The sequence below is a fragment of the Triticum urartu genome, chromosome 1A, assembly GCF_056163025.1.
Source record: "Triticum urartu cultivar PI428250 chromosome 1A, HENAU_Tu73, whole genome shotgun sequence".
Lineage (NCBI taxonomy): Eukaryota > Viridiplantae > Streptophyta > Magnoliopsida > Poales > Poaceae > Triticum > Triticum urartu.
In genome coordinates, this window is record NC_141873.1 from 513904865 (window position 1) to 513975673 (window position 70809).

Genomic DNA, 70809 nt, shown 5'->3' on the forward strand with positions numbered 1-70809 from the left:
ATATCACAAAGGGTTAACAAACTGGCAGCTCTGTAAGACGGCAGAATCAATTCAGAAATTAAACCGGCTTACCAAAGATAGCAGTGGTCATGGCATGCACGTGCCGCTTTATGCTGGTCAATTCATCCACCACCGGTCTTAGTGCAGCCTCGGCGTCTTCTGCTCGTTTGGTTAAAGCAGATTTTTCAGTAGCCCAATCCGCCCGCTCCTTCTTGAAGTCCTTTTTAAGCTGTTCCATGATGCTTAAGGCACTGGTCAACTCCTCTTTTGCTTTTGAGGTTTCAGTCTGATGGGACTTCAGATTTTCTTGGAGATCGGCGATTTGGGTCTCTTTGGTCTTCAGCTCAGCCTGCATACAGACAGTTATATGATTCAGCAAAACGGTACAAGAATTGAAGTACCAACCACATAACAAGTTATGCACTTGGCACTTGGGGGCTAATGGCTATTTGTTCAAATAAGTTCTGATCCGGCGATATTAATTACTTAAGTCCCGGTTTAACTACACTAAGTTGAACCGGCCCTTGGGGGCTACATCAGCGAATTTTGAGTCGTTAAGATTTATATTAGTAAGTCCCGGTTTGAAAGAAGATTACAAACCGGCCCTTGGGGGCTAAGAGAGTCGGCAAGAATTGAAACATACAAGCAGGAAAGAGCATATGGAAGTTACCTCATATTTATCTTTCATCATGTTAACCAGACCGGCTTCATAGTCACGACTGGTATACAGCCGGTTCAGATAGCCGGAATGGATGTCTTGGGTGTTCAGAGCAGTGTAAGTCGCCAGATCAACATTCCACTTGCCTTTGCCAAAGGCAACAAATTCTTCCTTGGCAGTATGTTTAGACAAAGCGACAGGATTGCTTGGCTCTGTATGGCCAATTCCAGTAATAACAACTTCATCATCCTTGGCATCGCCGGTTTGCACTGGGGCCATTGGCTTATCAGTAGGATTTGTTGGATTGGTGGATTTCTCAATTCGGATGGGGCTTGTGGGCTGGTTGACAGGACTTGAGGTATCAATAGGCCTCTCTTCAGCAATAAGATCGTCATCTCGCTGCGGTGGATCATTGGGTATATCTTCAGGAATAGCCGCTTCAAGATCTGGTGTTTTGCCCGGTTCAGGGACGGCATCCTCCTCGGCCGCTTTATCCAAGCGAGCCTTCTTGCTCGGCCTAGGCTTGGCCCTGAAAGGAATAACAAAGTCAAATATAGCATATGTTCCAAGGTGATGTACCGGAAATATTATGATAAGTATAGCTTACCCAAGCACCGTTTTGAGCGGTGGCAGCTGAGTAGCTGATGACTCGCCAGAGGATGAGTGGGAAGTAACCTGATAATCGGAGTCAGATGGATTAAGAGGTTGACAAAAACAGCCCGCTTTAGGACAAGCACTGACAAGAAAATTAGAGGCCTCTGAATGGCGTTTCCGAACCGGACTGTTCGGTAAACCGGCGGAGGTAACTACCTGGCCGCTGTGCCGGGTGGTGCGGCGAGCTTCGTGCTGTTGGGTCTTCATAAGAAATTTGGGATCCAAGTAAGCAAGAGGATGAGAAAATTTAACCTTCCGGTTTGCCCGACGGATTTTTAGTGAAGGCAAAGGGTCTGAATCGGAAGAGAGAATAATTACCTCTGCAGCATCAGCATGGCTGGCTCGGCATCATCCTGACAAATATCATCATCAATAAGACGCATGAAAAATAAGCCAAGTGAGTCAAGCTCTACCTCAAGGTCCGGATTATCTGCATCATCATCAGGGGCCGGATCAGAGGATGCAGTGGTTCTTTTCCTGTGGGTAGTCTTCTTCACAGCTTTAGTCTTTTGCCGGATTGGTCTTTCCGGTTTGTCTGGTTTTTCTGGTTTCTCCTGCGGTAGTTTCTTGCTCCAAAACGGATCATTGCCCTATTTAAACAGGCATTGATATTAAACAATGACCAGATATATCAATAACAGGTTCAGAAAAAAGAACAATCAAACTCTTACAGCTGGCGGTTTGTTGGTGGCACAGAAGGGAAGCAGGCCGGTTCGAGCACAGACGTGTTCCGGTTCATTCAGCATTTTATTCACAGCCTCTGTGATTTCTTCGTCGGTAAGCTGGATGTTAGCATGTCATAATGGGTCATCAACACTGCCAGTATACTCGCACATCAAACCGGAGCGCTGACTAAGGGGCAGTATGCTCCACGATATCCAACAGCGAGCGAGATCAACTCCTGTTAAACCATTGGCCATGAAGGCTCTGAGCTTGGACAGTTGAGGAGCGTATTTGCTTCTCTCCTTGGCAGTCAACCTTTGCGGAAAGGGGTGTGTATTGCTAAGCCGCTCCGGACGAAAGCCAGGCAAAGGATTTTCACCAGCAGGGGAGGTGTCTCTGCAATAGAACCATGTTTGATTCCATTCTTTGGGGTGGCTGTGCAGCTTGGCGTGAGGGTATGTGACCTCTTTCCTTTTCTGAATCGCCACACCGCCCAATTCCGTATTGGAACCGTCAGAAAACTCAGTACGGCGGTTTAGATGGAAACAGTCTCTGAACAACTCCACTGTGGGCTCCTCTTGAAAAAACACCTCACAGAGCACTTGGAAGTGACACATGTTCGTAATAGAGTTGGGACCAGTGTCTTGTGGGTGGAGTTGAAAATCGGCTAAAACATCCCGGTAACATTTAGAACCGGGTGGCTTAAAGCCCCGGGCTAAGTGATCTACGAAAACGACGACCTCTCCTTCTTGAGGTGTGGGAGGGCATTCTTTGCCAGGAGCTCTCCAATGGATGGTGTTTTTGCTGCCTAAAGCGCCGATCAGGACTAAATTATTCAGTTGAGTCTCTGTGACGCGAGAAGGAACCCAGTTGCACTCATATACTTGCTTGGCCATGATGAAATCTACAAGATAGGTAATTCCGGTTCAAGAATGCATTTATTAAAGTGCACTGGTATGTACAATGTTAAACCGGAGACAGCTCTATCTAAACCGGAGTTTTATGAAGCAATAGCATCTAGCGGTTCAACAAGGGGACTAATGGTATATACCGGTTTGGCAATTTTTCTACAAAGTTAAACCGCCGGATCTAAGCATTGAAACAATTGAGATTGAGGATAGATAAGTGTATAGAAACAGATTTCACAAGATTTCTCTACAGCGACGGATCTGAAGCAAGTTCAGAAAAGAAGGAAAATATTCAAGGGTCAAAAAAGAACAGTACCGAATCAATGGGCAGAGATACAGGTAGATCTATGGTCTTGAGGCATATAAGTAAAGGCGGATGCTAAGAACTACCGCTACACAGAGCAAAGGTTCATAGGTTCATCTAGGATCTATCATATGAGTACGAAGCAGACGATGAACACTGAAGAACTTGGAAACCCTAGAACGGATCTACAGAGGAAAAGGTGAAGAACTCACCGGAGCCGAGGAAGAAACAAAAGGTCGCCGCGATGCTCTAGTACAATCAGGGTGATGCAGCGGCCGAGGTTGGAGCAGAAGTCGTCGACGGCGGTGAGCTCCAAAGCTGGACGACGCGGGGAAGATGAAGCAGAAAGGCACGAAGGGGAAAAAGAAATGACCCTTCGGTCTTATTTATAAGGCAAGGGGCATGTGTCAGGCGCGAAAATCAAGGAACCGTGGATCTGGAAACAGAGCTGTCGCCTCGATTGTCGCAGACCTATTAAACAAAAAAACTATCATGGATAAGTTTTCTTTATAACAGGTGACGTCACGCCGGTTTACAACGACCAGAGAAGATGACGTCACGGCGATTCAACAAACTACAAGAAGGTGTTGAAGATGAAGATTTTTGCTAAGGATTGACATGAACCTGTTCAAATCAATCTGGGGCCTAATGTTGAGGATATCACTACTGGGCGTAAACCGGCCTATCTGGGCCGGGTTAACTTCATCAGTAGTTAATTATGTTAAAGCCCAAGAAGGCAGATGAGAGCTCAAGGCCCATAGTCGGTTCAAGGCCTGTAGCAATAAATCGGCGTTAGTATTTAACTTGTATTATAAGTTAGGAATAAATAGAGACCAAACCGGACACATCTATGAGCCGGTATTGGGACTCTGTGAACCGACGGGCGTCACCCGTGTATATAAGGGGACGACCTGGCGGCGGTTCAAGGACAACAGACAACAACTCGAGACATAGGCGAAGCTTGTTTGCTCCCTAGTCATCGAAACCCCCATCAATCCCATCACAACTAGACGTAGGCTTTTACCTTCATCGAAGGGGCCGAACTAGTATAAACTCTCTTGCGTCCCTGTGTCCGCTTTAACCCCTTCAAGCTAACCCGTTGCGATGGCTCCATGACTAAGTCCTTTCTCTAGGACATCTGCCGTGACAAAACCACGACAGTGACAGAAGCTTAAACCCTAGTTTATGCGTTGCTTCGTAAGGCGCTATTTGGATCCATATGTTTCATGCTATGGTTAGGTTTACCTTAATTCTTCTTTCGTAGTTGCGGATGCTTGCGAGGGGGGTCAATCATAAGTGGGAGGCTTGTTCAAGGAAGGCAGCACCCAAGCACCGGTCCACCCACATATCAATTTATTAAAGTAACGAACATGAATCATATGAGCATGATGAAAACTAACTTGACAACAATTCCCATGTGTCCTCGGGAGCGCTTTGCTTTATATAAAAGTTCGTCCAGGCTTGTCCTTTGCTACAAAAAGGATTGGGACACCTTGTTGCACCTTAGTTACTTTAATTACTTGTTACTCGTTACGATTTATCTTATCACAAAACTATCTGTTACCGATAATTTTAGTGCTTGCAGAGAATACCTTGCTGAAAACCACTTGTCATTTCTTTCTGCTCCTCGTTGGGTTCGGCACTCTTACTTATCGAAAGGACTAAGATAGATCCCCTATACTTGTGGGTCATCGCGGTCTATTGTGCATTTGTACCATATTGAAAACATGATTTGAACACAACATAAGAAAATTTTGCACACACTACTAACTTTGCAATATAAGCACAAAGAGGCCAAGCAGGAGACCGAATAAACAAAATTTAAGCAAAGCTAAACTAAGCACAAGAACTAAAGAAACTCACTTGATCCTGACGCTGAGAACAAATCTTCGTGGAGCTCCTCGGCCCACCTCACTGAGCGGGGCACTTCTCCCAAGGCAAACACATAGCGACGGACTGCACTGTATATGAAGTACCAGTTTGAAGTAGGCAGCGCGGATAAAACGACGTCTCCAAGGAGAGGAGCGACGTCCACAAACGTCGTCATTGTTGATAAGAACAAGGTTTTGCAAGGCTTCCACCAAAGTCCTAACCTCCAACCCTTGAGACCATCATAGACAACCACCGCTCACACTCAATGGACCTTGGCGGGTGAAATCTCCAGTGGCCCTTGTGGCATTGCAATGATCCTAGCAACCCCCCAAGTTTCGGGATGGCCTTCCTAACCAAGAAGCACTCTTTCTAAAAGAAGCCAAAAGCACATTGATGTAAACCAGCAGCTTCACAAGGGTCCAAGAGCGAACCTTGGCATCACTGCACACACAAGAGCACCGCACAAATGGACGTCGAGGAAGAGCGACCGCGACAAAGACGAGGTTGATGGAAGACATAGAGATGAGGGGACCAGGAGAAACGGCGTCCAAGGACGGTGTTGTTGCCCGCAACGAAGAAGGCATTACACAACTTTTGCTGAAGTCCCACACCTTCATAGGCACCTTTCCGTGATGACGCGAATGTCGAGGAAAGCATGAAGCCCGTCACTCCATGAAGACCTTCGTCCCTACAAGCCCACATGCCAAACCTTGCAAACGAGGAGCGCCACGGGAGCCCAGAGCCCCTCTCCGACAACCCTAATGCCGCCCTCACTTGCCCGACCGCCGCCAGAGTTGCCAGATTTGGCCCTCCAGATCTGGATCCTGCCAGAAGGTTGTGCCCCCGAACATGAGGTAGGTGATGTCGCTTGAAGCTACGTCAGTTTTTTCCCCCAAAGAGGAAGGGAAATGCAGCATAGCAGCGGTAGGTATTTCCCTCAGATATGAAACCAAGGTTATCAAACCAGTAGGAGAACCAATCAACACAACGTAAACAGCCCCTGCACACAAATAACAACCACTCGTAACCCGACGTGTTAAAGGGGTTGTCAATCCCTTTTGGGTAACGGCGCCAGAAATGTTATGTTGACGGGAGAAAGTTGTAAATAATAATAGAACGAATGCCAAATAAAATAAATTGCAGCAAGGTATTTTGGGGGTTTTTGGATTAATAGATCTGAAAATAAAAGCAAATAAAAGTAGATCGCAGAGGCAAATAATATGAGAAAGAGACCCGGGGGCCGTAGGTTTCACTAGTGGCTTCTCTCGAGAAAAATAGCAAACGGTGGGTGAACAAATTACTGCTGGGCAATTGATAGAACCTCAAATAATTATGACGATATCCAGGCAATGATCATTACATAGGCATCACATACAAGATAGGTAGACCGACTCCTGCCTGCATCTACTACTATTACTCCACACATCGACCGCTATCCAGCATGCATCTAGTGTATTAAGTTCATGGAAAAACGGAGTAATGCAATAAGAACGATGAAATGATGTAGACGAGATCCGTTTATCTATGGCGGTAGATATAGATCCCATCTTTTTATCCTTAGTAGCAATGATACATACGTGTCGGTTCCCTTTCTGTCACTGGGATCAAGCACCGTAAGATCGAACCCACTACCGGGCACCTCTTCCCATTGCAAGATAAATAGATCAAGTTGTCCAAACAAAACCCAAATATCGGAGAAGAAATACGAGGCTATAAGAGATCATGCATAAAATAGATCAAAGAAACTCAAATACTTTCATGGATATAAAAAGATAGATCTGATCGTAAACTCAAAGTTCATCGATCCCAACAAACACACCGCAAAAGAGTTACATCATATGGATCTCCAAGAGACCATTGTATTGAGAATCAAGAGAGAGAGAGATGAAGCCATCTAGCTACTAACTAAGGACCCGAAGGTCTACAAAGAACTACTCACGCATCATCGGAGAGGCACCAATGGAAGTGGTGAACCCCTCCATGATGGTATCTAGATTGGATCTGGTGGTTCTGGACTCTGCGGTGGCTGGATGAATATTTTGTCGACTCCCCTAGGGTTTGGGGAATATTGGGGTATTTATAGAGAAAAGAGGCGGTCCGGGGGGCACCTGAGGTGGGCACAACCCACCAGGGTGCGCCTGGGCCTCCTGGCGTGCCCTGGTGGATTGTCCCCTCCTCGAGACTCCCCCCAGGTGCAACCAGGGCCCAGCATCTTCCTTCTGGTCCATAAAAAATCTCTATAAATTTTTGTGGCATTTGGACTCCGTTTGATATTGATTTTCTGTGATGTAAAAAACACAGAAAAAACGGCAACTGGCACTTGGCACTATGTCAATAGGTTACTACCAAAAATGATATAAAATGACTAAAATGATTATGAAACAACCAAGATTGATAATAAAACATCATGGACAATAAAAAATTATAGATACGTTGGAAACGTATCAGCATCCCCAAGCTTAACTCCTACTCGTCCTTGAGTAGGTAAGTGATAAAAACCGAATTTTTGATGTGGAATGTTGTTCAGCATGTCGTATCATATTCTTTTCTTTATAGCATGGACATTTGGATTTTTATGTGATTCAAAGCAATAGTCTAGTTTTGACATAATAATTTAGATACTCAAGCATATCAACAAGCAACCATGTCTATCAGAATATCAATGCTGAAATAATTTATCCCTAGCCCATCATGCTCAAACAGTGATCCATTCATGAAACACACTTGAATATTAAATACACCCAATACTTAAGCATGATCATATTGCCTCCTAGTTTGTGCTTTTATAAGAGAAGATGGAGACTCAAAATAAAAATTGCATAAAGTAAAGAAAGGCCCTTCGCAGAGGAGAGTAGGGATTTGTAGAGGTGCCTGAGCTCAAAGCGAAAAAATTGAGATAAAAACATTTTGAGAGGTGTATCCATCCCACCAACGAAAACGACTTAGAGTTCCCAATACTTTCCATGCATAGATATATCATAGGCAGTTCCCAAACAGAAAATAAAGTTTATTCCTTTTTCCACCATAACTTTCACTTTCCATGGCTAACTGTATCCAGGGGTGCCCTCCATACCAACACTTTCCAAGGAATTTATTATTTGACAACATAAAGTAAATTCATTTGTTTTTGCATTTCGGGACTGGGCATCCCCTAATACCTTTGCCTTACTCTCGTGCAATGACAAGTGAATAAACACTCATCTTGAGAATAACACATCTAGCACGGAAAATATTAGCCACCCCTCACCGCTCCGCGAGCGAAACAAACACACAAAAGAGAAGTTTATTTTGAAAATTAGAGATGGCACATGCAAATTTGCTTAGAACGGCAAAAGAATACCGCATATAGGTAGATATAGTGGACTCATGTGGCAAAACTGGTTTGAAGAATTTTGGATGCACAAGTAGTGATCATACTTAGTGCAAAATGAAGGCTAGCAAAAGATTGGGAAGCAACCAACCAAGAAAAGAATAATCTCATAAGCAAGCATTAAGCATAATTAACACCGAATAATGCACCATAAGTAGGATATAATTTCATTGCATCATTATTGACTTTCGTGCATGCATAGGGAATAACAAACCTTAACACCAATATTCTTACTAAAGCATAATTACTCATCAAGATGACTCACATATCACATCATCATATCTCAAAGCTATTACAAAGAATCAAGTTTATTTTGTCCAATGATCTTCATGAAATTTTTTCTTTTTTTTATTTATCCTTCTTGGATATCTATCACTTTGGGACTAATTTTCATGTGTTGCTTTCCATAAGCTCAAACAAATATAAGTGAAGATCATGAGCATAACAAATTTTCTTTCTCTCAAAATAATTTAAGTGAAGCAAGAGAGAATTTCTTCAAAATTTTACTAACTCTCAAATAAATCTAAGTGATGCAAGAGAGCATTTCTTCAAAAATAACAAAGCACACCATGCTCAAAAAGATATAAGTGAAGCACTAGAGCAAGTCCATTGCTCATAAAAGATTTAAGTGAAGCATAGAGAGCAATTCTAACAAGTCATGACATAATTTTGGCTCTCTCAAATAGGTGTGTCCAGCAAGGATTTATGACTTCAAACACAAAATAAAACAAGCAAAGACACATATCATACAAGACGCTCCAAGCAAAATAGATATCATGTGACGAATAAAAATATAGTCTCGAGTAAAATACCGGTAGTTGTTGGAAGAAAGTGGGGATGCCACTCGGGGGCATCCCCAAGCTTAGTTGGTTGCTCATTCTTGGACAATATCTTGGGATGCCGGGGCATCCCCAAGCTTAGGCTCTTACATCCTTCCTTCATCCATCGTAAGATAACCCAAAACTTGAAAACTTCAATCACACAAAACTCAACAAAGCCTTCGTGAGATCCGTTAGTATAAGAATAATAAATCACTACTATAAGTGTTGTATCAAACCAATTCATATTTTGTTTTTGTATTATATCTACTGTATTCCAACTTTTCTATGGAAAAAACTCATCAAAGAAAACCATAGAGCCATCAAAATAAGAACACAACACAAAGAAAACAGAATATGTCAAAAAAGAACAGTCTGTAGCAATCTGACTATTTCGAATACTTATATAACTCAAAAAACTCTAAAATATTAGGACGACTTGAGAAATTTTTATATTGATCTACTGCAAGTGGAATGGGTATTTTATCGCTCTCTGGTAAAAAAATGAAAATTAATTTCGTGAGCATAAAAGTTTCTGTTTTTCAGCAAGATCAAACAACTATCACCCAAGAAGATCCTAAAGGCTTTACTTGGCACAAACACTAATTAAAACATAAAAAACACAATCATAATAGTAGCATAATTTTGCTAACACTCAAAAACATAAAGCAAAAAGCAAAAATAAATTGTATTCATTGGGTTGCCTCCCAACAAGCGCTATAGTTTTACGCCCTTAGCTAGGCATAAAGCAAGGATCTAAGTTTTGTCATCTTTGGTTCAAGATCCATAAGATGACCTCATGATTGATTCATAGGGTGGCTTAATTCTAGTTCTAGGAAAGTGTTCCATACCCTTCCTCGAGGGAAATTGGAACTTAATATTGCCTTCTTTCATATCAATCACGACATCGATAGTGTGTAAAAACAGTCTACCAAGAATAATTGGACAAGACGGATTGCAATCAATATCAAGAACAATAAAATCTATGGGCACATAATTTCTATTTGCAAGAATAAGAACATCATTAATTCTTCCCATAGGCTTTCTAATAGTAGAATCCGCCAAGTGCAAATTCAAAGAACATGATTCAATATCGGTAAGACCAAGCACATCACATAAAGATTTTGGAATTGTAGAAACACTAGCACCCAAGTCACACAAAGCAAAACACTCATAATTTTAATCTTGACTTTGATAATAGGTTCCCATTTATCATGCAATTTTCTAGGAATTGAAACTTCTAATTCCAATTTTTCTTCAAGAGCTGTCATCATAGTATCAACAATATGTTTAGTAAAAGCTTTATTTTGTTCATATGCATGGGGTGAATTTGTCATGGATTGCAGCAAAGAAATACAATCAATCAAAGAGCAACTATCATAATTAAAGTCTTTGTAATCCAAAAGAGTGGGTACATCACTAGCTAAAGTTTTGACCTCTTCAAACCCACTTTCATCAATTTTTTCAACAAGATTTTCACCCTCCGAAATATTGGGACGCCTTCTACCTAAAGTTAACTCTTGTCCGGTCCCTTTTTCATCAATATTAACTTCACTAAACAAGGAATCGATAGAAGAAACACCAATCATTTTAAGATCTTCATCACTTTTATCGTCTAACGAGATTGGTTTAGCAGCCATTTGATTTACTAAGTTAGCTTGTGCGTCGGATATTTTCCTAACAAACTTTCAGCAAAAGCATACTTAGATTGGAGATTGCAAACTTCTCTGCTGATATCATCAAGTTGTTTTGTAATAGCATCAAGAACAATGGAGTGCTCCTTAAGTTCTTCAGTGAAATACTTATTATTTTCAAATTGTGTAGTCATATATTCCTTAGTAATTTTCCCAATTTCAAGAAAAATATTTTGGTAAGGAACATCATAATATTTTCTTTGAGGCATCATGACTACGCAAACACGAGTGCACACAAAAACAGATCCGGCAAGAAAACAGCGAACGAAAAAGAGGGGCGGATAAAACGGCAAATTTTTGTGAAGTGAGGGAGAGGAAAACAAGAGGAAAATTGCAAATAATGTAAATTGCGAGGAGATGAGATTTGTGATTAGGAACCTGGTTATGATGAAGATCCTCCCCGGCAACGGCGCCAGAAATTCCTTTTGATGTCGCTTGAAGCTACGTCGGTTTTTCCCCAAAGAGGAAGGGATGATGCAGCACAGCGGCGGTAGGTATTTCCCTCATATATGAAACCAAGGTTATTGAACCAGTAGGAGAACCAACCAACACAATGTAAACAGCCCCTGCACACAAATAACAACCACTCGCAACCCGACGTGTTAAAGGGGTTGTCAATCCCTTTCGGGTAACGGCGCCAGAGATGGCGTGTTGACGGGAGAAAGTTGTAAATAATAATAGATCAAACGCCAAATAAAATAAATTGCAGCAAGGTATTTTGGGGGTTTTTGGATTAATAGATCTGAAAATAAAAGCAAATAAAAGTAGATCGCAAAGGAAAATAATATGAGAAAGAGACCCGGGGGCCGTAGGTTTCACTAGTGGCTTCTCTCGAGAAAAATAGCAAACGGTGGGTGAACAAATTACTGTTGGGCAATTGATAGAACCTCAAATAATTATGACGATATCCAGGCAATGATCATTACATAGGCATCACGGCCAAGATTAGTAGATCGACTCCTACTTGCATCTACTACTATTACTCCACACATCGACCGCTATCCAGCATGCATCTAGTGAATTAAGTTCATGGAAAACGAAGTAATGCAATAAGAACGATGACATGATGTAGACGAGATCTGTTTATCTATGGCGGTAGATATAGATCCCATCTTTTTATCCTTAGTAGTAACGATACATACGTGTCGGTTCCATTTCTGTCACTGGGATCAAGCACCGTAAGATCGAACCCACTACCGGGCACCTCTTCCCATTGCAAGATAAATAGATCAAGTTGGCCAAACAAAACCCAAATATCGGAGAAGAAATACGAGGCTATAAGAGATCATGCATAAAAGAGATCAAAGAAACTCAAATACTTTCATGGATATAAAAAGATAGATTTGATTATAAACTCAAAGTTCATCGATCCCAACAAACACACCACAAAAGAGTTACATCATATGGATCTCGAAGAGACCATTGTATTGCCATCTAGCTACTAACTATGGACCCGAAGGTCTACAAAGAACTACTCACGCATCATCGGAGAGGCACCAATGGAAGTGGTGAACCCCTCCGTGATGGTGTCTACATTGCATCTGGCGGTTCTGGACTCTGCGGCGGCTGGATGAATATTTCGTCGACTCCCCTAGGGTTTTGGGAATATTGGGGTATTTATATAGCAAAGAGGCGGTCTGGGGGCACCCGAGGTGGGCACAACCCACCAGGGCGCGCCTGGACCTCCTGGCGCGCCCTGGTGGGTTGTCCCCTCCTCGGGACTCCCCCCCAGGTGCAACCAGGGCCCAACATCTTCCTTCTGGTCCATAAAAAATCTCTGTAAAGTTTCTTGGCATTTGGACTCCGTTTGATATTGATTTTCTGCGATGTAAAAAACATGGAAAAAACAGCAAGTGGCACTTGGCACTATGTCAATAGGTTAGTACCAAAAAATGATATAAAATGACTATAAAATGATTATAAAACATCCAAGATTGATGATAAAACAGCATGGAACAATCAAAAAAGTATAGATACGCTGGAGACGTATCAATAGGGAACAAGCAGACGACTAGAACCGCCATCAGGCTCCAGGTTTGCTGGATCTGCATCAGTCAAAGGCCACCTCCATCCTGGATATCCACCACTAGCGGCCAGGAAGCCATCAGATCTAAAGGGGGGAGGCAAGCAGCGTGTCCGAGGAGGCTTGCTCCTGCCCACCACCCACCGGATTCATCAAGAAGGACTCCAGGAAGGCAAGAAGCAGCGCCAAAGAAGGCTTGTGGAGACGTCGACAGACGAAACACGCGAGGACGATCGAACCCTGGCCTGATGCGCGAGAAGCGGCAAGGCCCCGCCACCGCCTACTGATAGTTATTTTGTGCCTACACAGTAGGCTTTGTGGAATTTTGCCGCGTTCACGTGTTTCTTTTTGTCGGTTTTCCAAGGGAACGTATTTTGAAATTAATAAAGCTCTCTGTAAGGAATCCTAGGAAATTATGGTGGAATCACACCATTCAATGTAATCATTGGCTACCATAAAAAGAATGAAGCAAAGGGAGAAAAAAGGAGTCCAGGTGGCCGATCTAGGGCAAAAGATGGCCTAGCATACGAGCGTGTGCGGTCGTATGCACGGTCATACATATGGGACGCCAGTGCCGCCTCCTCCTCCACTATTTCCACCCAACACATCCAAAAGGCGGAATCCTAGACTCCGGAGGGCATCCGGAGGGGGGTCGATCCAAGGACTTTGCCGCCACAACGCTGCATCAAGAGGGCTTCATCCTCACCACCACCATCATCATCATCTTATTCTCATGCATTTGTAATATAATAGTTGGAGTGGATTCAATCTTGTGTTACTTGTATGAGATCACCATGTTCATCATAATTCATCTCATCTTGTTTGTGCCCTTGAGGTGCGAGTAATCTTCCATATCTAAATAGCTAGCCCCCACTACTAGATTTCTCTACACATGCGTGCTCCACATCACCTCAACTATTTACAGCCTTCCGATTAAAATTGTGTGGCATCAAGAAGTCATGCATGTGCTCATAAGTTCCTTTTTTGCATTAATGTAAATCATGCCACTCATTAGTCATGCATGTCTTTATTTTCCAACGCATGCATGTACTCACAATTTTGCATTAATCTGTCAACTCAAACTTCGCCACTTCATCAATCATGTCTTCTTTTGGGGGGGGGGGGATTTTTTCTCTTTTATACATCATTTTGTCACACACTTCTTTTTATGTTTTATCTTAAATATTTAAAACTCTTACATTTGTTTTTCATTGGTTTTAAGCACCTATTTATGCATTGGTTTAACATGCTTCCCGCGGCAATGTGCGGGACATCATCTAGTTTCCAAAGTTCTCGGGGATATGGAGGAACCCTAGTGTATAATAGATCGTTTGGCATTAGGATTTGTTATCCTATTTATGTTAATTGTCTTCTTGATGTAAGGGTGAAATGGCGATCCAACATATGACAATTTTGGACGGAAGGTTATTAATGTTGGCGAACCGGCTGGTTGCAGGGGTAGGTAAGTGACAGGGCCTATCTCTTTTCGTCCCAGATTATTGCAGCAGGAGGTAAACAAAGACCGCTTATAGGTTGCGTCCATGGAACCTTTTTCACCTTAATCACCGTTGGTAACCGGAGTGGGGAAGAACGGTGGTGACGTATGCAATACGGGGTTGCTGCGTGTATGCACCGTATCTGTACCGGCTCTGCCTATGAATAAAAACATATAAATTGGCTTAGGAATTCGACGTAGAATTATGCTTAGGCATTGATATTAGACGCACACTAGTGGGGAATCCTGACTCCTTTGGAACGCCTTAATCCTATTGATTTTGACAACTTTCACTCACATCTTTGCTACTTTAGTTTATTTCACTAATTACTTCACTGTTCGCTACACCGCTTTCAACCATATTACTACTATTGATTTGAATTTCTAGCTTTCAACCATATTACTACTATTGCTTTGAATTTCATCTAACTTGCAGGCACTTCTATTTGAGCCCTACAAGAGACAAAAGGATGATATATGTGCTCTGTGTGGGATTGATACTTTTACTTCAAAAAAAGCTACTGCTAAACGTTGTGCACTTGCAGGCCATCAAGTTTTTTCTGGCTCTATTGCTGGGGAGCTGAGCGCTTCGGTCTTTGTATTAAGTTTGGTTTCTTAATTACGTGTACTAAGTTATTTGCAGGTCTAGAGCAACCATGGCTGAGTTTGGGCACTTCTACCAACTAAAGGCGATGCAACTCACTGGACCACTTATACAGGAGATATTTACATCACTCGGTCTGAACCTCACTAGTGTGGCTTATGAGGTGAATCCGAGCGTACTGGCTTGTGAGGTGAACCCCGCTAGTGTGGCTTATGAGATCGCTTTAGATACATATCAGAAGGGAATCCGGACATCCCTGTGCGAATAGCTGGAAACGTCTTGCCTGTTGAGGCCGACGGGTACGTGTTAATATAGGTGGGGCGCACCTCCCGTACAGCGCATACAAAGTAGTTTGGATACAGGAGATATTCAGGAAGAAACAACTCATGTATATCTATCCTATATCTATCCTAACTACCTCCAGGTACGGGTCAAGGATGACATGCCAATATACGCCAATGTATACCGCACCAATATAACAGCATGTTTGACACCCTCCCTTAATCACAACTTCATCAAGTTGAGATTATGCTTGAAGTTTTCAAAGCTTTTTGTGGGCAGGGGCTTTGTGAATCCATCTGCAATTTGATCTTTGGAATGCACAAACCGGATGTCAAGTTGTCTTTGAGCAACTCTTTCTCTGACAAAGTGAAAATCTATCTCTATATGCTTTGTTCTGGCATGGAACACAGGATTGGCAGAAAGATAAGTAGCACCAAGGTTATCACACCACAAGCATGGAGCTTGTTTGCCTTTTACACCAAGCTCTTTCAACATAGACTGAACCCATATGATTTCAGCTGTGGCATTTGCTAGTGCCTTGTATTCTGCCTCAGTGCTTGACCTAGAGACAGTAGCCTGCTTACGTGCACACCATGATATCAGATTAGGTCCAAAAAATACTGCAAAGCCTCCTGTGGAGCGCCTGTCATCCAGGCAGCCTGCCCAATCAGACTCAGAGAAAGCACTGACAAGAGTAGAGGATGACTTGCTGAAATTCAGACCTATACTCAGAGTATGTTTAACATATCTAATGATACGCTTTGCAGCTATCAAATGAACAGTAGTAGGTGCATGCAAAAATTGGCAAACTTTGTTGACAGCAAATGAAAGATCAGGCCTGGTAAGAGTTAAGTACTGAAGAGCCCCTACTAGACTTCTATATTTTGTACTATCTTCCTGACTCAAAGGTGTACCTTCCATAAGTGACTACTTTCCTGAGCTTGATAATGGTGTGAGGGAAGGTTTACAACCTTGCAGTCCTGCCTTTTTAACCAGATCAGTTGCATACTTAGCTTGAGAAAGGTGAAGTCCATTCGAATGCTTCTTTACCTCAATTCCAAGAAAGTAGTGCAAGTCTCCAAGATCCTTTAACGCAAAGTCTGCACTCAAGTCCTTTAACAGTCCTTTAATTGCTTCATCAGATGAACTAGTGACAATTATATCATCAACATAGATGAGAACAAATATGCATGTATTGGATCTGTTATAGATGAACAATGACGTGTCTGACTTAGAGGGGATAAATCCAAGTGTTTGCATCTTGTGACAAAGACGTGAGTACCACGCCCTTGGAGCTTGCTTCAATCCATATAATGCTTTATCAAGTTTGCACACATAGGAGGGAGTTTTCTTACTTTCAAACCCAGGAGGTTGTTTCATATACACTTCCTCTTCCAGAACACCATGAAGAAACGCGTTCTGTACGTCAAGCTGCCTAAGACTCCATCCCCTGGAAACAGCAATGGACAAAACAAGACGAATGGTGGCTGCTTTTACCACAGGACTAAATGTATCCTCATAGTCTATACCATATCGTTGTTTGAAGCCTTTTGCAACTAGCCTAGCCTTATAGCGACCAATAGTTCCATCAGATCTCCTTTTGATCCGAAAAACCCACTTACAATCAATCAAGTTTTTACCTTGCTGTGGAGGAACCAAGTGCCAGGTCTTGTTTTTCTTTAATGCCATGTATTCTTCATTCATTGCCTTCTTCCACTTATCATCACGAAGTGTTGCATCAAGAGTCGCTGGCTCATCTGGTTCTCCTGTGGAACAGACCAAGCCATATTTGGTTACGTGTTTATAATTTAAAGGCTGAATTAAACCTTGTTGGAGCCGTGTTCATCGTGAAGGAGGAGCTACAGAGTCCGCAGCCACAGAGGATCCGGAGGGCTGCATGGATGGATCAGCAACAGATCCCGAGGGGGATCCTGCCGCGGACCCAGTAGCAGGTGCAGCAGCAGCCTCAGTCAGTGCGGGGCTGGCCGGATCTTCTGTGGTCGCTGGCTGAGGCGCCTCGGCACGGGTGGGTGCAGAAGATCCCAAGGCGGGGACCCGCTCATCATTGTGCGGTCCGGTCGGTTGATCAGCACCGGTGGGGCCAGCTTCAGAGACCTGCGCGGATCCGCGCCGCTGATATGTGACGGGACGGGCGCCGTACCGCGTGCTGCCTGGAGGGACCCGCATGTCGGGGAGGGCGCACGTGTCGGTGGTGGAGACGCGCGCATCTGGCGGGGCGGCGCGCACGCCTGCACCTGGCGTCCCTGCACCACCAGATTCTGAGGAGGATCTGGTCAGCGACTGCGCTGCCGATCCGAGGCGGATCTATCCCCTAGCGCGTTGTCTCCTGCCACGGGACACATGAAATATGGCCCGGATTTTTCACCTTGTTGATTATTTGCTTCACAATTTTTTTCTGTTTCATCAACACAAAGCTCATGCATGCCATTAGATGAGTTAGTCAACGAATGATCATCAATATTTAGTCCCCCTTTGTCAAAACTAGTGAGATGGGGGGTAGGAGGAGAATTTCTTCTCGAAGTAGTGCACCGGCGTTTGGGTGGAGATCGGCAAATGGAAACTTGGTTTCATCAAAAACGACATCACGGGAGATGTACACTCGCCCGGTGGAAACATCTAAGCACTTGACACCTTTGTGCTGTGCGCTATAACCAAGAAATACGCACTGTTTTGATCGAAACATGAGCTTGCGGTTGTTGTAGGGACGAAGGTTAGGCCAACATGCACACCCAAATACACGAAGGGACTTATAGTCTGGTTTGGTGTGGAGAAGTCTTTCTATCGGAGTTTCATTATGAATAACACGACTAGGGAGCATGTTGATGATATGGACTGCGGTTAAAAACGCTTCATCCCAGAATTTTAGAGGCATGGATGCGCCGGCTAGAAGGGCAAGGCCAACCTCGACAATATGTCGATGCTTGCGTTCTGCTGACCCGTTTTGCTGGTGAGCATGAGGACATGGCACTTGATGTGAGACACCAAGTGTTTGGAAGAAGGAGTTTAACTTTTTGTACTCCCCTCCCCAGTCTGACTGGACAGCGATGATTTTGCTGTCAAATTTTCGCTCAACAAGAGCTTGAAAGTTTTTGAACACTTGAAACACATCAGACCGTTTCTTTAAAAGATAGATCCAAAAAAATTGTTGAAATCATCGATGAAGCTAACATAATAAGTGTGTCTGCCAACAGAAGTAGGGGCAGGACCCCAAACATCAGAAAAGATCAATTGTAGTGGTTTGGTAGAAACACTGCTAGAGATAGGGTAAGGCAACTGATGACTTTTAGCTTTCTGACATGAATCACAAATTGTCTCATTATGACGCTCACCAACAAACGGGAGATTATTTTTCCTAAGTAATTTTTCAACTAAAGAAAAAGATGCATGTCCTAAACGATCGTGCCATCGTGTGGACGAGAGCTTGATAGCACCACAAGCATATTTATTTGGTCTTCGAAACTCCGGAATCAACGGATAGAGGCCACCAACGCATCTACCTCGATAGAGAACCGTCCTCGTTGCCTGATCCTTGATCAAAAAGAAGTAAGGGTGAAATTCAAGAAATACATGATTATCAAGGGCAATTCGATGGACAGAAAGAAGACTTGTTGGCACTAGGAACATGCAGAATTTTTCTAAGATGAATATTACGATGAGGGGTACGAAATATTGAGTGACCAAAGTGACGTATACTCATACCTTCTCCACTGGCAGTATGGATTTGATCCTTGCCGCGATATTTCTCCTTCATGGTTACTTTTTCGAGCTCATTGGTGATGTGGTTGGTAGCACCACTGTCAACATACCAGTTCGTGTCGACACCATATGAGCCATCAGCCGCCGCAGCGACCTTTTCTTCATCTTGGGAGTCGTAGTCGTCCTCCTCATACCTGTACCAGCAATCTTTTGCTGTATGCCCGACCTTGCCGCAGATCTGACACTTAGGGGTGTCCGGACGGTTCCTGCCGCCGCCACCAGCACCGCGTCCGCGACGGCCTCGGCCACCAGAATGGGGTGGCGCAGCGCCACGGTTGCTGTCGCCGGACCTGCCCTTGTTGCAAGAGGAGCCACGGGAGCGAGAGCCGCCGCCCCGCCCGCGAGTGGCCGCGTTTGCGGATGATTTGAAGCCGCCGCCACCGGCCCCCTGGAAGCGAGCCATGCGCTGATCGAAATTGGATAACATGGCAAAGAGTTCATCAAGGGTTACCCCGGTCACGCGAGCGTCGAGGGCAGACACCAGAGGCTGATAGTCGGCGTCGAGCCCATGGATGATGTAGGAGGCGAGTTCGTCGTCAGGGATCGCCTTGCCTGCGGCGGCTAGCTCATCGGCGTAGCCGCGCATGGCGGTGAAGTAGGAGGCAACGGAGAGACTCCCCTTCTACGCGTTGATGAGGGACGTTCGTATGTTGTTGATGCGGCTGGCAGACTGAGACGAGAACATCCCAGCGAACGTCGTCCAGAGCGCGCCCGCGGTGGTGACCGTGGTCACCGTGAGCAACACCTCACGTGTCAGGTTGTTCAGCAGGTATCCCAGAACCTGCTGATCCTCCCGGACCCAGATTGGGTGGAGAGGGTTGGGCGTTGACGAATCCTCCTTGCCGTCCTTGGTGGTGACGAGGAATTTCGCCGGCTCCGGCTTGGTGCCGTCGACGTAGCCGTAGACACCGGCGTCGCGCAGCTGAGGGATGACTTGCATGCGCCATAGCACATAATTTGTGCGGGTTAGCTTCTCGGTAACTTGGCTATTGAGGTTGGTTTGGGAAGCGCCGGAGGTGGAAGACATGGCTAGGGCTAGATGGAGTTTGCAGGGAGCTTTGATGGGAAAAGGATAGCTCTGACTACCATGTGCGAATAGCTGGAAACGTCTTGCCTGTTGAGGCCGACGGGAACGTGTTAATATAGGCGGGGCGCACCTCCCGTACAGCGCATACAAAGTAGTTTGGATATAGGAGATATTCAGGGAGAAGATAGAACTTGGAGAGAAAGAAACAACTCATGTATATCTATCCTATATCTATCCTAACTACCTCCAGGTACGGGTCAAGGATGACACGCCAATATACGCCAATGTATATCGTACCAATATAACAGCATGTTTGACAACCCCAAGATGCATTATTGATTCCAACAACCATCACTTCATGCTTGCACTATTTTAATATTGCATATTACTTCCGTGTTCACAGTTCACTTGCAACATTTCAAACTTCCGTTTCAACTGTGCTTCAGGTCAGTAGCGGAGCTACACAATTTTTGTTAGACGGGCCAAACTGAAGGAACGCATTGTTTTTCTCCCACATGATCCAACTTTTGCCTTCATTATTCACTGTTTTGGTCGTGGATTGGGCGGGCCACGGTCATATTTTGTTTCAACTAAGCTCTGCCACTGCTTCAGGCCGCAAGTGACTTATAGGCATGTGGCTCAGTCGCAAACGGCTTTTCTTAGTGAGTTGTGTGGGACGTTGTTGTACCATTAGATGTTTTTATATTGGTATATAGATAGATAGATCCGGGCCAGCTGCATCTCCTAGGCACGCCGAGGAACCCGATTTGTAACGCTCATATCGAAGATTGTCAGAGCACACAAAACTGTACTGACGCTCGTGTGTATGTGTGTGTGTGTTTGTTTTCGATACGAGAACAGGGACGCGGTTTTTTACGTTCGCGTTTCGTATGCAGCGCGAATCCGAGCTAGCCATCATGCATGATGTCCAATCAATTAGGCTCATCCTTGTGTCAGCCATGTACCAGCCACAGGCTAGTAGATTCGTTTCTCTAGCTAGGTCCTATACATGCTCTGTGCATTTTTGCCTCCCATACTCCTGTTTAGTGGCAGGCCAGCCTCATAATTATATCTGACGTGGATAATTAATGTCGCTAGTTACTTTTTTGCAGGATAATGTCGCTAGTTACTGTAGGATTATTACATGTTAACCTACAACCTCATTAAAAAATCATGCGCGTACAATTTTTATGAAGGCTTTGTCGGACTTTATGAAGGATGTGCCTGAATTTTGTCATGAAAATCAGAAGAACTTTTGAAAAAACCAAAAGAAATGAGAAGTTCTTTGAGTTTTGGCGACAAAGTTCCAAAAATACGGTTAAAACGTTATCTACCTATTTTTCAAAAATTGTGAGCTATACCAAAGTTTTCCAAAAGTTCTTCTATTTATCATGACAACATTCAGATACCAGTAAAACAAAGTTTGATTCTATTTAAAACTATTTAAAGAACATTCTTTAAAAACAATTTTAATAACAGGATATTTTAATTTTGTGATGTTTAAATTAAATCCAACAACATAGGCTAGATAATCACAGGAATTAATTCCACAGCCGGAGGGGTAAAGCGAATTTAGCAACACATCACCTACTACTGAACAAGACTAGCCTGGGTCCTAGTGGGGCCCTTCTCAGCTTTCTCACACGCATCATGGGTAAATTTGGGCGGTGAAAATACTAGTTGTGAACGGAACGCTAATGTAAATGCCTATTCCCCGAGAACAGTATACAATGGTCCATCGGGTTTGGAGATGGTAGAAAGCACGGCCTCTTCGGCGAGCCATCCATCAGGCTGGTTGTAGTGAGAGTATTATAAGTAGTATTATGCATGCCAATTAGACGTTTTGGATGATGTGGCACACAATTAAATGAGGAAAGAGAGGATGTAGTATCATATCATGATACCGTATCATATTAAATGCTTCGCTAGTTTGTGTCATGCATGACAATTAATAAGGCAATCTAAGATACTACCTTTCTCAGAGTTTACAGGGCGTGTGCGTGCCCCTAGGTTATCAATTTGACCAACCTAATACAAGTCATATATTACAAAAATTATACCAATATAAACTTCAGATGTTCTATTTTCAAATCGTATAATTTTTGTTTATATAGTTTATATTAAGATGATAAAATTGACAATCTAAATATACGCGTAGGACTTGTAAACTGAAACGGAGGTAGTACTAACTTATAATACTATGCATTACGGAGGTAGTATCACACACTAGTATCATATGCATGCATGATACTAGTATATGATACTTTTCATTACAACCAGCCTCATTTAACACCAGTCAACCAGCCACATCAACCCAACACCACACCCCAGCCTGACAGTGTCAAGAGGAAGAAGAAGAAGAAGAAGAAGAAGAAGAAGAAGAAGAAGAAAGGAGAAAGAAAACACCCTCATGACGGATGAAACGCACGCACCGGACTCAAAAAGTTTGTACCGGCGCGTCGCCGCCGCGGAGGGCGCCGTCGGCCAGCGACGCGGCCCTGAAGCGCGCCTCGCTCGCCTGGACGGTGGCCCTGAGCTCGCGCTGCACGGACGCCCTCGACGGCGACGCGACGAGGTCCTGCCACGCCGACGGCGACGGCTGCCCGTCCGGGTAGAGCTCGTCCACGCAGTTGGCCTCGTCGTTCAGGCCGCTCACCCGCTCCAGGCACCCGATCTCCTCCGGATCCACCAGCAGGTTGCTCTCGCCGTCCTTCCACCCTATCAGCTGCGATGCCATGAAGAACACACCATAGGTTCAGCAAACATGATACTCCAGCTCCAGGAGCGGATAGTTCATTGTTGGCTTCAGACAGAGTGGTGGCTCCTCACCTTTGGGGCACCCATGGAGTTGGTGCTGTAGAGCCTCGCATTGTCGACGACGCCACAGTATCCGCGGAACGCAGTGGCAAATCGCTTGTGCGACTGCAGCTGGGACTTGACCCTCACCGCTCTCCCCGTGATCACCGCTCTCCTGCCAATGCCAAACTTTTAGATATGCCGCTTCTGTGTTTCCATTCAAGTATGAGCAGAAATCTTCCCCTTTGTAGGGTGAGATGTTCACTACTTAAAAGTAGTTCAGCCAAATGGCGATAGCGCGAGATACTAGAATGAGCAGAATTTTAACGATGCAGGGGCTAATTCTGGCATGGACTAGATTACTCTGAACTAAAACCACGACACTTATTATGGATCGAAGGGGGTAGGAGATTCACCTGATCCCTCTCACAACTGCGAGGTAAGCATCACAGACGACACCGACGAGCTCGATGCGGTAAGGCTTCCTCGGCCTCATCTCGCTCTCTTCGTCGGCACTGCGAGCCTCAACAGGCTCCCAGTAATCCTCCGTGATTGACCCGTCTTCAGTGACCTTGTAGCCGACGCCCATGCGGTATCGCTGCCGGTGCACTGCCCTTGCCATGGCTACCGTTTGCTGGAAGAATGGCTCCCACGACAGTGTGCCATCCATGATCACATCCCTCCCTTCGTTCAGGGCGGTCACCAGGAGCGATGAGGCCGCGTCCATCGATGACTGGTGCACCTGTATCGACGTTGTGAATCACGATATAAGATGTGCATAATGATTCATCAGCTACTTCTGTTTAGATAAATTGCTTGTTTCAGTCTGGACCAGTAGAATTTGATTAAACAGAGCTGCTGATATGGATTTTCATTATTTGAAGTCTGGACCAGTAGAATATGCAATCTTGTTTGTTTTTATCAGTCAAATAATCGGTATGTACTGTCCTACTCACATAGGAATATGCACATATATAGCAATCATAGTGAGACATACCAGCTCTGCCGTCTGCAACATGTCGTTGTGATGGCCTCTTGAGCTGATGGCTCGATATATAACATCTGTTTCCTTGAATGCATCTGCCTCCACCACCACTGCATTTGCTGCTGCCCCAGACCAAAATGATCTACAAATAATAGGGTGATCAGCTTATAGACACAAAGTCTTCTATCTAGCTGCTCTACTTGCTTTGAGGAAAGTCTCAGTACTGTTTCTGTCTTCTCAAATCAGTTTGAACAGCTCGGCATTTCCCCATTTACTCTGCTTTTTTTTGTGCAAAGTGTGCAGATTGCCAGAAGAAATTTACAGTGAGCAACAAGTACAGAATTGATAAACTTACTCCTTTAGTATATCTTTAAGTACAGTGCTCTTGCCAGCTCCCATTCCACCACCCATCAGGAGTAGGACTGGGCTGCGATCACAATGTGCTACTGGGACCATCACATCGCTGCACTGTGCCGGGCCTTGGGGAGAAAGTCCTATGGCCTTGAGCTCTTCCACCAGTGTGGAGAATAGCCTAGTTACCTTCAAGTTTCTTGTGACCCTTTCGAATCTCTGACTCCTGTGTTTAGAGGAGAATCAGATACTAGACTTCAGTTTTGGTGTCGGAGAAACAGAGATCATTACCTGTAGTTATTTCTCATACTTATGACTGAACCAGATTAGAGTTTACGTATTCTTTTTTGAGAAGAAAATAATATCTCAGATCCAAGTTGTAAACATATGCTTAATTTGAACTCCTCTACTTAGGAAGTTTAGGGAGATAGATGATGCATAAAGGGAAGGGACTTGTAAAGCATGCAGTTCATGTAGCTTTATTTTTGTATATTTTTCACATTTTTAATGGATTAATTCGACTATAGTTCTCCTACGCAGAACATACTTCACTTTATAAATGGCCAGATACACACGGGAATTATTGTACCCCACTGGCAGTGAATTAATTGCTTTCAAGATTAATAATAAGAAACGCAGACCCAAACTGGACCAGGCAAGTTAGCAATGCACTCATTCAAAGAGGCATTTCCAGGAAAGTGTCATGGCAAACCAACATGTGGTTGTGGGAGTAATTTAAAACCTTAGCACATGGGTGCCATCTCAATCTCATCACTCCTGACCTCAAAAGATGCAGTTTCTGCTACACTGCCAGGTTGACTAATCTATCACTCCGTCAGATGAAAGTAGAAGTCAACTGTGTGAATAATTCAAGGACGAAATCCAGCACGCCGATAAAGAAGAACTTATCAAACCACACACTAGGGCGACATACCAAGCTACATACACTAAGATGATGTAAGCTAAAAATAATGGGCAAAACAAAACAAAGCAAAGAATAGACAACCACAATGCATTGACAGGCCGTTCTACTATGACGCATGCAGCTTAAAGAATGGATAATTCAATCACCTAGTGGCCTCCAATACCATGTTCCGGAGCTTCCTTTTGGGCGCGCCTTCCACCGTCAGAACCTGTGGAGATCACACTGTATCAAATCAATATACAAAATATCAGTGGGAGAGCATCGCCGTGAGGAAGACAGAATATTCAAAAGCCGTCGTTCGTGGTCGCTCCTTAATTTGTACCTGGGTGATCATGTAGGTGGAGCATTTCCAGTGGAAGGAGAAGTAGCCGAGAATGCACTTGTCGAGCTCCTCGATGAAGCTGACGATGAGGGGCCCGGGGTCGGGGGTGTTGTGGAAGAAGGCGAATATGTTGTCCTCGTAGCCCTTGTTCTTGCGCAGGTAGTCGTAGGCCAGCGTGCACAGGTGGGGGCACTCGCTGGCGTGGTCGAACCCGATTTGCCTGGCTGGAGAAAAATGCCACAGATTTTTGTCAGGCAGGCAGGAAGGAAGGTGCAGTGCAGGGGAAGCAGCGTGGCTCCAAAACGGCATTATTGTTGTAGGATTGTGCAGCGGCTAGTAGAGCCAGAAGGAAGGAACATGCCGTGCGTCTGGATCTCTTTGATGGCGATGTGGGTTTAACTAGTTTATTATTGCGGAAGAAGGGTGGGAAAATGATCGAATGATGGCGATGTGCGGGTGTGCATCCGGCAGAGTCACAGAAGCATTATCTAATGCACAGTTATCTTTTTTCTGTATGGCATGGGCAGGTTGGGTGCCTAGTTAAATTGTCCACCATGAGCTGAGCAGGCCAAGGAGTTAAAAAACAAAATGGAGAGGGGATGCTTTTTGTGGCTGGGATTCCGGGCTGCGCCCCCGCTTCTTGGATTGGGATCGGGGGAAGCAATAAACGGGAGATGACGAAATGGATCGCGCGAACAAATTCGCAGGTGCAAACGAAGTAGTAGTTGAGTACTACTGCTACAAAATGAAAGATGAGTCCAGATTACTCCAGGAACTGAGACTGGGCGAGGAAGGAGGAGGACATGGCGGGGGAGAGGAGGATCGCAGTGCGCACGTACCGACGTAATGGGAGAAGCGCTCGAGCTCCTGGACGCGGCTGGCGCTGGAGACGGCCAGGCGCGGCACCAGCGCCGCCGCGGGCCCGTCGTCCCTCATGCCGCCTCCTGACCGCTCCTTCCGGCGGTTGGAGGCGAGAAACGCGCTGCCGCACCCGCACAGGCCCTCCCAGTCGGCGGCAGGTAGTGGGATCAGGCAATGGGGGAGCAAGAAGGAGGGTGCGGCGTCGATTTGTTTATACGGAGCAGGAGCGGGAGCGGGTCGCCGATGCTTCTGGACAACCAGAGTGGGTCGGAAATCCTGGAGCCGGGGGGCCGGCAGAAGAGTGGCGTGCGCCTAGGGAATGAGCGGAGCGGCGGCGATGGGCGATGGGGACGGACGGGGTGGGGACGGGCAATCTGCGCTGCACTCGCCGGCCGCGGCGTGGAAGGAAGGCAAGCCTGGCTCTGGCTCTGGCTGGCTGTATATGTATGGACGGTACGGTACGTTCCGCGGCCTCACGACGGCGCGCGTACGCCGTACGGCGTAGAGGGAGGGAGGAAGGAGCGCGCGGTGGTGGTTGGTGGTGGTGTGCGGGGGCCAACGGCCGGTGGCTGGCGAGAGAGAGAAAGAAAGAAAGCGTACGGGTGAAATCTGAAATGATCGCGCGGAGTTTTGACTTTGCTGCCCACCGCCCACACCAGATTTGTTTCAATTTTTCTTTCTGGGAAAAGAAGGGGCTCTCGAACCGCACGGTCGCAGCAGGCAGGCTGCCATGTGCTCGCCGCGACGAGTCTTCCGATCTCCTCGGCCCGCGTCCCCCGTCGCGTCAACAATGCACGCCTCCCTCCTTGACTCGTCTCGCGCCAGGAACCTGATGGTAGGCAGGCGCCGGGTGACCCGACCGACCAAAAGCGGTCGATCTTGTCCTGCTAGTCTGGTACGTAGGCACTAGGCAGCGAATGACTGACGCACAAATGCCAACTACTTCAACATTTCCGACGGAGGGAGTGGTCGTTCCGCTCACTATGATGAGAAGATCCCTTTCGAGGAAAGAAAGGTTAGAACGGCGGGCGACTGGTCTAATAATGCGTTCACTCACTCCAGTCAGTCAGTCATTCAGGCACTCGACAGCAAACTTGAAAGCAGCCGGCGAACAGGGCTTTACGGAAATGTAACTGTATCCCTTTTCTTTTCTCCCCTTTTTTAAAGCTAAAGGTTTCAAATTACATGCCCATGGCGGCACAAGCATCTGTTACAACAAGCATTATTTTCCTCAACTGTAAGACTGACTGTATACAGGCATATATCAGCGCATCGCATCACCAGCGCCCGTTGTTGGCCTGGCGCCGATACGCGGCGGCGGCAGAGCCCACACCGTTCACCCCACTCGCCAGGTTGCTGCTGTAGTCCCCCATCTGGTGGTGGTGCTGTGGGAACCCGTTGGTGCTCAGCGATCCGAGATTCATCGACGACGGGTTGACAGGGCTATGCCCACCATACAGCCAAGGCTTTGATGTGCTCATGTCAGACAGGCCGCCATTGGTGGCGTATGTGTCCAGCGAGGAGAACTGCATCTCCCTCGCCCCCTGCCCCTGGAGAGGGCTCATGTCGTAGGCCCTTGAGAACCCATCGTCGTAGTACCGGTCGGTGGAATTAAACCGACTGGGACTGCTGACAGAAGCCATCATCTCCGGATCTGCCAGGCTGCCTCTGCTAAACCGCCCAGGACTGCCCACAGAAGACATCTCAGAATCAACCAGGTTTCCTCTGCTAAACCGCCTGGAACTACTGAGAGAGGCCATATCCAAATCTGCCAAGTTACCTCTGCTAAACCGCCCGGGACTGCTAACAGAAGCCATTTCTGAATCTGCTATGTTGCCCCTCAGCGAAAATGGCAGACCATAAGCATGGTAATCATGGCGCATAGGCTCTGCCTTGCTGCCATTGCTCTGTCCCTCGTCAAGCAAATCATTAATGATGTCAAGGTGCTGATATTCTTCAGCCACGGGCGCCTGTGGTTGCTGCATGACAAAACTGACAGGAGTCTGTCTAGGTGGTTGCAATCCTCCAAACCTGCTGAAGTTTTCTGTCTCAGTGCCCCGTGTCTGCTGATAAGCATCATCTTTCCAAGTTTGTTGATACGCATGACCATTTGTCGTCCGTTGGTAAGGGGAGTCGTCCCTCCAGAGATGATTGTTGATGCTACTATCACCTTTCCATGGTTGCCAACTATCAAGTGTATCTGAATTCCCCAAACCAGATTTAAATCCATGCCTCGCTGGCAACAACTGATCATTCCTCCCAGCAGGAGGCATCATTAATGACGCAGTTGATGCATATGTTGATAGCGGCTGCGAAAGTGCAGTACCTTGTCCCAGAATAGTTGGCTGATATGAAAGAATTGAAGAGGGCGTACCCAGACCAGGCTTACCAAGGATGGCATTACGGTAGGTCTGTGGAACATACGCTGGGGCAGAAGGAGAAGGATCATTTCCTGATCTTCCAGCTGCTTCACTCGCTGAGCGCGAAAGCAATGTAGAAACTTGAACTTGTGGGGTAGCTGGTACAGTTGTTCTTGGTGTAGGGAATACAGGGGCACTTGAAGGCCTTGATGTTGTGACAGCAACCTCAGAAACTCTGGTGGATGTGACCTTTATAGGAGTGGTCTCTTCCCGAGCTTCTGAATAAGTGGTGGAAGAAGTTTGTGGCGATGCGGAGGGAAGTGGAGCAGCTTTATCAACTTGTGGTAGTCTTGGGGGGGCTGGTATGGTTTTATCAACTTGCAGTGATCTTGAAGGAGTGCCAGCATCCTTAGCAGATGGTGGTGTTATGGGTACAACAAGAGAAGACTTACCAGCTGATGGAGATTTTAGAGGTACCGGATTAGCTTTATCAGTCGCTGGAGATTTCAGAGGAACCACAGCAGCTTTAGCAGCTGCTGGAGATTTTGGAGGAACTGAAGTAGCTTTATCAGTCAGTGGAGATTTTGGAGTAACTGGAATAGCTTTATCAATTGGCGGAGATTTTGGAGGAACTGGAGTAGCTTTATGAGTTGGCGGAGATTTTGGGGGAACTGGAGTAGCTTTTTCAGCTGGTGGAGATTTCGGACAAACTGGTGTAGCTTTATCAGTTGGAGGCGATTTGGGGGGAACTGGAGCAGCTCTATTGATTCGTGGCGATCTTGAAGGAAGAGGAACATCTTTATCTGTATCAGTTGGAGTCGATTTTGAGCTATTCGGAGGTGCTCTAATTGGTTGCGGTGTCAAACTTGATCCATGATCTTTGTTTGAAACTGGGTCAACCTTTGTTCTGGTAGGGGCCTTAACAGGCACAGCTTCAGTACTCGTGGTGGCTGGCATGCCTGAAACAGCTTCTTCTGGCACACCATTGGCCAGAGGGACCTCCTTGTTGGCTGTTCCATTGGCTTTTACATCGTTCGTAACTTCAGGGGAATGTTCCGAGCTCTTCAGAACATCAGGTGGCTTCTCCGTAGAACTGGATGAGGATGATCCATTTGTCTTTGTTTGATTTTCCATTGCTTCAAAGTGAGCTTTGAAAAGTTTCCTCCCCTCAATGTTTTTCTGAAATATACATAGAGAAAGATAGGTTACAGAAATGAATTGGTTGAAGCTATGAAGCAGGAAGACAAGACCCAGGCAGCGCATCTGCTACGAGTGACTACTGTACATACATTTATCTGTATTGTATGCACTTGAGAGAAGGTTTTTCCTTTCCTGTAAGGAAAAAAGGACATATCGTTTTTTCCAACCAGACACTACCATGCGGGGTGGTGATCGGGTATAGAAAAATAAACCAGAACCTTTTTGCAGTTAAAAATTGTTTCTACCATAGGCCATAGATACCTTGTCCACTTGACAAACAAAAAAGCATGTAACAAGTGCATGGACATTGTCGACCAGCACAGAACTTAGGAACAAGTCTACCTTAACAGTGTTGATGTGAGATATGAACACATGAATTTATACAGACTGGATCAGTACTCAAATGAATAGAAGATGCATCGTTAACCATTTCGAAATTAATCTCAAACCATCTAATGCTAGAGATTATAGAAGTACATACGAGTAATGGGAAACGTATATTCCATATCTATCAAGTTTAAAACCAATTCTTACAATTCAGATCCTTCAACAATCAAACATATGTAGAAACTCGAAAGTACAGCAGAACTTTGAACATCATGACAAAAAGGCAATGATATTTTCGAAAGAGTAACTTCACCTCATGGAGACGCTGCCCCAGCTCACGAAGTCTATCTTTCAAGGTGAGTAGAACAGTATCCCGGTCCAATTTTGGAGCAGTGCCACAGCCTGAACTATTGCGATCTGAACTACCAGTAACACTGGAGGAGGGAAGGCAATCGTCTTCTTCGGCATAACTGATAATGCTTATGCCCTTGTTACGCTGATTTTTCCCTCTGCACAAGTTCAGTTAGCCCAGGTGCCATCTTACAAGAACAATGCAAAACTTTAAACATATCGTCTTCACCTACCTATTTGGTGACAAGTGATTTCTGCTGTCTGGTAAATTGTTTATTTTGCTGTGAATACCATTCATAGCAGTAGAATCAGCTGAAAATGCTGATGAGTTGGCCTCCATAGAGGAGACTCTCTTTCCATTCATAGGTCTAGAACTGTCCAAATGATCTGGCCCATCTGAAGCACCTTCTTCCAAAGTAAGGCCAACCTTCAGTGCCACTTCTTCTGCCTGTTTAGATGGTAAGCCATCACTGTCATCAACTGTGATTTCGTCATTAAGTCTTTCCAGAATTCTTGCTTCAGATTTATCTTCTCTTTCCTTGTCTTTAACCTTACGGTTGTTCTTCTTTTGTTTGGCCTGAAAAGAAATAGTAAGAACACACCAGCAGAAAACAAGAACAATGCAGTAGCAAAGAAAGCATCAACCAAACAAGATATTAGACCCAGGGGTATTTAACCTCGAAAAGATGTACACATTAGAAATGAAAACCATGCATAAACTACTAAAGTATCCATTGAGATACACTCAAATCATAATAACTTCATCGCAAGAAATAAAGCTGATCTTCAAGAATGGTGTAGCACAAAATGTAACCAACATAGGACTAAGTGCTAGTACTTGTATCTCGAATACACATAAAGGGGAGCCAGGGTAGGGAGACGGGTAAAATAAGTGCAGTCAACAGTTCTAGGGATATCCTCACCGCAAAATAAGGTTAGCTGTGTGGGTATCATATACCAGAAAGAAAGTTGTTCCTTGGTAACACGAGATAGCATGCATGACATACCATACATCTATAGTCTATAAGTAAAAAAGCTCTTTCAAGCTCGGGAAACTTATGCAAGTTTTAGCTGGACTATGGGCCAAGTTCATCACAAGACATCAAGCTAAGTTCTTTAAGTGTTTTCACAACATAACCGAAAACTCAAGAGAAAATAAGTAAAAAACTAGAACGATTCCAAGTTTACAGCCAGTTCTCAGTACAAAACACAAGCTGCCTTGTTTTATTCATCCCAGCTATGAGTTCCAGTCAGTTCCTATCAGATAATCACCCACTGCCACTTCATAAAAGTAGTAAAGGATATGAAAAATTATGACTGATGAAAAATGAAAAATATAGCGCATCACTGAAACTCAAAACAATGCTTTAGCATGCATCAAGACCAATCAAATACAAAAGAAGAATTATAAATCCTAACTCGCAATGATCACTCGATAAATTAAGTTCAATAATTATTGGGCAGGAAAATTGCTCCAGATTCAGTGAATTGGTCCCTACTGTGGCATTCCTAAATAATAATGGCAATACAACATTCAACCTAAGAAAATAAGCGAGAAGAAGGCACATAGAAAAGTAACCTGCTTTTTCTTTGCGCGCTTGTCCTTTTCGTTCGCGCCACCACCACGCTTTCCCTTCGTCTCATTTTCAAGTCCCGCTGCTTCCTCCTCACGGATTAGCTCTTCTTGCCTCTTCAAAGCAACAGCTTCTTGGTATGCAACTTCAATTCCACTGACACAAGCAACATGCAAGAATCAGAAGCAACAGATAGTTGATCACATTATAGAACAACTGACCCACAGTTGAAGATTCATCTACCCAACTTTCCATCAAACTTATATAGAAGAAATGCCTTTGATTTCATTTGTAAACTACAAACAGCAGAAAAATAGTTTAGTCTATTTTGAACTAGATAACCGCATGGCCCTTGCTTCTTTAGAAGATCACCAAAACATTATTCATCAAATACACAGTGGGGCACAACCTCACAAAAAAAAAACAGCAACTAACTTGTGCCACAATCTTATACTTCTTCCAGAAACAGGTAAGTGCTGTTTCAGACACTGGTACCGAAAATACAATTGACCACCAGTTTCTATTATAATATATTGTAAAACCTATTGCCTTTTGTTTTTAAGAAAAATCTGATCATATCACATTCATGTGTCTACCCTAATTGTTCATTTAGTTAACTGATCAAAGGAAAAATAGTTTGGCTGCACACAATCAAGAATAGTTCTTATGTTTTACACTTTTAGTTGACCAAGTTTTTGTTGCTAATGAGTATAACATAAATTTCAGTACAATAAGATATGGCTCAATATAGGATTAACCAATTCAGCACCTTTTGTAGTACTTCGTAACTGGATATAATATAAGCCTTGAACATTCAGATCAGACAAACTAAAACCTGGCTCTAGAAAACAGTTGTTACCTAAATATGTGAGATAGCACAAATGTTTCAAGTATCTTCCGCCCAAGCTCAGTTAGGCGTCTTTCTTCGCGCTCCATAGAGATTTTGTTAACCTCGCCAGAACTACCATCCTATGAAGATGGGCATAGTTACAAAATGATTAGGAGCGACAGTTATTTCACTGGTACAATAGACTACAGTTTCAAATTTGTCCATTACAGATGTTACAATATCATATGATAAATACAAGCTCACCAGTACCTGCTGTACCGAGCTAGTTCAAACAACATCATAAGTCCACCCCAAACCAACATATCATTCAGTGAACATATACTAGGCAGTTCAAACAAGAACCTACAACATCTCTTTCAACAACGGAAGAAATTGGACGAGCTGCAGTAAGGTAGGTATTGTGCATATCACAAAAGGAGGTGCAGAAACTACGCTACTAGAACGACATATTGCAAATCCAGTAGAAAAACTTTATAAATTAGATTAACAAACAGTATGCATAGATATAACTAAGGCACTAGCAAGTAGTAAAAAATATATATCCTAATAAACTGGAAAAAAATGTTGCAATATATCAAACCTCACTAATCATACCTTCATGCGGCTCTGGGAACATTTGTCATCCTTTGGAGATACTGGTTGACAAGGCAACGGTTCCAAGGCTGCTCTCTCAAGTAAAGTTATAACATCACCAGCCAAAACAAATATGTCCATATCAACATTGACCATGGGTGCAGGTAGTTCATCCAATTCTGCTATTTTTGTTCTCCCTTTCTTGCCCTTGCTCTGGTATTCGAGTGCCTTCAGACCCGTATACAAAGAGTCCATCACTAATGTTGAAGTAACCTCTTTCTCTACAAAGAAATGCTTCACCAGTACTTTAAGTATGGTATCAGTCTTCTCTCTGGACATACGGTGCCTGGTTCTTGGGTCAATTGCTGACCAGAATGCACGAAAACTGAAAGGCCAACAAAGATTTCAATCTGTGAACATAATATGAACAAACAGGCAACATTGACTTGTTGTGATGTATACTGGAAAAGATAATGGCGTTACCTGGACCATCTAATTTTGTCCTCAATGAGCTTGGTAAGTTTATTTCTTCGTTCCTCAATAAAACGTCGGTAAATTTGTTCTATATTGGTTGTATAGACACGGAGCAATTCTCTTCGGTAAGGACGATCAAGGCAACGAAATGGTCTGTCCACTTTCTCCCTTCAATATGAAAATAGAGCAGTCTAATGTTACATGATAGTTCGCGGTTGATTCTACATATAAAGAGAAAACAGCTGGAGCTATCTACTCCCTCCGTTCCCTAATAAGACCTTTTAGCTTTTTCTTGATTCGTATGTATCTAGACACATTTTATTATGAATGTTCACTCATTTTAGTATGTATGCAGTCAATATTTTGAAATAGATAAAAGGTCTTATATTAGGGAACGGAGGGAGTACTATATAAAGTAGCTGGTCTGCATGAGTTACTAAAGATTGACCAAAAGAATAAGACAATGAAACTACATGCATTGCACTCCTGCCATGGGAATAGCCGAGTATGAATTATAGGAAGAAACAATATATTCAGAAAAATTGACATTTTCACTAATGTTGTTCTTGCGAAGACGTGCTCGGATGAACAGATCGAACAGTTCCCTTCTGAGACATGAATTAGAGGCACAATGATGAAAAAATTAGCTATCAATCATGAGCATAGACAGATTAACTACCTGATAACTTGAACTTGAGCAATTATTTCAAGAACATCGTCCACGAGAAAACCATCCTGAATCTTTGACAACTCCATAAACTTTTTCCATCCCCAATCATGCTCCTTCTTCCAGAACCTATGCAAAGTGTCTACAAAAATTACTTCATTAATGCCTGAACAAGGTGAAAAGATATATGGATAGATATACTGTAGCTTCCTATGAAGAGAACAGACCAAGTTCAGCTCACCTGAGTATTTAATTTTCTTAGGATCCATATTGCCTACAGCTATAGTGAACTGTGCAAAATGGCTCCATCCTGAAATTTTCATACTAGAGTCAGATAAGTAATTTCCAATGTGTGCAAGATAGCTGTAAACATGGTAACATCAAACCTGGGAGGAGTTTGTCATGATTAGCAACACAAAGAAACAATGACAAGTGATTGGAGACATCACATCCTTGAGGGTATACAAGTATATACCTGTGAAATAACAATTGGAAACAACAAGGGAATCAGTATCTGTGCATACAGAGAAGAAAAAATATACACCAGAAAAATGAGTCATGAAGCTTTCAGATTAGTTCATTTAGACATCAGAGAAGCTACAACATTAAGCCCTCAGCGAAGCTAAAAAACCTTTCTGAAGGTAAAAATGGAAAAAATGGTGTCCAAAAAGAGACAAAAATGGTATCGTATACCAAGACGCACTGTGTCAACGGTAACAGAATAATCAAAACAGACATGTCAGGACCGTGAACACTTCCAGTCCTTACTCTTCCCTCCCTGGCTCCCACCCACGTGAAATAAATACTCTAGTCAAAATGTAAACCAAACATGTCAAAACATTGCACATATGAGAAAAGGATTGTGTGGCACTCTCCAATCTCCAGCTTAAGGACTGGGGTGCACAGAATGACAGAAAGGGAAACATAGCAAGACAAAATTGCCCCATATAACGTTTTATAAATACCAACACGAGAAAAATCAAACAAATGACAAGTGGTTGAACAAGGTTGTCAAAAGGCACTTTACCATTTGTAACCACCAGCCTCAAACGGCTCACTTTTCATCTCTCTCTTCTTCTCCTTTGAAAAATTCTCAATCCTCCAAGTATGCCGACCGTATAATTCTGAAGGTTTAGGGCCTGCTATGAGAGTCGAGAGAAATGAGATTAAACACACGAAAACAAATACAGCTTCCAAATCTCGGAGGAAGTTATCCTTAAAGGAAGTTCAATCAATAGCATGGTATGACTTGCATCATGGTAAGGAAATAGATTTTTCCATGCAATGAAAGCAAATGTTGACACAAACCAATTTAATTTGGGCAAGTATCAGCATGCAAATTATCTACTCCCTCCGTCCGGAATTACTTACCGCGGAAATGAATAAAAATGGATGTATTTATCACTTAAATACGTCTAGATACATTCATTTCTCCGGCAAGTAATTCCGGACGGAGGGACTATTTAAAAGATTGTTCCAATTTTAGAATAGAAAAGATTGCATCAACGGGACAACTAATGACATTGTGAACTGGCACAAAAGAGAAGGTAAATGAATTATTTCATTGTAGATTGAGAGAGAGAGAGAGAGAGAGAGATCGATCCTCAGTTTTCAGCTTGTAGAAGCTATTTAAGATGGCCAGTTTAAGACAGTGTTGAGTGACAAACAATGAGCACCACAAATCATTGAATTGCCTACGTGCTATTTAGCTCAATATTAATTGCATGGTATTTTAGAGTGCAATTGACTAGGTGCATATGGATAATCTCAACAAACAAATGAAGGCATGATCACATTTTAGTTTATTTACAACGGAATACTGGGAAAATAGCTTAATCTTTATATATTACGCACCGAGCTCTAATATGCATGTGGCCTGAGTTTAATCATAAATGGTAAATGTCTTGAATCAACTGACGTTCTGGTCTAACCATATCATGATTTCTGCCTTTTTCATTGAAGACAGATAATAAGACAAATTAAACCTCTCTGTATTTATATTTTCTATACATTGAGAATCGGATACGACAAGCCTTTCTAAATGTGAGAGCCATGCCAGACGCTATCTATCATCATGCCCATGCAACATCTGCATGTATAATCATGGCACTAAGTCCCAGCAACCAGCACGAACCAACCTTGGATACCATGGCACTGCAAAATGAACCAATATGTAGTGATGAATGGGTCACAAGCTCCACCCTTACAGCTTGACAAGATAATTTGGTGCACATAGGAGGTATAGTGTATCAGCTGCCCAGTTGGTGTTGGACTATTTGAACATGCCAATGATTCATTCAAGTACAATAGGCATCACAGCAATCCATATACCAAAATAACTTCCACAGCATGTCGCGCCAAAATAACATGCTAATCAAACCACGAAACCATATATGCAAGTGCATTCACGCACCAGGATCATCATCGTCGCAATCGGTGTCCCAAAATGGCGGGGACGTTGAAGGGCTTCCGCTCTCGCCCTGGTCGCAGGACCGCCACTCGGACAAGGACTCGCCGGACAGGCTGCGATCGTCATCCCTCATCCCAGCCGTGCTCGCAGAAGAATCATCGGTTGCTGAGGCTCCGGCCATCAGCAAACCCCTCAGCTACTTCGGACAACCTTATCCGCGGCTGCATGCATAAACGACAACGGAATTATTAATTTTGAGCTGAGTCCAGCACACCACAATGCTAGCAAAACCAGTGCTCTTATCCAACAAGACAACCACGGCGGTATCAAGTCTCCTAAGTCCCGACAAAGCCGTTATCAGACCGGCACAAAACCCACCGGAGGTATCATCAAGTCTACTAATGAGTAATGAGTTCCGACAAAACCGTTATCAGACCGGCGCAAGCAAAACCCACCGGTGGTATCAATCAAGTCTACTAATACCTCCCGACAAAGCCGTTATCAGACCGGCGCAAAACCCACCGGCGGTATCAAGTCCGATAACCCCCGACAGAAGCGTTGCCGGAGCGGCACGAAAACCCCGTAAACAAGCCTATCACAGTCCAGCGAGCACAGAACCTTCCAATACTGGAAGGTTGTCGCCGAATTCAGCAATCTGATGACCCTACTCGGCTGAAGACAGCCTTCCATCCGTGAACTCCACGCTCTACGGCTCTCTCTACCCTCTATCCTCTAAACGCTACTCTGGCACATCCAACGGGGCAAGGGGATCTACCCGGCGCCCATTTCGGGAGCCAGACTCGCGGAAACGCGGCATCCCGAGCTGGCAGCGCCTCCCGGCGGGGGGCGAACAGCCAGCTCGCCGTCGGATCAGCCGGGGCCGCGACGAGGCCGAGCGAAAACGCGACCGCCCGAACCCTAGCCCCGCAACCCCGCGAGACGCGCCACCGCCCGCGCCCGCCCCGGGGGGCGGGCGCGCGCGGGCCCTGATCTAACTACGACGGGCCGGGAGGGCCGGGGGTCCGTACCTGCCGCGGCCGCCGCCCGGGGCAGGAGCGGTCCTGCGGCGGCGGGGGGCGGGGAGTGTGCTGGGCTGTGCTGCGGCGCGGCGCGGCGTGGCGGAGCTGCGGAGGGGTGAGGGGAATACGGTCTTGGATTGGGGAATTGCGATGCGCAGCAGCGAGACGGGAGGAAGGGGGGGGGGGAATGGAACGGAATGGAAGGGGAGGAAAAAAAATCGAGGGGAGAGGGGTGGTGAGGTGTGTGAGACCTTTGGCACGGTCTGATTCCCCTTTCGTCCACTCCTTCGCTTGGCTCGCTCACTTCACCCGCGATGCGATGCCATGCGCGTTGGGCGGCGAGCAGGGGAAAATAACCAACCGAAAAGGGCAGGATGACCGACGGGGATGGTTCCGTGCGGGCGTGCGGGCGGGCGAGCGAGCTCGCTTTGTGGACCTGCGCGCGGTCGGTCGGCCCGGTGAAGTCACGCGGTGCACGGCCCGGATCGGGTGTCAGCCGTGCCCGTTGCGTTGAGTGAACCCCTCTCCCTCAGAGAAAAGAGTGAGCCTCTCTCTCTCTGTCTGAGTGTTGACAGTGGTTTCGTTTCTTTTTGGGAAAGGCTTTTCTCCTTTCGGTTTTCAACATCTTCATGGTTTTATGCTCAAAAGATGAAGGTCGGTGGCGACTATGTTATCTTTTCTTTTATTTGCACGCATGTGTTTGCGACTTTGCGGCCCTATGGTGACTCTCCCGGGTCTACTTGATGCGCCTTCGACGTTTCTTTCGCGCGGAGATATTCGATGACTGGTTGCTTCGTGTCATCTTCTATTCTTAATAGGTGTTGAGTAAGGCCGCTTCTTAGAGCAATGACACTCCTCGGCCGCCAGGCGTGTCATCGAGCCCGTTTCCATACGTGTGTGGCTATGTGTGATGGGTTTTGTTAGTTCCTTCGTCTACGTGTTGTCATTGCCTTTATCTCGTATCCTTCTACGTTTGCTTTTCTTGTCCTTCTTTCTCTTTCCCTTCACTGCTGCCACCTTATGCTTCACTGAGTTCATCCCTTGCTTCAGCCCGCTGGAGGTGCTCTTTTAGCTCATCCCTGCTATCCGGTTGTGCCTTCCTGCTTAGTTTGCCTGTCGGTCTGGCCTTCGTCCTTTCTGTTGGCTGAGGTTCTTTCTCTTTCCTTTCTCCGGTATCTTTTTTCTTGCCTAACTGTGGATGTGCGAGACGTGTGATCACAACGGCCCCTGAAAATCGTGGTTCGTTTTTCATCTCCAACCCAAATCCTGCTATGTACGTTTTTCATTTCTTTTCCACCCCATTCAGGGGGGGGGGGCAAGGGCAGTTAGGGTTCCGTCTCTAACCTCTCTGGTCGGCCCACTTTGGCGGCTTGTTTCGGCAAACCATGCCTCGCTCCATCTTCTCACCCGTCTTCCCCTGCCCCATCCTAGCCTCCTCTTATGTCCCATGCCTCGATCTCCTCCGCCCCGTCTTCCTCTCCTATGTCGCCGTCCCGAGTGGTAATTGCACCTCCGTGTGCCCATTCCCTTGGCCATGTGACCTCCCTCCTCTCTTGTCCCTCCTCTCTCTTTGGCCCCTCCCATCCTCTGTTGTGTCATATTCTTTCTTGCTTGTGAATGATGCTTTCCTAACTATGCAATTTTTTTATGCAATGTGATTATCTGCTTTAAGTGCATGTTGTGTCTATGAATTATGGAGTGTATGATGTGGAATGGAGTTTGCTTGCAACGTGTTTGCGAAAATGCTTGTAGGAAAAAAGTGTCTTCTTCTATCTAATAATATATATGAATTGATCTTTAGAAGTTGGATTCGCCGATTACGCGTGACAATTTAACCATGCCCGTCAAACATCATGTGTGGTCGATCGTTGAATGCATGAAGTCGAGCACCCGACTAGAGAGCATTTTGTGCTTGTACGCGCATAATGGTGGAAGCAACAACCATTTGTCTTGCCAAACTGCTATCTACTTTTTTTACGCGTAACTGCTATCTACTCCAAGCCAATCACACAAAAACTGCTTTGCTATGTTACTTTGTGACAGGGACGACAGTTCCTGTCTTTCTTGGCGTCGGCGAGACCGCGATCTCCACCCCTCTCTGTCCGCTGCTCCGGCGGCTGGTGGAGGGGGTGGGCTCCTGTTTTTCTCTCCCTGATGTTTCATTGATTTAGGGCTTCGGCTTCGTCTAGTAGCGCCAATTTGGTGAGGTTGGTGCCGCATCAAATAAGGTGACCTCAGTCTCTTCCTCACCACGGCAAAGTCCTCTGCGGCGACGCTGTTGAGTCGATGGTCTCGTTTGCTTGCCGTTCGTTCGGACCAGTAGGCCTTATGTTTCTTGTGTCTGACGGTTGTTGTCTCTCATGGTGGCGCTGACAAGTGGGACAGATTGGTGTTGGTACAAGATTGGTGGCTCGACGGCAGCAGATTTAACGTTCTTCCCCGACAACGGCCGAATGCGTTAGATCTGGATCCAGGTCGTCGTGGGGAACATCCTCGGTCGACACGCCACATCGTCGAGTGCAAGTTCTGCAAGTTCGGTATTTGGCTCACAATGCCTACAAGGCTATGGCGTTGGCCTGGATTTTGGTTTGCTGGTGCTCCGCATCTTCCCTCGATGTGGGTCTCAACGGCACTGGTGGTCAACGGCCATTTCCGATTTGGTTGTTTGTAGGGACTCCAATAAACTTATTTGTAATCTTTTGTGTGGAGTTCTTTCTGCAATGTTTCCTAGACATATGTCATGACTCGGTCTTTCTGATAGTTTTCACATGTATGTGTGCAATTGTACTTTGTTTTATTGATTAATATAAGGTTTTTTATCATTTATGCCACTATTTGTGTCTCACTACTCAGTTTTGTCATTAGAGTTACAACTGCTCAAAAATACCACCGTTCCGTTAGATGCGTGCTAAAGAATGCCATTATATATCCAAAAAATGTCATCATTCCATTACATGTTTGCTCAAAAATGTCATTAGACATCGTTATTGTCAGGTCAAACCCGTTGACCATGTTATATGATAAAAATACCCCTAGACCCACATGTCAGCTCTCTCTATCTCACATGATAAGAGTGGGCCCCACTTGTCAGGAGTAAGAAAGCGAATAATTTTAGAGGAGAATAACGACGTTGTTGGGATCAAGTGGGCCCACACTTTATTGTAGTGAGATAGAGGAAGAGCTTACATGTTGGCACATAGGTATTTTGGTTAGTATAACATGATAAACGAGATTTGAGGTGACAATAATGGTGTCCAGTGAAATTTTTTAGCATGCACCTAACAAAGAGATGGCATTTTCTTAGCAGTTAAAATACCTAGTGGCAAAAATGAGTAATGGGACATAACCAGTGGCATAAATGATAAAGGGTTTGTCTAGAACTCGGTCGACTGAGACTTAACAAAGTCTCGGTCGAGTAACGTCAGCGTAGTTGTTTTGTTGCAAGCGGCATGGTTAGATGCTAAAATGATTATGAAAAAATGTTGCGACAGTTTTGCAATCAATGACAATTGATGCTGCAACCGGTGTGATTAAAATGCTACAATCGTCAATAATGGATGTTACAACTGGTGAGACGATGAGGGACAACATGCTACGACTAACAAGACGGATGTTGCAAAACAGTAGAAAAAAAGTTGCAAACGTTGAACAAAATGTTGCATGGTCAATTGAGACTTGGTTAAATCTTGGTCGACTGACTTTTAGCAAGCCCGAATGATAAAAGCCCTTAATAATCCGTGCGATTCAAAAAAAAACTGCTATCTACTCACCAGAGAGTATCTATAACATATGAATTGAATTATGATCATCTTGTCACAAAAAAAATATGATCGCCTTGTTACACAAAAATGCTAAATATGACTGAGTTCATGGTACTTTGCGTTTAGATCAGTATCTTTCTGACAAGACCTCGGCAACTATCATCTTGGTGGTAGAGATGCCCACGTCCGCCGGAATCGTGGAACGGCGGCGAGAGAGACACATCAGCAACCTTCTCTTTCCAACTAAAAACGCGTCTAGTTCCGATCACCGCGACGTGACACTCACTGAAGCGAACTGCTCAACTACAACGGCGTCGCACTCGCAACGGGCGGGCAGCGTGCATTCCTGCTCGCTCGGAGCTAAACCCGATCACGCGGCGCGGCGGCGCCGGCTGCCGGGCGGTCGAGCACGCCGGCGTGGGCGAGCAGCGCCCACAGCTGCGTCATGAACTCGCCGCCGGCGCCGAGCACCTCGGCGTGGATGTCCACGTTGTCCGACGGCGCGAGGAACAGCAGGAGCTCCGCCCAGAACTCGGCCAGCACCGCCCACCGCCGCCTGTCGTCCTCGCCCACGGCCGCCCCGAGCTGCCCGCCCAGCAGCGCCGCCTTCTCCACGATGGTGCTGCTCCCGGCCCTCTCCTCCGCGCCGCCGCCGGCCTCCACGCCCTCCATGTACTTCTGCTCGTCGGCCTCGATCTTGTGCAGCCTCGCGAGGATGTCGTCCTTGTTCTTGCAGCCGGCGAGGTGGCACCGCGTCTGCCGCACCACCGTGTCGAAGATCTGCTCCGCGTTGTAGCTCGGGTCCGGCAGCATCTCCGGCACGAACGACACCAGGTACGCGCAGTAGTTGGACAGCTTCGTCGCCACCAGCCGGTGCTCGTCGGTGCGGTCGTCGTCGCCGCGTTGGCCGCCGCGGCGACGCCTGTCCCAGTCGCAGCGCGTGGTGGCGATGTGCCACACCAGGATCTGGTCGGTGGCCTTGGAGAACTCGCACGCCCACGCCAGCCGCGGAAGCAGGCCGTGCCTCCGCAATGCCGTGACGCCATTGGTGAGGTGTCCCCGGCTCGCCTTGAGCGAGACGAGCACGGCGCGCCGGACCGGCGGCGGCAGCTCCTTCCTCTGCTCCCGCTTCTGCCCCTGCCGCCGCGGCTCCACCAGGAAGAGCGTCAGCCACGACAGCAGGTTGAGCGGGCGGTGCGCGAAGCGCTTGAGCAGCACGTACTCCCCGATCTTGTCCTCCCAGTACCTCGCGTCCGGCGGCGCGAGGCTCTCCTTCCACCAGAGGTGCCCGCCGCGCCGCTTCTTCTGCCAGGGCTGGCCGTCGCGCACGCAGCGGTACACCGTCTTGATGTACCTCCAGTTGTTGGAGAAGGCCGCCAGCGCCTGGCACATCTCGAGCGCCGCGGTGATCACGATCACCACCACCGTGACGGAGCGGTCGAGGTCCTTGACGCCGATCCGGAGGCGGCGGTAGTCGGGGCCGAGCGTGCCGAAGAAGGCCGTCCACATGGTGAGCGCTAGCACGACGACGGCGATGCAGATGTACGTCCTGACGCCCACCAGCACGATGTTCCGGGTGTAGAAGAAGTCGTAGAGGAAGGCCAGCTCCGCCTCGACGACCCGGAACGCGGCGTCGGGGCCGGTGGCGATGTCCCGGTGGTGGTTGTGGTGGTGCGACTGCGGGTGCTGCTGGTGGATGAGGCCGTCCAGGACGAGGCTCAGTGCCTTGGCCGAGCCAGCCTCCGCCGGGACGTAGCCATAGAAGCGGCGCTTGAGCAGCTTGAAGAGCGCGAAGGCGAGGCAGAAGTCCTTGGCCATGTCCTTCTCGACGTCGCTGTACCCCTGCACGTCGATCCATCGGTAGACCTGGTCGATGGTGACGACGGACTTGCAGGTGCTCTGCACCAGGATCTCCTCCCGGGACAGGCGGCCGAACTCGTGGTTGAGCTCCATGGTGTCCTCGCCGTGGAAGAGGTACTTGTACCCGGCCATGGTCCCGGGGTCGGGCGGCCGCTGGTCGGCGGCGGTGGCGGCGAGGGACTCCTCGACGTCCATGTACTCGGCGACGACCTTGACGGAGCGGTCGGGGAGGCTGGCCTTGATCATCTCGACGATCTTGGCGGCGGTCTTGAGCACGTTGAGGCTCCAGAAGGCCCAGATGGCGGCGCGGTAGCTGGCGTTGGTGCCGGTGGCGTTGAGGACGAGCCAGAGCACGAGCGCCGTCTGGAGGACGTGCTGCAGCAGCAGCTTCTTGCGCTGGTCGACGTCGCGGCGGCTGTGCACGGGCGCCGCGTACGCGCTGGCCTGGATGAGCAGCAGCGCCGCCGCCCACAGCACGAAGGTCTCGCCGTGGAAGGGCCCGTCCTGGATGATGCCGACGGCGTAGGTGACGACGACGTAGGAGAGCGAGTAGGCCATCCACATGACGCCGCGGAGGAGCCGGTCGCTGCTCCGGCGCCGGGTGGAGCCGTAGAGCACCAGCGCCGCCAGCACCATCGCGCTCAGCAGCACCACCACCTCCAGCCGCAGCAGCCGGCTCTCGATCGTGCCCAGGTCCTCGAAGATGCGGACGCCCATGGCCGCCCTGCCGACCACCTCCGTGTACGACGGCCGGAGCCTGTAGCTAAGCTTCACCGGACTCACTCAGTGGCTGGCCGGCCGGCGATCTTGCGGTGAAATCGGTGTTATCATGGAAGGGTGTCAGTAATGCATGCCTACGGTGGACCGATGATCTGACGTGATGATCCGATGCACGGCGAGGATGAATTGGCACTGAGATGAGATGAGGAGAAAGGAATGGGATCGATGAAATGTGTGCGTGTGAAGCATCGTTTTGGGGCATGCAGTGGGCGGTGGCACTGGGTGCAAGGCAAGAATACTTGCGAGGCTGAGATTTCACACGACATCTTTGCCAGAGAGAGCTTTCTTTTGATCAGGGCCGGGTTGGCAACATGAAGCAAAGGATAGATTGCCTACGGCTAGGGGTAACGTGAACCTATATGCAACGGGGGTGACACAGCAGAAATGCACGAGTACTGAGCAGAGCAAATGTAACTTCAGGATTGGAAGCCTACCTGCAGGTTTCTTTGAGCGAAAAGAGGCCCTGAAGAAGCGATAGAAAAAGGTTGGTTCCAAACGTAGGCCATCAGTTTTCATTCCACGGTCACTATTAATTCAAAAAATCTGGTAATATATAATTTGAAGCTAATATTGTAGTTATGTCTCAGTCGATGCTATATTCATGAGATCATACATTAAGATTGGTGTAAAATTTTATTTTCAGAATTTATTTTTTCTTTCTTACATGGTATGTACTGGGCTGAGACCTAGCCACACCCATATGCATAAGTGTGATTGCGCGTTATTGAATAGCAGATCTCTTATCAAAGTTGAACAGTTTTCTAAATTTCAAACATTTGTTTTCATTTTTGCTTCAGGCCGTTTTTGCTTGGAGGTTCCGGAAGCGATGCCAACCGGTCTTCAGCACCCAGCAGCTCTCAACTCCAGCGGAATCCTCTCAGCTTCACCGCCCCATGCACCGAAACCCCGGGGTTCATGATCCCTAGAGCCAGTCCCTCGAACTTCGCCGCACCAACAATGACCCCGCCGATCGTTGCACATGAGGCACTGCGACTACTCAGCACACCCTTGCTGGGGGATGACCCCACAATCAGAGCCATGTAGGCCATTAGGCAGGCCATCGTGCCCGCCCATCTGCAGCTACATAAGGACAAAGAGGAGGTCGCCGCACAACAAGCCTGGTGAAGAGAAACCATGGTTAATGAATAATGTTGGCAACCTCGACGTTGATACACCTTAAACATATCAATATTTTTATATAATTCATGCTACATTGCTATCAATTATAAACACATTGTAGATACTTTCATTGATTTTAATTGTACTAACATACTAATCCAGGCCGGTTCCTGTTTTCTGGTGTTTCTGTATTTTCAGGAAAACACCTAGAAAAGTACCAAAAAATCCACAAAAGATATATTACGAAGATATGCATCAAGAGACAGCCAAGGGTCTGGGCCCCACATCTGGAGTTGCCGAGGGGCTCTAGGCGTCCCCAGGACCAGGACGTCTGGGGGTGTCTAGAGGCTACATGAAGCTTCTAGAGCTCTTCTTTTACTGCAAGCTTTTCCCAGAAGTTTCTGGACTGTCATAAAAATTGCAAAATTTCCGAAGTTACGTATCTTCGGCAATGTTAAAAGCGGTGACAGGGCTCAGATTTTAGCACCCACAAGCAAACTCCCCTCGAAATTCAGATCCCATCTGGGGGGAGGTTCTCATCTCCAAATCACCATAGCCACAAAAACCAGAGGAGAAAAACACCCCTCTAACCAGAGGAGAAGTCCAAGGAAGGAGAAGAAGGGACCCCCTTCCCCCTCTCCTCTAGTAGCGCCGGAATGTTGTCCGGGACATCTTCGCCATCTCCATCACCATCACCAACAATTTTCTTCATCATCCTCTCATGGTGATGTGTGAGTAAACTCCTTGGGGCCTAGGGATTGCAGTAGTAGCTATGTGTCAAGCATCTCTCTTGCTTGATTTTATGATTTGCCCACCATGATTATGATCGTGGGCATGATGATTAGTTGAATTGTACGATGTTCCTCTTGTAATAAGTACCTTTATGGATCAAATCTTATTCATGTTATATTCTTGAACTTAAGGAGTTAATGAGATTATGTGATTCATATCTAGTAATTAGACAAAGATTGAACGATGTAGATTATGAGGTACTCCCTCCATCTCACAATGCAAGACGTCTTTGCAAGCTGGGACAAAGGGAGTAACTTTTAAGTATAGTTTTGGGGATGCCTGATATGACATTGGGGCATGTACTACAGATTTAGAGCGACAAACTTAAAGGTATACCTAGCCATACGTACATTAACTATTTTGGAATTGATCCAACAAAAAAGAACTTTATGAGGTTGTACCATGCATTTTAATGAAGTTATCATGTTGAGAGTTGAGACTAGTGAAATATGACTCTAGGCCTTGTTTCCAAGCATTGTAGAGCTTTTTAGTCATGTTTCCATCTTGTTACCTTGTTGTCTTTAATTGTTCAGAAAATAAAGAAAAATGTTTGCATCATCCATATTATGCCAAGTATCGATTGCAATAGTTGCAACACCGGTGCTGTCGCGATAGCACGGCGAGGCTTTGCAACGTGTGCGGCGGCAACACACTTTGTCTGGATAGGCTACCCGAGTAGGAGATTTTGTTGTGACTGCAATAGAGGCCTTGTTGCAAGAGCTGACATTTTTGGAGCGAGATCGGTTATTCGACGCTCTGGGGCAAGGGATACTTTTAAATTATCATCCGGCCGACGCCTAGCGTTGCCCTAATTGAGAATAAGCTACTTCACCAGTCTAATAAATGCTCGACTTATCAACAAAAAAGTAAATAGAAATATCCTAAAAAAATAGAAATAAATGTCCTAACTATATTACCACGGCCACGGACAAACATACCCCATTTTCGCCAAAGCCCTAGCGCCGCCTCCTCCGCTGCTCCCCCGACAGCCGTGCCTCGCCACCTCCACTCCTCCTCCCCCAACCAGCCGCAGCCAGCCATGGTGAGCTCCGCCCTCCGCCCTCCTCGCCCCTCCCCCAAACCAACCCTCCCGCATTTCCCGATCGCCGGTCCGTCTAACCCGTGCGCCGCGTAATCGCGTTGCAGGCGAACGTCGCCGCGGGGACGAAGGTGGCCGCCGCTGCCGCCGCCGCCGGGCAGCCGAATAAGAGGACGTTCCGCAAGTTCACTTACCGCGGCGTGGACCTCGACGCGCTCCTCGACATGTCCACCGACGACCTCGTCCAGCTTCTCCCCGCCCGCGGCCGCAGAAGGTACACCCCCGTCCCCCCAGCGGCGTGCGTCGAGAGTGGAATCTCTCGAAGTTGAAGGGAAGGGAAGGGAAGAGTGAACTGCTGGCTCGTTTGTCTGAAAGAAAGTGCGGTGCTTTGGTGTTGCTGCAGGTTCCAGAGGGGGCTGAAGCGGAGGCCCTTGGCGCTCATCAGGAAGCTGCGCAAGGCGGTAATGGACACTCCTCCCTTGCCTCTCTGCTCCTGGGTGTGATGAACTGCCTGCTATTTATAACTGTCTCCGTGTTAGATAGTTGTGCCACTTGCCGGCGACAGCATGCCTGAATGTGTCTCCTTTCTTTTGGATGGACGTGCTGTTGACTGCATGTGATTTGTAACTCAGCAATTGGCATGTGTGCTTGGAGCCTAGCGTGGAATCGTCTGATCAATTACATTTTCCGGCCCAAATATTCGACTTTGATACTTTTTTTGCGGGGAATTCGATGTGCGTTCTTTCTGGCTGCAGCCTGTAGTGTCTGAAATGTCCATTTTGTTTGCTCACTGACACTATTATTGATGAGGATGTGTAGAAAAACATCGTGGCATGTTTACTGTTTGCGGCGCTAAGATGTTTGGCAACAACCAGAGCATTAAGTTGGGACTGTAGGTTGTCAATAAAATCTTTGAAATTATTTGCTTATATGTCACTTTTCTGATGCTTTGGCAACTCATTCTGGTTTTGATTTGCAGTTCAGGTTGTTGATTTAATATGTTTGGATATATCGTTGCAAATACACTCACTTTTAGCAAAATGAATTGATCTTTTCTGGAGTACTGCAACTTCCAAATGTCAATTCTCACTTTTCTGTTTGAATGGGCTCAAATATTTTGCTCACTCTACAGAAGAATGAATATTTGTCTAGTGCACATACTGTATATTCTTGAGCTAGCATCTTCTGGTTTAGGATTTATGGTTGTGGAAATATTGATGTTGGATAAATGGAAGTATCAAATATCAATGCATATCTATTGACCATCTTACAAGTGAATATCCTATTGGTTGGTCTTTTGACCACCATGACTCACTAGATGGCTGTATAGTAGTTCTGAACAGTGGTGGTAGTCTATTTTGCATCTTCTACTGGGATACATTTAATGTTCTCTAATTGCTGTGACGAGTATCCATTTTGTTATTGTGGCAGGAAAGAAAAGAAAATGAATAACTAGAAATGTACTATGATATAAACTTCCAAGTATATGCTCTTTGATAGGTGTTGAACGACGTGATCTGTATTACTGTATATGTGTTGATTTGAGTGTTTTCATCATTTCCAAGTTTTTTGCGTGACACCAAGTTCTAACAGTTCACTGCTAATGCTGTTTTGATTTGAACCATCAATTATATTGCTTTATTGGTTCGAGCTCAAGCAACCGAAGCTCATTCCCTTTTCTCTGAAAAAATGTACAGAAAAGGGAGGCACCAGCCGGTGAGAAGCCAGCGCCTGTGAAGACTTATGTGCGCGACATGATCATCATACCAGAGATGATAGGCAGCCAAATTGCAGTGTACAATGGGAAATATTTCGTCATAAATGAGATCAAGCCCGAGATGATTGGCCACTACCTCGCCGAGTTCTCCATCAGCTACAAGCCCGTCAAGCACGGGAGGCCCGGCATCGGCGCCACCCACTCCTCGAGGTTCATTCCCCTCAAGTGAAAGGATCCCGCGGCCTGACTGCCCTCGGCCGACTCCATGTACCTCTTCCTGGAGTGAACGCCGTGTATGTCCGTTTTGTCTGTGGTGGATGAACTTCTAGTATATCTATCTAGTGGAAGCATGAGGTGGAACTTCTAGTATGTCTATCTTTCTAGTGGAGCTGTGGGAACCCATGTATGGAAAATTGGGGAGAAGAAAGCAGCATCTGTTATCTATCTGCGTGGCTGTAGCTAATGCCCACTTGGTTTGTCTCTCTGCATCCTCTGGTTCCTGGTGTGCCAGGTCCGTTGTCCATGCTGTGCACTTTGCAACCTTCTGATACTTATGGCACTTGTAGATGGTTTTGCTTTGATGATGTGTTGGATCTGTCGCCCACCATTCCAACCTCAACTCTGGTGGGGTTTGCATTGTTGGAATGTCGTTTCACCGTGCAAGCCTCTGGTTACTTTTCCGTTAGGTGCCTGTGGTGTCCAGTTGGCAAATGCCAATTGGACCCAAGAGGATAGGACATATACGGCGCTGGGATACCCAGAGAATTTGCTCACCTTCACTTCAGTTGGTTCCCCTGCTCTTGCTGCACTGCATCTCCCCCGGGAGCTCAGGCCAGGTCTACAATGGCAATGATCAGCCCTGCCGCCGCCACCGTCGTCGCCGCCAGGCCGGCCCAAGCTCTAGGTAGGCAACCTTGTCAATTGTCATCCTCTGTAAGAATGTCGACCATATGAAGTTTGTTAATGTTGAGACGCTGATGCTGGGGCGCTGGGCTGCAGGGCTCCCTCAGCTGAGGGTGACCAGGGCTGAGAAGCTGAGGTGCGCCTACTCCAAGGACGGCAAGGAGGAGGCGGCTGCGGCGACTCCGGCGGTCGTGAAAGGCGTGCCTCTGCTGGCCGCGGCGAGCGCAGCCATGACGGCGGCGTCCCCGGCGCTGGCGCTGGTGGACGAGCGGATGTCGACGGAGGGCACGGGGCTGAGCCTGGGGCTGAGCAACAACCTGCTGGGGTGGATCCTGCTGGGCGTGTTCGGCCTCATCTGGTCCCTCTACACCGTCTACTCCTCCACCCTCGACGACGACGACGAGTCCGGCGGCCTCTCCCTCTGAAGTCCCGCCACCACCACCATCTTCCTCTTCCTCCTGCCCGCCTGCCTCATCCTTGAAAGCTTTGCGTAATTACCGTCAGCCTAAGCATGGACGAATGCTGAGTTACTGATTACGTAGGAGAAATGTAAGATGCAGTATGTCAGTATTAAACCGTTTTAACTTGTTGTTTGGATCTTCAACGCAAATCTCGTTGCCAGTACTACGAAGCAAGTCCAGTTGAGAAAAGCATATCTACCATGTATGGGATATCCCATGCATGGTACAACCGATTCATCTAGTTGGATTTGGTTACATGCACATGCGTTCCCATTTTCTCCATCAATATTGACAACTTTTTCAATAGCTAGCTTTGTGACAGAGATTAATTACCCAGTACCCACCCATGTCTTTTCATATGGTTTCCAAGTTTGCATCCATTTTATCTTTCCAACTTTTCCAATAGTCTAGTTTATAAACGTTTTGAATATTTGTGTAAAAATCTATGTAACAAAGTGATGTAGTCTAGAACACGAAGAAACCTACTATAACTTGATAAGAACACATGTTGAATATAAACTCGTAATATTATGTTTGAAACAAATTTACCAAGTGCTACCAAGTTGCCTGTGCATCAATTTGAAATCTCTAGGTATTTCAATACATTATGTACAATCTGTTAGGCAAATGTCTATGATTTTTAGTTGTTTCATTAAGTTAAATCATGTTTGAAAATTCAAATTTTATTATAATATATTCGACATTGGTCTCGTTTCATAGCTCTCATCCCTAGGAACACAAATATACAAAGAGATCGGAAAACACACTTTTGAATCAAAGATAAACAAACATGAAAATCAAATGAAAAAGAATCGAGTGGATAAGTAGAAACAGAGAGAAGCCGAATTGATTGTATTGTGTATAGTACACAACCACAGTGCATGTGTCAGCATGCATGCATGGGATATCCCGTGCATGATAGAAAATCCGTTCTCAAGTCCAGTTGTGTTAATTCATCCATGGCCCACACAAGCCTTGGGGCTCGAAGTAAGATCCAACACGTCCCTTGATTTTTATCCCTCCGTAAATAAATATAAAAGTGTTTAGATCACTCTACCCTCCTATATTTCTTTACAGAGGGAGTAGTATATACAAATGCATGTACACAGACGTTGGCACTTAAATTCAAGGAACAAACAGGCCTTGTGTATAGTTACCCACTTGTACACGTCCCAAAATGGTAACTCACTTCTGAAACTAGGTGGTAACTTTAAAACTCGGAAAAATTGAAGAGAACAATCAAAAGTGGGATATAGTTTCAAACTGAAAATTAATTAGGATTACTAAATCTCAGTTGACTAAGATTTAATGAAGTCTCAGTCGATACTATATTCGTGAGATCTTGCATGAAGATTCGTGTAAAATTTCTTTTAAATTGTTTTTTACTTCTTTTTATATGTTATATTACTTGACTCTTGGTCGACTGAGATTATACCTGGCCATCCCTCGGGCTGGGCCGGGCTTCGGGCCGGGCCTGACCAAGCCCGAGGCAGAAAACCTAGGCCCAAGCTCAGCCCGACCTGGCCGTCGTGCCTACTTTTTTAGGCCCAAGCCTGACCCGTCAAAGGAAAAGCCCACCGGTCCTCGGGCCAGGCCCCTTCCCTAAAACGTGAAATACCAAAGCACAGGTCTGGCCCGACGTGTGCTTCGGGCTCAAAACTCAGGCCCAGGCCCGGCCCGGCGTGTGCCTCGGGCCGGGCCGGGTCAGGCGAGGCGGACCGAGTATCCTGTGGCCAGGTATAACTGAGATCTAGACATGCACAAAAAGTAATCGTTGATTGGGTGGATAACTTACATGTTAATGGTGGGTAGCTTTTGGGTAAAAAAAGTATCGTCGAAATATTTTAATATAGGATCTAATTTTGAAAATCTTGACGTGACTAGTCCAACGGTAAAAACGGATCATAAATCGGATAAGCGTTTTGAGATACAGAACATTTTGAATTTTTGAATTTTGCATTTACTATAGGATGATGTCAGCCATTTTATCATTTAGTGCATGCATTCAAACTAGTGGCGGCAGGACTGTGAGAACTTGTTTTTCGAGCGTGCGAGTGGGAGTTAGTGGTTAAGACAAAATTTGTCCCAACCACCGTTGTGTTCATAGTCTCTGTCCATTGTCCGTTCTGTTAACCCAAACGGGAAAAAGCGGACAAAATCCGTATCCGTTTGGGTCGGCCGGTTAGAGTTGCCCTAACATCCTATGATTATGTCAAATTTAGGGCATCCTATGGCTACTCGCATCCTTATCCTATATACTTAAGAAGTTCATCCCCACTTTTTCAATTATCTTAATATGCAAGCTATCCACATCACCACACATGTCCCACTCATCCCACCCCTATTTATCTTGACATGCATCTGCCCACGTCAATGCATCCAGCCACATCAGCAACTATTGCCCGCATGCATTCCATTACCGAGCACAAGCTGGCCAATAAGAAGTTTCATTCATTTTTTTAGTAGGTACCATCCCCTAAAGGTTGTTTCCTCTTCCGTCTTCTGATTTCTGAAACGGACGAGGCAGCCTAAGAGCCTAGATGCCTCATCTTAATCTCCTCCCCACCGCATTTTCTCTCCAGCGAACAGAGCGGGCTTTACAACTGCACATCTCATCTTCCATGCCTCCTCCGCCGTTCTCCCATGCCACAACTGTCTCGTGTGAGACATACCCCCAGCCACTGGTTTTCTCCGCCGGCTTTCCGCGGGGTTATCTCGAATTGTGGTCCCCTTCCCTGTGTGCTCCTCCGGCGCGACCACCTGTTCTCTCACCTTCGACGGCTCTCCGACTACGGCGCGACCACCGGCCCCCTCGCCTCCGACGGCTCTCCGACTATGGCGCGACCACCAGTTCCCTCGCCTTTCACGGCTCTCCGACTACGGCCCGACCGACGCTCCATTGCCTTCGACGGCTCTCAACTCCGGCGCGACTGCAATTTTTCCTTTTTGTCGATCTGAGCTCGTGCAAGTGGTGAGCAAGACGACCAAGTTGTTCTCAATCGACTTTAATTCTCCTCCGTTTAGGCTCCCAGGCTGATGTTGTTCATGCCATCTGATGGTTGCTTAAATTTCAACATGTTGACCTGGACTTCCGGAGTACTTCTATTCTTAGTTAATCAATGGCCTGCATGAGAAATATTCACTCACCTTCGCTTCATGAAATCAGCCTGCAGATATCTCGCGCCTGTGCACCAGATCATTTCTCTCACCGTTAATTTGTCCGTTGATTTCTCACCATTTATCCGATGCCTTTTGTGTTGCTATCCATTGATGATCTACTGGTTTGTTATATATATTTGTTCTCTGCATGTAAATATGTAAAAGCATAGACTGTATATTGCTCTTTCAATACGTATATGGTGCTTCCTTTTGATATCATCTGGTCATTGTCTTTCAGTTTTATATGTTTCTTTGGATTTGCACAATATGTTGCATGTACCTTGGAACATTCAGTAAATGTGGTATGAGAACACTTATTTTCCAATTATTTGTGCAGTTTTGATGTGAAGGCATTGTGGTTGTATTATATATACGGTACTCATTCCAGAAATCTATCTGGCTTTCATGTTTCAGAGATGATATATATGTTCCAGGAAATTTGTTCGAGAGAGTTCGGAATATATTCATTTCAAGCTTGCTATTAATGCAGTATGGGAAGACTATCATAGCGCCTGCATCACATCTGAAGTGTGTCTGGAAAACATGTTGCACCATACAACAAATACATTGAGAGGTCCACCGCTGAGACATTGACACATTTCTTCAATGTATCTCCGGCTGCATTTGATGAGATTTTCTGTGAGATTTGGCTTCTATTAGAGAAGTGAGACATGATGATATAGATAAATATTTATGCTGCCCGACATACAACATAGGTCTCAGTTGCTACTCAAATATTATGTTACCCTACTATACTACAGGATAAGCTTCCTATATTACAGGATAACCTTTCCTATGATATCCATGTATACATTATTATTGTATTTAAGCATATAAGAGTTCAAAAAATTGGGTTGTTAGCACGGTGCAGCCAATGATGTTCACTTCGCCAACAATAAACAGCGATTAAGGTGGCAATCTCGATTTTTTGGGCACAAGTTCTTACTCAATAAAGAACTACCAAGGTATGAATGATATGAATTTTTATCATTAATTAAGCTTAATACAATCAATGATATTTTTCAATATATCAGTACATTACCAATGCACATATCAACCACAATAAAAAAACTTCTGACTTTATATATCATTCTATCAAAGGTTCAAATAGACATGCATTTATATATTTCATTTCGTAGTTTCACTATTTACTCACTCCATAAATCCTCTCCTGTACATCACTACAAATTCCCGCAGCAACGGCGCGGGGTATCATCTAGTTTTAAGAGTTTCTAGCACAAAATAAAAATATAAAAATGAACAACAAACATGCAGAAACAACAAAACTGAAAGGTTTGAACATCCATTAAGTGCCAAAAGCAAAACTTGACCATTTATTAAGAGAATAGAAAGAAAACAAATAAAAACAAAAATAATAAATCCCAAACTTTCGGATTTTAAGTATGACAACCTGAACATGAAATACCCAAGCCCAGGTCTGGCCCGACGTGTGCTTCGGGCTCAAAACTCAGGCCTAGGTCCCGCCCGGCGTGTGCCTCGGGCCGGGTCGGGCGAGGCAGACCGAGTATCCCGTGGCCAGATATAACTGAGATCTAGCCACGCATAAAAAGTAATAATTGATCGGGTGGACAATTTACATGTTAATGGTGGGTAGCTTTTGGGTAAACAAAGTATCGTCGAAACATTTTAATATAGGATCTAATTTCAAAAAATCTTGCAACAGTGAAAACAGATCATAAATCGAATAAATGTTTTGAGCTACAAAACATTTTGAATTTTTGAATTTCGCATTTACTATAAGATGACGTCAGCAATTTTATCATTTAGTGCATGCATTCAAACTAGTGGCAGGATTGTGAGAACTTGTTTTTCGAGCGTGCAAGTGGGAGTCAGTGGTTAAGACAAAATTTATCCTAACCACCGTTGCGTTCATAGTCCCTGCCCGGACATAGTCCCTGTCCGTTGTCCGTTCTGTTAACCCAAACGAAAAAAAAACCGGACAAAATCAGTATTCATTTGGGTCGACCGGTTAGAGTAGCCCTAACATCTTATGGTTACGTCAAATTCACGACATCCTATGGCTACTCACGTCCTTATTTTAGGAGTTTTTAGCATGAAATAAAAATATAAAAATGAACAGCAAACATGCAGAAACAGCAAAACCGAAAGGTTTGAACATCCATTAAGTGCCAAAAGCAAAACTTGACCATTCATTCAAACTTGACCATTAATCCCTTGCTTTCCCTCCGTGCCTTCTTGTCCGTAAGTGTAGGATTTTCGTTAATTTACTCGATCCAGATGCAAATTAATTATCGCGTATGAACCTAGCGATCTGATCGCCCCCATTCTTTACGTCTCTCCATGTATGTGTACCTACGGCAAGAAGACGAAGTTGACTCGGGCCTCTGGGATCGATGGAGAGCTCCGGAAGGCGTGTGCGGTGTCTATACGTTGTTAGAGATCGAGCAAGTACAGCAATAATAGTGGGTTATAAGATTGTTTTCGATTCGTAGCACTTTTGATAATGTAGGGGAGAGAGGCAATGAGAAAAAAAGAGGTGGACTCTTATTCATGAGTGTCCTTATGTGAAAAAGGTAAAGGAGAGAAAAGAGAAAGATGAATAACCTATATTTTCAGAAAAGCTTTCAATCTATTAATCTTGAACAACGACAGTGCAACGGATAGTAGAAATAATAAAGATTACATCCAGGTCTGTAGACCACCTATCGATGACGACAAACACTGAAGCGAGCCGATGTCATCGCCCCTCCCTCGCCGAAGCCAGACAAAACTTGTTGTAATAGACAAATGAGAAGTTGTCATGCTAAGGCCCCATAGGACAAGCACACTAGAACAACAACCGGTGTCGTTGAAGAGTAGCGTAGATCGGAATGATCCAACCTGAAAACACACGAACGTAGATGAACTACGACAAGATCCGAGCAAATCCACCATGGACAGATCCGTATTATGGAGTAGTGGTGTTTGTTTGTTTCATTGTCGGTAAAAAATAGCCATGTCATGAACCAACATCTCATCTTACAACTACTACAACAAAGTGTATGTAGTTTAATGAGAGGTGAAATATACTCTCTCGCTGCCATAATATGGTACATATGAGATTTTTTTTAATGTCAAACTATGTAAACTTTGACCAAGTTTATTGCGAAAATTATCTATTTCTACTATGTTAAATGTACAACATATGAAAATATACTTCATGATGAATCCAATGTATTAATTTGGTATTATAGATGTTCATTTTTCATATAAACTTGGTCAAAGTTTTTATAGTTTGACTTTAAAAAAAATCTCACATGCACTACATTTTGGCAAGGATGGATAATATACAAGGTATTTCTCATTGTTTTTTGAAGCTTGTGCAAAGATTATTGGTTCATGAAAATACAACCCCTCCTCTCCTCACTTATTCTATGCTATGACATAAAAAAATCCTATGTGGCAAAATCTACCGACAACTATCTTACAAGTATTGGAGACGCCATAAGTGCGATAAACAAACTCTACAATGACTTGGGTGTCCCGACCTTATGTCGGGTGGGTATTGCGTGGACTATTCTTTAGGGTAAATGGCAGCTGAGGGACCCCGACCCCCTCCTCCTTCCTCGCCCTAGCGTCGCCTCCCCCGGGGGCGGTTGGGGCGGCGTATCGGCCCTTCCCTCTGGCCCCTCCTCCTCCCTCTTCCCCCGCCGCCACCAGCGGGCGCCCCCGGATCTGGCCCAGGTGGTGTTGGCGGCGGCAGGACCTCCATTCCCCGTGCAACTCCTCTTCCGAGGCAGGGGTGACGACGGCAGCCCGGCGCCCTGGTGGTGGTGCCCGACGGCCAGCATGGTGGTGGCGCCTTCCTTGGGGGCTGGGCGTTGCGGGGTGGCTGGCGATGCGACCCTGGCCCAGATCTGGTCCCGTATGGCCCCATCTGGGCTCTAGCGGGCCAGCTCCGGCGCGTCCTCGTTGCCTCCTGCGCGGTGTGGAGGGGAAGCTCGGACGAGGGGCGGCGACGCCGATGGCATGCTCTCTGCAGCGCACTGGCGGGAGCTTCACGGGCATTTCAGAGCCCGGCCGGGCCTGGTTTGCTCCTGCTGGCGTGTCTGGTCCGATACCGTCGTTGACGGTGGAGGTCATGCCCTCCCGCAGGCCGACAATACTGCTGCCCCGAGTCCCGACTCTTTTTCTTCATGTGCAGGCCTCACCCCACGGTGCTGTTGTGAGACAACGTGGATGGCTTCATGATCGTGTTCGCGCAGGGTGGTGGCCGGTATGGTGGAGTGCTCCGGAGCGCCCGGGGTGATGGTTGGGATCGGGTGAAATCCCTGTCGGCATATCCGACACTGACGCAGTGGCGCCTGAGGGTGCTGCCGGACCTCCCTGGAGGGCGTCGGGGGCTACCCTTCCTCTCTCCTCGCCGCGTATCGGGAGAAACCCTTGAAAGCAGCGCCGTCATCGCCACGTTCCTTCTTGAAGGTGTTGTTTGGTACCAGCGCTTCGGAGTCTAGGAGGTTGGTTGGAAATCTCCAGTGGGCGCAGCGGTCGCGAGGCTTCTTCGTTTTTTGTTGATCTGCTGGTGTCGGCATTTGTTCCTTTTGTATTTTCTCATTCATTTCTTTTAGGCATGATTGTACTGCTTCCGATCCAGCACTTATCGATGGTTGTATCGGTGTTGTTACTTTGTAATACAAAGCGGTGGAAAACCCTTTCTCGGTGATTTTATGTCAGGTGTACCGTCCAACTTACAAATCCAATGGAAAAATAAGGCTATAATGATCTGTATGACTAGATATATAGTTCGTCGTCGTCGTCGTAGTAGTTAAACTTCATGCTGAGATGCCTCTCCTCCGTTCAAGTCTTCATCCTCTGTTGGGCTCATCTTGGCCATTGCCCTCCTCTTTGTTCAGCTTTTCGACGAAAGCGTCGTGGTCGGCTTTGGCCTCCAAATAATCCTCGAGACTGAGCTACGACCTCCTGGCCACCTTGTCATAGTAGTCGTCGTCGAGCTCCACGTAGGCCTTGGCCTGCTGCTCCTGGCGCAGCTTGTCCTGGGACGCCTTGAGCTGCCTGTTGAGGTCGTTAAAGAAATCCACCGCGTCGTTCCACATCTCCTTGCACTGAGTCTCGTCGTCGTCGTCTAAACGGGGAATAGTTTTGTACTCATGGGAAAGGAGATCCTCAACCTCCTCTGGCGGCATCCGGTAAGACATTTTCCTCTTGTCGTCGGCACCCGCGGGCTGGGTCGGGAGCGCCGCCGCATCAGCCCCAGGCCGCTCCAGTTGCCCTCTTCACCGGCCATCGCCTCGCCGCAAGATGGATCGATCGATCACACGCAAACGCAGGTTTGGTTTTTTTTAGACAACGTTCGCGAAGCTTTTATTGATTCGTCACAATGTTTACAGGAACGGATGATAAGTTTTCAGGTTGTCTTAATTAAACATGGTGGCCATCACCAAAAGATAAAGCATGCTTCACTAGGTTGTGAGCTTCAAAATTTAAGCTTCTAAACTCATGACTGAGATTACAAAAATCAAAAGCTAAAGAATGTTCAACTATTTCATAAATAATTGCACCATAGCTCGCCAAATTCTCTTTATTTAAATCCTGCACCACCGTTTCGCAATCCGATGCGACTTGTATGCGCCTCAAATAGAGATCATCCGCCAAAGCAAGCGCTTCTCTGATGGCGAGAGCTTCCAACGTCGGAGGATCTACAATGTATTTGAAAGAGAGAGTCGACGCTCCCATGAACATACCTCTGTCATCTCTGCAAATAACCCCAACTGCTCCACCATACCTGGTCACTGTTGCGCCAACATTGAACTTGGCATCCCCTTGGGGCGGGGTTACCCATCGCCTCGGCCTTGCACTGGTTGGAGTGAGCGTCGATGGAGACCTTGAATTAGTCACTTGGACCTCACCTATATATTTAGATATGAAGCTGTCAACAGAATAAGGTGGCTGAAATATATGCTCGTGAATTGCCTTCCTCCTGGCGGCCCATATTGCCCAGAGTGTCACCACTAGTCGAACAAAGAGTTGTTTCGTCAATATTTCATGCATAGAAAACAGCCACTCCTTCGGGCACACTTCCACACGGTCGACCATATGCTGCACCAACTCCTCCGGGGCCAATGCCCACACACTTGCCGCCATCGGACATGAAATAAGAGCATGTTTCCAAGTGTCAACAGCCCCACATATCAGGCAAGTATCCTCTGTTGCCATGTGACGATGCTTAAGGAGCGAACCCGTTGGCATGGATTGACGAACCAGTCGCCACACGAACACCTTGAGTTTTGATGGAACTTGCATGTGCCAGATCATGGACCACTTCTTCGTCTCTTGATGCTCGTAGGATGTACCGTCCTCCTCATATAATCAAGCCTCCCTGCTATGTTTCGTCCTTAGTATCATCCGGTAAGCTGAGCGAACACTAAACATTCCTCGAGGCTCCTCATGCCAGCCCCAAAAATCCCCCACACGACGTGTGCATAAAGGAATCCGTAGGATCTTTTCTGCGTCAAAGTGAGTGAACAGTGAGCGTACCAAGTTTTCATTCCATGTTGCCGACGTTGCATCTATGAGCTGCACCACCTTATCCGACGGGTTATGAACAAGTGAACTGATGGGTCTCTTGATGCCGTCGCGTGGGATCCAATTATGCCTCCAAATATCCGTTGTCTCTCCATCTCCAATGCGCCTAATGACACCTTGTGCCAGAATGTCACGGCCATCCAATATCGCCCGCCAAATCTGGGATGGATGCGGCCCAAGTTCGGCTTCGAGGAGAGAACAGTGCGGGAAGTATACTGCCTTGAGAATACGCGCACTCAGCGAAGTGCTATCTGTAAGGGTACGCCATGCTTGCCTTGCCAGAAGTGCAAGGTTAAAAATCTCCATGTCACGAAATCCCAGGCCTCCCAAGTGCTTTGGTAGAGTCATTATATCCCACGCTACCCAGCTCGCCTTTCTCTTACCATGCTTGGAGCCCCACCAAAACTGTCGGATAAGTGACATTATGCTCTCACACAAACCTTGTGGCAATCTGAAGCAAGACATAGAGTAGACCGGTATAGCTTGTGCAACAGATTTGATCAAAACTTCTTTGCCAGCAGCTGATAATAATTTCTCCATCCACCCTTTGATTTTCTCCCACACACGGTCCCGGAGATATTTAAACGTACACTAGTAGAAAACAGGGCTTTGGTTCGGGCAGGGCAAGCCCATTAGTCCCGGTTCAGTCATGAACCGGGACCCATGGGGGCATTCGTCACGGTTCTTTAGCCCAGGGGGCCGGCCGGGGCCTCGCGGGTATTGGTCCCGGTTTGTATGGACCCATTAGTCCCAGTTCTAGGCACGAACCGGGACCAATGGGCCTCGCTCCTGGCTCACAAACATTGGTCCCGGTTCTTGGCTCGAACCGGGACAGAAGGTTGGGCTTTAATCCCGGTTCCAGCCACGAACCTCAACTAATGAGTTGCCTACATATACCCCGTCGCCGCAACAGAGCACTCCACGGTGCTCTGTTTTTTCTGGCCGGCGAGGAGAGGACATTTGGGTGCTCTAGCTCACCTCCTATGCACATGAGGTGTTCGATGAAATTCCCAAGCCACGCTAGTTAAGTTTTCTCCTCTCGAAGCTCGACCTCCAAGCTCCATTTTCTCCGAGATTTGTCTAGGTTTAGCGGTCCGTCATGTCCCGTCCCCGTCTTCACCGTCGTCGATCGCCCGCGCCGATCTCGTCGCCTGCACCACCATGGTGAGCCTCTTGTTCTTATCTTCTTCTGAAAGAAAAAAATTCTTACTTTAGATATATACTTGTCTAATTTTCTTACTTTTATTATTGCTTGTTATTATATAGTGCAATGATTTTGGTATCCGCCTCCGTCGGCCCTCGTCCTGGCTATGATTCGGATGTGGTATATATATATATATATATATATATTATCTTTTATAACTATTTGGTTCATTTATTGTTTATGACAATTAAGCCCATCAAGTTGACATAGATTTTACTTATGTAGGAGGTAGTTGAACCGGAAATTCCAACCGACCCTATTGTCGAGAGGTTAAATTTAGTTGAAGAAGAAAACAATTACTTGAAGGAAAAAATAAAAAAAAATTGAGGAGGAGAAGATGATATTGGAGTTGCATGTTGCGGATGTCGTCGATGATCACAAGATCAAGATGGATGCAATGCAGTTGAAGATTAGAAAGATTAGAAAATATGTCATTCATACCAAGGCTTGGTATCATTATGCCGTTGGATCAATTTTTACCTTGGTTGTGATTATAATCGCATTTGTTGTTGCATTGAAAGGTTTACATAGTTTTAATGTATGGTTTAACTAGATGCTCTGGAGAGCTATATGTTGTTCAATGAGAACTATGTATGTACTTTGTTTTTAATGTGATGATGAACTTCTATTAATTTGGTCACTTATCTATTCATGAGAGCTATATGTACTAAATTGATGATGTGGCTTTGAATGGTGCATTTTGAACACAGAAAAACTATGGAGTTCAAACAAGTTCAAAAAAAAATGAAATCCCTTTGTAACAGACGAGTTTCCGTACGAAACCCTCATACTTCGAAAGAGATTGTCCGTTTTGTAACCGAAGTGCATTCATTTTTTGCCGTAACCCTCTCTACTTTGTTGCACATGCTATGTGGGTGAAATGATGATACCATGCCAACTTTCAACCTTTTCAGCGTTCATTTGAAATGCTTTTCAATTTCAGGGTCTTATAGCTCAAAATAATCAGTAAATGCATGAAAAATAACAAATGAAGTCAGAAAGGGTTGAAAATTGATGATGTGACTTTGAATGGTGCATTTTGAACACAGAAAACTCTGAAGTACAAATAAGTTCAAAAAAATGAAATCCCTTTGTAACACATGAGTTTCCCTATGAAACCCTCATACTTCGAAAGAGATTGTCCATTTTGTACACGAAGTGCATCCAATTTTTGCCGTAACCCTCTCTACTTTCTTGCACATGCTATGTGGGTGAAATGATGATACCATGCCAACTTTCAACCTTTTCAGAGTTCATTTGAAACGCTTTTCAGTTTCAGGGTCTTATAGCTCAAAATAATCAGTAAATGCATGAAAAATAACAAATGAAGTCAGAAAGGGTTGAAAATTGATGATGTGGCTTTGAATGGTGCATTTTGAACACAGAAAAACTCTGGAGTTCAAATAAGTTGAAAAAATGAAATCCCTTTGTAACAGACGAGTTTCCGTATGAAACCCTCATACTTCGAAAGAGATTGTCCGTTTTGTACACGAAGTGCATCCAGTTTTTGTCGTAACCCTCTCTATTTTCTTGCACATGCTATGTGGATGAAATGATGATACCATGCCAACTTTCAACCTTTTCAGAGTTTATTTGAAATGCTTTTCAATTTCAAGGTCTTATAGCTGAAAATAATCAGTAAATGCATGAAAAATAACAAATGAAGTCAGAAAGAGTTGAAAATTGATGATGTGGCTTTGAATGGTGCATTTTGAACACAGAAAAACTCCGGTGTTCAAACAAGTTAAAAAAAAAGAAAATTCCTTTATAACAGACGAGTTTCCGTATGAATCCCTCATACTTCGAAAGAGATTGTCTGTTTTGTACACGAAGTGCATCCAGTTTTTGCCGTAACCCTCTCTACTTTCTTGCACATGCTATGTGGATGAAATGATGATACAATGCAAAGAAAAAATTAACTAAAAAACTTTTATAAAACTCTGATAGCAAAAGGAATGAACTAAAAAGCTTTTATAAACCTATAGTATTTTTAAACTAAAATTATATAAAATTCATGCCACTAAAATTATCAAAGTATTTTCTGTTCAAAACATGAAAAGCAGAAAGAAACAAAATAAACTTTAATAAAAAGTAGAAACAAAATTAAATAAATGAAAATTTAATAAAATAAATAAGTAGAAACAAAATAAACTTTATAAAAGTAAAATAAATAAACTTCAATAAAATAAATAAAATAAACTTTATAAAATAAAAAAATTTACTATAATAAATAAGTAGACACAAAATAAAATATTTTTTATAAAATAAAGAAGTAGAAACAAAATAAACTTCATAAAAATAAAATAAATAAACTTTAATAAAATAAATAAAAATAGCAACAGTAAGTTTTTTGTTGTAAGTAGAAACAAAATAAAATAAATAAAGCAATAAAAAAATTAAAAAAAGTGCCAACTACTTGGCCACCACGACCTAAATACGACTAGAAACCCTACTATTGGCCAGGATTCAGGCCCGCAGAAGGCCCAGTAGGCCCATCAGGCATAGCAGTGACAATTAGGCCCGTAAGCCTGCAATCGAGAGGAGCTCGAGAGGGGTGCGGCAGTGGGGCTTATAAACCACCCCGCGCCCCTCTCAACTAGCGAGGTGGGACTAAAGTTTTGGCCACGAGGAGCACGAGGCCTTTGATGGTATTCGTACCGGTTTGTGCCACCAACCGGTACGAATGCCACCCTTTGGTACCGGTTGTCCTTTGGTCCCGGTTGGTGGCACCAACCGGGACTAAAGGGGGCATTGGTCCCGGTTGGTGCCACGAACCGGTACCAATGCCCTGGATATATAAGAAAACACTTAGCAGTTTCGATGAAATCCATCACTTCTTCTCCCCCGACGCCCCTGCTCCTCCTCGTCGCCGTCGCCGCCCGACGCCCCTGCTCCACCTTGCCGACGCCCCTGCTCCACCTTGCCGTCGCCGCCGCCACCGATGCCGTCAGGATGCTCAACGTCGCCGTCGCCGCCGCCACCGACGCCGTCAGGCTGCTCAACGTCGCCGCCGCCGGCGCTGATGCCCTCTGCCCCGACGACGGCGTCGACCCTCGCGCCCCTGCCGGCCCCGACGCGTCGCCCACCGTGCCTCGCCGCTCCCTATGAGCACCAGCCTGCTCCTGTGCCCCTCCCCTGTCCCGCGCCCCTGCGCCCCTACCCTGCCCCGCCGGCGCCGGCCCCTCCACCGTGCCCGCGGTGCTATTATATTTGTAGATGTTTTTAGATATTTTTTAGATGGTTTAGATGCTATTCTTAGATGTTTTTACATGTTTTTTAGATTATTTTAGTTTATGTTTAGTTTAGTTTTAAGATTAGGAAAATTTTGGATGTGTAGTTATATTTATTTAGATGTCTAGTTAATTTAGATGTTGTAATTTGTTCATAAAAATTGTGCACTTTTGTATAGAAACTTTATTTTTTTCATATGTACGAAAATGTAGAGCGAAAAGTTTTATATATGCAAAAGTTACATTTTTAGAAAAGTTTTATATATCTAGCTAGGAAAGGAAAGAAGAAGAAAAATAATGAGAGGAAAAAGGAAAATAAGAAGAGGAAGAAGAGGAGAAATAAATAAGAAGAGGAAAAAAGAAGAAAAAGAAGAGGAGAAGAAGAAAGGAATAGAGGAGAAGAAGAGAAAATAGAATTTAGGAAGAAGGAAAACAAAAAGGAGAAGAAGAGGAGAGGAAGAAGAGGAGAAATAAATAAGAAGAGGAAAAAGGTAAAAAAAGAGGAGAAAAAGAAAGGAGAAGAAGAGAAGCCTCTATTCCTTTCTTCTTATCCTCTTTTTTTTTTCTTTTTTTTCTTCGATCTTCTCCTCTATTCCTTTCTTCTTCTCCTTTTTTTATTTCTTCTTCGTCTTCTTATTTTTTATCGGGTATGTCATTGTCGATATACCTCATCCCCGATAACTTCGACATGAGGGGGGGGGAGGGGTCGCCGAGGGTTTGAGGGGCGAGGGTCAGGAACTAGCTAGGGTAGAGGGTCGAGGGTCACCGAGGGGTCGAGGGTCGCTGAGGGTTCGAGGGTCGAGGGGTCGTCGTATGTCGTCGTTGTCGATATACCCCCTCTCGACCGTGATAACTTATACCACGGGAGCACCCCCCCGGCCATCTCGCTCGACCAAAACTCTCTAGGACACCCAAACTGTAGAAAAAAACGATGTCAGTCTCCTACCCCCTCCCGCCACGCCCCTACCCGAAACTCTCTCGAGGCCACCCAAATTTACCAAGTTAAAAGAGCGTTGTCGTCGAGGACACTCCATACCCTTGAAGCGTTGTCGAGGCCACCCCAAACCCTTGAAGCGTTGCCGATCGAGGCCACCCCAAACCCTAGAGAAGCAGCGTTGAGGCCACTAATTAATATGATTCCTTATTGTGATTAGCTAGCTAGTTCTACGTTTGATGCTAATATATCCATCTGTCATGTTTGAATATTAATTGCCATGTTGTAAAAATTTGCAGAAACTATGGACCCCCGAGACGAAGCAACAGAAGCGATATCATGTGGTGAATAAAATGACTCTCCAAGCAAAACACATATCATGTGGTGAATAAAAATATAGCTCCAAGTAAAGTTACCGATGAACCAAGACGAAAGAGGGGATGCCTTCCGGGGCATCCCCAAGCTTAGGCTTTTTGGTGTCCTTGAATTTTACCTTGGGGTGCCATGGGCATCCCCAAGCTTAGGCTCTTGCCACTCTTTGTTCCATAATCCATCAAGAATTTTAACCAAAACTTGAAAACTTCACAACACAAAACTCAAAATAGAAAATCTCGTGAGCTCCGTTAGCGAAAGAAAACAAAACACCACTTCAAGGTACTGTAATGAACTCATTATTTATTTATATTGGTGTTAAACCTACTTTATTCCAACTTCTCTATGGTTTATAAACTCTTTTACTAGCATAGATTCATCAAAATAAGCAAACAACACACGAAAAACAGAATCTGTCAAAAACAGAACAGTCTGTAGTAATCTGTAGCTAACGCAAACTTCTGGGACCCCAAAAATTCTAAAATAAATTGCTGGACATGAGGAATTTATCTATTAATCATCTTAAAAAATAATTAACTAAATATCACCCTCCAATAAAAAATGGGAGCAATTCTCGTGAGCGCTAAAGTTTCTATTTTTTACAGCAAGATCAACAAAACTTTCCCCAAGTCTTCCCAACGGTTCTACTTGGCACAAACACTAACTAAAACCTAAAAAATCAATCATAACAGAGGCTAGATAAATTATTTATTTCTAAACAGGAGCAAAAATCAAGAAACAAAAATAAAGTTGGGTTGCCTCCCAACAAGCGCTATCGTTTAACACCCCTAGCTAGGCATGATGATTTCAATGATGCTCACATTAAAGATAAGAATTGAAACATAAAGAGAGCATCATGAAGAATATGACTAGCACATTTAAGTCTAACTCACTTCCTATGCATAGGTATTTTATGAGAAAACAATTTATGGGAACAATAATCAACTAGCATAGGAAGGCAAAACAAGCATAACTTCAAAACTTTAAGCACATAGAGAGGAAACTTGATATTATTGCAATTCCTACAAGGATATATTCCTCCATCATAATAGTTTTCAGTAGCATCATGAATGAATTCAACAATATAATTATCACATAAAGCATTCTTTTGATGATCTACAAGCATAGAATTTTTATTACTCTCCACATAAGCAAACTTCTTCTCATGAGTAGTAGTGGGAGCAAACTCAACAAAGTAATTATCATGTGAGGCATAATCCAATTGAAAACTAAAATCATGATGACAAGTTTCATGGATATCATTATTGTTTATAGCATACAAGTCATCACAATAATCATCATAGATAGCAACTTTGTTCTCATAATCAATTGGAACCTCTTCCGGAATAGTGGATTCATCACAAAATAAAGTCATGACCTCTCCAAATCCACTTTCATCAATATAATCATCATAAATAGGAGGCATGCTTTCATCATAATAAATTTGCTCATCAAAACTTGGGGGAAAAATATCATCTTCATCAAACATAGCTTCCCCAAACTTGTGGCTTTGCATATCATTAGCATCATGGATATTCAAGGAATTCATACTAACAACATTGCAATCATGCTCATCATTCAAAGATTTAGTGCCAAACATTTTAATGCATTCTTCTTCTAACACTTTGGCACAATTTTCCTTTCCATCATACTCATGAAAGATATTAGAAAGATGAAGCGTATGAGGCAAACTCAATTCCATTTTTTTGTAGTTTTCTTTTATAAACTAAACTAGTGCTAAAACAAGAAACAAAAAGATTTGATTGCAAGATCTAAAGATATACCTTCAAGCGCTAACCTCCCCGGCAACGGCGCCAGAAATGAGCTTGATGTCTACTACACAACCTTCTTCTTGTAGATGTTGTTGGGCCTCCAAGTGCAGAGGTTTGTAGGACAGTAGCAAATTTCTCTCAAGTGGATGACCTAAGGTTTATCAATCCGTAGGAGGCGTAGGATGAAGATGGTCTCTCTCAAGCAACCCTGCAACCAAATAACAAAGAGTCTCTTGTGTCCCCAACACACCCAATACAATGGTAAATTGTATAGGTGCACTAGTTCGGTGAAGAGATGGTGATACAAGTGCAATATGGATGGTAGATATAGGTTTTTGTAATATGAAAATATAAAAACATCAAGGTAACTAATGATAAAAGTGAGCGAAAACGGTATTGCAATGCGTTGAAACAAGGCCTAGGGTTCATACTTTCACTAGTGCAAGTTCTCTCAACAATAATAACATAATTGGATCATATAACTATCCCTCAACATGCAACAAAGAGTCACTCCAAAGTCACTAATAGAGGAGAACAAACAAAGAGATTATGGTAGGGTAGGAAACCACCTCAAAGTTATCCTTTCTGATCGATCTATTCAAGAGTCCGTAGTAAAATAACATGAAGCTATTCTTTCCGTTCAATCTATCCTAGAGTCCGTACTAGAATAACACCTTAAGACACAAATCAACCAAAATCCTAATGTCACCTAGATACTCCAATGTCACCTCAAGTATCCGTGGGTATGATTATACGATATGCATCACACAATCTCAGATTCATCTATTCAACCAACACAAAGAACTTCAAAGAGTGCCCGAAAGTTTCTACCGGAGAGTCAAGACAAAAACGTGTGCCAACCCCTATGCATAGGTTCATGGGCGGAACCCGCAAGTTGATCACCAAAACATACATCAAGTGGATCAATAGAATACCCCATTGTCACCACAGGTATCCCACGCAAGACATACATCAAGTGTTCTCAAATCCTTAAAGACTCAATCAGATAAGATAACTTCAAAGGGAAAACTCAATCCATTACAAAAGAGTAGAGGGGGAGAAACATCATAAGATCCAACTATAATAGCAAAGCTCGCGATACTTCAAGATCGTATCACCTCAAGAACATGAGAGAGAGAGAGAGATCAAACACATAGCTACTGGTACATACCCTCAGCCTCGAGGGAGAACTACTCCCTCCTCGTCATGGAGAGCGGCGGGATGATGAAGATGGCCACCGGAGAGGGATTGCCCCCTCCGGCAGGGTGCCGGAACGGGTCTAGATTGGTTTTCGGTGGCTACGGAGGCTTCTGGCGGCGGAACTCCCGATATATTGTGCTCCCCAAAGTTTTTAGGGTATATGGGTATATATGGGAGGAAGAAGTATGTTGGTGGACCTCCGGGCTGTCCGCGAGATAGGGGGCGCGCCCAGGGGGGTGGGTGCGCCCCCCACCCTCATGGGAAGCCCGAGACTCTCCTGGTCCAACTCCGATACTCCGTGGGCTTCTTCTGGACCAAAAATAAGTTCCGTGAAGTTTCAGGTTAATTGGACTCCGTTTGATTTTCCTTTTCTGCGATACTCTAAAACAAGGAAAAAACAGAAACTGGCACTGGCACTGGGCTCTAGGTTAATAGGTTAGTCCCAAAAATCATATAAAATAGCATATAAATGCATATAAAACATCCAAGGTTGATAATATAATAGCATGGAACAATAAAAAATTATAGATACGTTGGAGACGTATCAATCACTGGCCCGCATTTGTGGCCAACAAGACATCGGACAAGAGTAAGAAGATGTCAGTGACAAACAAGAAGAATGCTGCAAAGAAGAAGCTTCACCATCGCACGGGGTCAGGTGGCTACCTCAAAGCCCGGCCGTTGTGGGACAAGGCTGAGAATGACCTGCTTGATAAAGGGGTCGAACCAGAGACATTGAGGTGGCCAGACCATTGCCGGACTTGGTTCTTCGGGGCTGGCGGAACCTTGGACCCTGTATCAGGGAAGTGCGTTTGGACGGACGAGCAAATGAGAATACCAGTCACGAGGCTTCAGGAGTATATTGATGCATCCCAGCAAGGGACGTTCGTTCCAGACAGAGAGAACGACGAGCTCACAATGGCCCTCGGGAATCCTGAGCACCCTGGAAGAACACGAGGCACGCCAGGCTCCGTTCCATGGAGGGCTGGGTTTCCGGACGCAGGCCGTTACAAATGTCAGGAGAGGAGGAACAAAGTGGAGCAGATCCAAATTCAGGCGCTGCACGCAAGGGTACAAGCGATAGAGCAACGAGAAGCAGATCGCAACAAGTGACCTGCCGAATCTTCCGCCGAAGCTACCCCGCCATCTCAGCGGAGAAGCAGCATGGCTTCCACTGAGCTGCAGCAGCTGGAGCCTGTCTTCATGGCTCCTGCTAGCTACCCCGTGGACTTAATCACGGAGTCTCAAAATTGCCACCTTATGACGCAATGGATGAAAATGAAAGTCAAGGCGGCTGTTGGCTCTGTTGCACCTCCTGAACCTGGCGCAACTTTTCACTGCCGTCCGATTCCAGAAGGATATGCTAGGGTGATGGTGGACGAAATAATGGAGGGATTTGAGGAGCTCGAGCTTGACCACCCTACCGGTGAAGGGGAGACTCGGCTGGGTTCTGCTCTGAAGACTCTATGCCTATGGCGGAAGGAGCTCATCAACCTTCCGAACTGGACGCCTCCACCTCCTCCTCCTCCTCCTCCTCTGGTGAGTCAGGGCACTCCGCCTCCTCCTCCGCCTCCTCCTCCGGCGAGTGATCGGGGCACTCAGCCTCCTTCTCTGGTGCATGGTGGCACTCCACCTCCTTCTCCGCCTGCGCCGGCGCGCCCGAGCAGCCAGCCTACTCCTTCTCCGCCTCATCAGCAAAGGCGGAAGAGACCCGTTGCCGCTTCGGCTGCTCCGGTGCGTCACAGTCC

At 45.5% G+C, this 70809-nt stretch overlaps 5 protein-coding genes across 6 annotated transcripts; 2 read left to right on the forward strand and 3 right to left on the reverse strand.

Moving 5' to 3' along the window:
- Positions 1-22335: 22335 nt before the first annotated feature.
- On the reverse strand, positions 22336-27364 carry LOC125523905 (calmodulin calcium-dependent NAD kinase). Its single transcript, XM_048688974.2, has 8 exons — positions 26368-27364; positions 25529-25752; positions 25353-25414; positions 24286-24507; positions 23943-24072; positions 23362-23687; positions 22979-23120; positions 22336-22874 (listed from the first exon to the last, which is right to left on the reverse strand). The coding sequence occupies exons 1-8, from the start codon at positions 26462-26464 to the stop codon at positions 22587-22589; spliced, it is 1491 nt and encodes a 496-aa protein (XP_048544931.1). The 5' UTR covers positions 26465-27364; the 3' UTR covers positions 22336-22586.
- Positions 27365-27513: 149 nt separating this feature from the next.
- On the reverse strand, positions 27514-38403 carry LOC125523884 (uncharacterized). Of its 2 annotated transcripts, none has more exons than XM_048688961.2 (13): positions 38204-38403; positions 37179-37396; positions 35793-35904; positions 35152-35240; positions 35007-35075; positions 34778-34907; positions 34108-34266; positions 33646-34009; positions 33061-33170; positions 32207-32357; positions 30861-31204; positions 30590-30785; positions 27514-29928 (listed from the first exon to the last, which is right to left on the reverse strand). In XM_048688961.2, the coding sequence occupies exons 2-13, from the start codon at positions 37354-37356 to the stop codon at positions 27667-27669; spliced, it is 4164 nt and encodes a 1387-aa protein (XP_048544918.1). In that variant the 5' UTR covers positions 37357-37396; positions 38204-38403; the 3' UTR covers positions 27514-27666. The 2 variants fall into 2 exon arrangements, with proteins under 2 accessions (XP_048544918.1, XP_048544904.1); XM_048688947.2 differs by having other exon boundaries at positions 35793-35907.
- Positions 38404-41991: 3588 nt separating this feature from the next.
- On the reverse strand, positions 41992-45078 carry LOC147992097 (uncharacterized). Its single transcript, XM_087527774.1, has one exon. The coding sequence runs from the start codon at positions 44530-44532 to the stop codon at positions 42316-42318; it is 2217 nt and encodes a 738-aa protein (XP_087383900.1). The 5' UTR covers positions 44533-45078; the 3' UTR covers positions 41992-42315.
- A 2124-nt stretch (positions 45079-47202) lies between these two features.
- LOC125523915 (small ribosomal subunit protein uS19-like) lies at positions 47203-49742 on the forward strand. Its single transcript, XM_048688984.2, has 4 exons — positions 47203-47548; positions 47653-47819; positions 47949-48006; positions 49243-49742. Exons 1-4 carry the CDS (start codon positions 47546-47548, stop codon positions 49489-49491), a joined length of 477 nt encoding a protein of 158 aa, XP_048544941.2. The 5' UTR covers positions 47203-47545; the 3' UTR covers positions 49492-49742.
- Positions 49743-49886: 144 nt separating this feature from the next.
- On the forward strand, positions 49887-50792 carry LOC125523922 (photosystem II reaction center W protein, chloroplastic). Its single transcript, XM_048688996.2, has 2 exons — positions 49887-50166; positions 50262-50792. The coding sequence occupies exons 1-2, from the start codon at positions 50106-50108 to the stop codon at positions 50588-50590; spliced, it is 390 nt and encodes a 129-aa protein (XP_048544953.1). The 5' UTR covers positions 49887-50105; the 3' UTR covers positions 50591-50792.
- The last annotated feature ends 20017 nt before the right edge of the window (positions 50793-70809 follow it).

What these genes read in the sequence shown, in the direction of transcription:
- LOC125523905 (XM_048688974.2), bottom strand. Translation starts at nt 26,464, where the DNA reads ATGAGGGACGACGGGCCCGCGGCGGCGCTGGTGCCGCGCCTGGCCGTC. An exon ending in CCACCTACATGATCACCCAG is followed by an intron (nt 25,415 to 25,528) that starts GTACAAATTAAG and finishes TGATCTCCACAG; the next exon opens with GTTCTGACGGTGGAAGGCGC. An exon ending in CTTAAAGATATACTAAAGGA is followed by an intron (nt 24,073 to 24,285) that starts GTAAGTTTATCA and finishes TATTATTTGTAG; the next exon opens with ATCATTTTGGTCTGGGGCAG.
- LOC125523884 (XM_048688947.2), bottom strand. Translation starts at nt 37,356, where the DNA reads ATGGCCGGAGCCTCAGCAACCGATGATTCTTCTGCGAGCACGGCTGGG. An exon ending in TTGCGACGATGATGATCCTG is followed by an intron (nt 35,908 to 37,178) that starts GTGCGTGAATGC and finishes CGACTCTCATAG; the next exon opens with CAGGCCCTAAACCTTCAGAA. An exon ending in AATCACTTGTCACCAAATAG is followed by an intron (nt 30,786 to 30,860) that starts GTAGGTGAAGAC and finishes GAACTTGTGCAG; the next exon opens with AGGGAAAAATCAGCGTAACA.
- LOC147992097 (XM_087527774.1), bottom strand. Translation starts at nt 44,532, where the DNA reads ATGGGCGTCCGCATCTTCGAGGACCTGGGCACGATCGAGAGCCGGCTG.
- LOC125523915 (XM_048688984.2), top strand. An exon ending in CCCGCCCGCGGCCGCAGAAG is followed by an intron (nt 47,820 to 47,948) that starts GTACACCCCCGT and finishes GTGTTGCTGCAG; the next exon opens with GTTCCAGAGGGGGCTGAAGC. An exon ending in TCAGGAAGCTGCGCAAGGCG is followed by an intron (nt 48,007 to 49,242) that starts GTAATGGACACT and finishes AAAAATGTACAG; the next exon opens with AAAAGGGAGGCACCAGCCGG.
- LOC125523922 (XM_048688996.2), top strand. Translation starts at nt 50,106, where the DNA reads ATGGCAATGATCAGCCCTGCCGCCGCCACCGTCGTCGCCGCCAGGCCG. An exon ending in CAGGCCGGCCCAAGCTCTAG is followed by an intron (nt 50,167 to 50,261) that starts GTAGGCAACCTT and finishes GCTGGGCTGCAG; the next exon opens with GGCTCCCTCAGCTGAGGGTG.